At 45.2% G+C, this 72089-nt stretch overlaps 2 protein-coding genes and 1 long non-coding RNA gene across 3 annotated transcripts; 2 read left to right on the plus strand and 1 right to left on the minus strand.

The window, feature by feature from the left end:
• The first annotated feature begins 8690 nt into the window (after positions 1-8690).
• On the plus strand, positions 8691-13528 carry LOC126035419 (uncharacterized). Its single transcript, XR_007504919.1, has 2 exons — positions 8691-11314; positions 12692-13528. It is a non-coding gene; the product is annotated as an uncharacterized LOC126035419 (long non-coding RNA).
• A 7129-nt stretch (positions 13529-20657) lies between these two features.
• LOC126035292 (uncharacterized) lies at positions 20658-24370 on the minus strand. Its single transcript, XM_049793724.1, has 2 exons — positions 24193-24370; positions 20658-22232 (listed from the first exon to the last, which is right to left on the minus strand). The coding sequence occupies exon 2, from the start codon at positions 22168-22170 to the stop codon at positions 20725-20727; it is 1446 nt and encodes a 481-aa protein (XP_049649681.1). The 5' UTR covers positions 22171-22232; positions 24193-24370; the 3' UTR covers positions 20658-20724.
• A 42190-nt stretch (positions 24371-66560) lies between these two features.
• TICAM2 (TIR domain containing adaptor molecule 2) lies at positions 66561-67159 on the plus strand. The gene is given in 3 exon segments (XM_049794178.1): positions 66561-66955; positions 66957-66993; positions 66995-67159. Coding segments are annotated over 3 exon segments (597 nt in total).
• The last annotated feature ends 4930 nt before the right edge of the window (positions 67160-72089 follow it).

Below are 72089 nucleotides of genomic sequence, written 5' to 3' on the forward strand. Positions count from 1 at the left end.
GAAGTGAAAGCCATCCAACTGGCTCTAGACATTGCTGAACGAGAAAAGTGGCCGGTACTCTACCTCTATACCGACTCCTGGATGGTGGCTAATGCCCTATGGGGGTGGCTACAGCAGTGGAAGAAGACCAATTGGCAACGCAAGGGTAAACCCATCTGGGCAGCAGCATTGTGGCAGGACATTGCTGCCCGTGTAGAACACATGACTCTAAAGGTACGTCATGTAGATGCTCACGTGCCCAAAAGCCGTGCCACTGAAGAACATCGAAATAATGAACAGGTAGACAAGGCTGCCAAAATAGATATAGCTCAGGTGGACCTGGACTGGGAGCGTAAGGGTGAGCTATTTGTAGCTCGATGGGCCCATGAGACATCGGGACATCTAGGGAGAGATGCAACATATAGGTGGGCTCGTGATCGAGGGGTGGACCTGACCATGGAGGCCATCACACAGGTCACTCATGAATGTGAAACATGTGCTGCAATCAAAACAGCCACCAGAGTAAAGTCTCCCTGGAACAGAGGGCGGTGGTTGGGTTTTCAATATGGCGAGGCCTGGCAAATTGACTACATTGGACCACTGCCACGAACACGCCAAGGCAAGTGCTACGTACTCACCATGGTGGAAGCAACTACTGGTTGGCTAGAAACATATCCTGTAAACCATGCCACTGCCCGAAACACCATCTTAGGCCTCGAAAGGCAAATTTTATGGCGACACGGTACCCCAGAAAGAATTGAATCAGACAATGGGACTCATTTCCGAAATAACCTTATAAGCTCCTGGGCAAAGAAACATGGCATTGAGTGGGTATACCACATACCCTATCACCCGCAGGCATCTGGAAAAATTGAGAGATATAATGGACTGTTGAAGAGTATGTTGAGAGCGCTAGGCAATGGGACATGGAAGCATTGGGATGCAAATTTAGCAGAAGCCACTTGGCTAGTTAACTCTAGAGGATCTGCTAACCGTCCTGGTCCTGCCCAAACAAAACCCCTACATACTGTGGGAGGAGATAAGGTCCCCGTGGTGCACATGGGGAAGTGGCTGGGGAAGGCAGTGTGGATTGCACCTCCCATGGGAAAAGGCAAACCCATTCGTGGGATTGTCTTTGCTCAGGGACCTGGGTGTACTTGGTGGGTAATGCGGAAGGATGGGGAGACCCAGTGTGTGCCTCAAGGACATTTAACCTTGGGGGAAAAATAATCTGTGATGTGAGTTGTATGTTGCAGGAAGTAATGTAGCAGGAATGACCTGAACTGCAGAGGAGTGAACTTCGCAAGAAACCAGACAAGTGCATCGGTGACCCAAACCAAGCCGACGTTGGTGCCCAACGATTGAACGTACTGCTTCTCCTGTCCTGACCACTCATCTTGATGGATGGGGCCCAAGTCATAACCTGTGTGTGAACATCTGAAGGAGTGGAAGAAGCCCCTGGAATATCTATCTCTTAAAGGACAAGGGATAGTAATTAATAAGAATGTATAAATCTGTACGTTGGGTATAAAAGTTGTTTAAGTATGTAGTTTCAGTTGTAAGTGTTGGTAAGAAAGGATTTCAGTAATGAGAATTAAATACAATAGTATGGTTAGAAGATATCTGTATTAAATTATGTGGGACCTGAGCAGGACGCAAATGGTATGGAATAAGGGGTGGAGATTGTATTGGGTCTGGCTGAGATGGAGTTAGTACTCCCTATAGCAGCCCTCATAGCTCTGTAGCTAGAAAGGTGTTGATAACACACCAGTGTTTTGGCTACTGCTGAGCAGCGCTGGCACAGCATCAAGGCTGTCTCTCCAACATTTTTGCCCTCCCCTCAATGGCAGGCTGGGGCAGGGCAAGATCTTGGGACGGGACATAACCAGGACAGCTGACCTAAACTAACCAAACAGATATTCCATACCATATGACGTCAGCTCAGATATAAAAGCTAAGTGAAGGGAGACGGAGGTGGGGACATTTTTGTCTTCCGGAGCAAGCACTACGCGTACTGGAGCCCTGCTTCCCAGGAAGTGGCCAGACATCGCCTGCTGATGGGAAGTAGAGAGTAACATCATTTGTTTTTTTTTTCTTTGCTTTCGCGCGCAACCTTTGCTATCGTTTTATTAAACTGCCCTTATCTTGACCCACGAGCCTTTCGTTATATTTTTCTCTCCCCCGTCCAGCTGAGGAGGGGGAGTGATAGAGCGGCTTTGGTGGGTACCTGGTATCCAGCCAGGGTCAACCCACCACATGCAGTCCCATTTTTGAGGTGCAAGCTTCCCTGAAATTGTAACAGAATCTCAAGATCAGAAAACAGAAAAGCTAGTGCTTTCTTTTTATGCTTGCACACAATATTCATGATTGTACCTATATGCTTTATCCTTATGTTTCAGTAACTGAGCTTCAGTATTTTTTTGTTTCACTACATAAATGGTGCAGTTCAGGTGCAAGAGTCAGAAAAAAACATAATTTAATTTTGATACTGTCCACTATTGTTGCAGAGGATCCACAGGGGACATCACACAGAGACCAATGTGATCAAGTGAAGCCCATTTACTACAACTTTTAACACAGTTATATACCTTATGCGCTTGTGCACACGCCTTATACAATACTCTAATTGTTACAATACCCCGTTTCACACGACACTATCTTATCCTCTATTGGCTGTGCAAGCTTCTTCACGAGGTGTCCAGCAGTTACTTATCTCATTCTTCGGCATCCAGGAGTTGTTTGTCAGTTGTTTGTATTGGGTCTGGCTGAGATGGAGTTAATACTCCCCATAGCAGCCCTCATAGCACTGTGCTCTGCATCAGTAGCTAGAAAGGTGTTGATAGCACACCAGTGTTTTGGCTACTGCTGAGCAGTGCTGGCACAGCATCAAGGCTGTCTCTCCAACATTTTTGCCCTCCCCTCAATGGCAGGCTGGGGCAGGGCAAGATCTTGGGACGGGACATAACCAGGACAGCTGACCTAAACTAACCAAACAGATATGCCATACCATATGATGTCAGCTCAGATATAAAAGCTAAGAGAAGGGAGACGGAAGGGGGGGCATTTTTGTCTTCCAGAGCAACCACTATGCGTACTGGAGCCCTGCTTCCCGAGAAGTGGCTAGACATCGCCTGCTGATGGGAAGTAGAGAGTAACATCATTTGTTTTTTCTTTGCTTTCGCACGCGACCTTTGCTATGACTTTATTATACTGTCCTTATCTTGACCCACGAGCCTTTTGTTATATTTTCTCTCCCCCGTCCAGCTGAGGAGGGGGAGTAATAGAGCGGCTTTGGTGGGCACCTGGCATCCAACCAGGGTCAACCCACCACACACCTCTTATCTTCTTTTTTCCCAGCGTACAAGGACACAGCGTCCTTGTCCGCTTCAGCACTTTGTAAACTTATGCTTCGTTCCCACCTAAAGGCTGGATTGCTCACATGCCCTCACCCAGCCAAGAAATCCTCAACAATTCCCCCTTTTTGTTTTTGAGCAATCCAGGCTTGCTTAATAACTTGGGATGCCATTTTTTTCTTAAGCTAAACAAGGTAAAATTATTACAATAGCTAAAATCACAATAACTACAACAATGCCCATAACTCTTTAAGCCAACCCCTTACCCCTAATGACCCAAACCATGAGGACTATGAGGATGATGAACCATCCATACGTTCTTGTATCATCTTGCTCCGCGAACTCAGCCCAGCAATCGGTAGGTGCCAGCTTTCCGTGGGCGTCCTCACAGAGCCAATGATGGCCTTACCGTACACCAGCCCGATGCTCTACGGAAAATCCCGGTATTTATACATTTGCAGAGGAACGGATTTCAGCACACGTGGCCAGCGGGTGCCAAAAGACAGCCTCGGTTGCAACCTATGACGCATGCGCTCGCTGGCCAGGCGCGCTGCACGAGTCATAGCCATCTTGTCTATTGGTTCATGGGCTTTATGATGTGGTTGTGATGCACAGAGAATCTTGACCTGCTATGTTAGCCAAGGTGACCTATACATTAGTTTTTGGCTGAGGTGGTATTCATATTGCCACACCATCTGTGATGCTCCAGATGATGATGGTCGTGCAAATCGCACAGGAGTCCGTCGTGGGCCTGTATCTGTGGAAACACAATCATAACCTCGTTCCCAGGTTATTAATGGAAATAGACCTTACCCCTAATTTTGGCTTTAACTAACTTTTACGTTTACCCCACACTGTCTTCCCGTAATCACACTATGTTTAATCGACTTATGCTTAACACACTTTTTACCTAATGCAAGTTCTATATACGATAAGGCACGCTGTCCTAAGTCTTCTACAAGCGATAAATCCTTATAATGCCTTAACCAAAAACCTCTCTGAAGGACTCAATGTCCGCTAGTCCTCTAAAATGTAATACTCTATTAGTTGGAATCTGTCGCATCAGTGGCTCCAGCACCCGCCGGTGCCATGCCAGTTGCCGTTGGGACGTTTCCGGGTCCAGCATCAGTGCGAAGCCATGGCTTGACCCACTTAGCTGGGATCCAGCGAATGCCTCGATCTGTAAGCAAACACAAATACCCTCTCCCAGTAAGCTTTACTTCTGCTGATCCGCACCATTGCCCGGACTCTGGGTCCTTATACATTACCATGATTCCTGTACTTTGTTGTGTCCTTTCCGCCTGTAAAAGAGCATGATGCACTACCATTGGTGGGTCTTTGTGATCACCTGTCAATCTAAGATAATTTAGCACAAATAAGGCTTTGGCCAATCGTTCCTCTGGGAGTAAGCCCTGGGTTCCCCCCTTTTGTCTTTGCAGCATGCTCTTTAAGGTTTGGTTGGCCCGTTCGACAATAGCCTGTCCTGTGGGAAGATGTGGAATACCCGTACCATGGTGAATTCCCCACAAATTACAAAATCGAGCAAATCGTGTAGAACCATAGGCCGGGCCGTTGTCCGTCTTAATTTCTTTAGGCACACGCAGCACTGCAAAAGAAGCGTGAAGATGTCGTTCAACATGTAAGGCCTTTTCTCCAGTTCGTGCCGTGGCCCACATGGCAGCAGAATAGGTATCAATACACACATGCGCAGAACGCTTTGCACCAAACCACATGACGTGGGTGACATCCATTTGCCACAACTGTAATGGCAAAAGATCTCATGGGTTAACCCCGCAGCCCAAGCCCAGACCTTTCTTTTTGACAATCAGGGCATGCTTTAATGATACCTTGGGCATCAGTGAGTGGTAAGTCAAATTGCTTTGCTAACATCCTAGCGGGTTGGTGCAAGAACGCATGTGATTGCCGTGCTTGTTGAAAACGATTCCCTGGAGGAGGCTCCCATGCCGCTGCAACCAATTGGTCAGCTCTGTCATTTCCCTCTGACAAACCTGGTAGCTTTTGATGACTTCTTATATGTGTTATAAAATACTCTAGACTCCGAGAGTTCAAGCAGCACAGTAATGACAAAAACAACATGCCCAATCTTTTGTTTGTGACCTCCTTTACCATTGCTCTTTCCATCCTTTGTACCACCCTGACTACATAAAGAGAATCGGATACGATATTCAGCGGCTCCTTAGCCCAATGCTGCAGTGCCCAAATCACAGCTTTTAATTCTAGCATCTGTAAGGAATCCCCAGGCTCTCCCTTTTCAACATGGTCACACCACTGATCGTTAGCATCTTTCCACGTACAGGCGGCCATACCTGTCTCTTTCCCAGCACCAGTAAACACTGTTACCCCGTGTACAGGTGTTTCCGACCTCCATGGTTTTTGCTCAAAGGTTTGCTGTTCCAATAGTGACCACAACTTATGACTTGGATATTGATTACTTACTGTACCTCCAAACCCCACTAATGCCACTTGTAGCGCTACAGAATGCCGAATTCCCCATTCCAAATACCATTTTACCAGAGGTATCAGCAACATTTCTGGTTCCATCCCTGCAATCTCTACAATCCTTGTTCTTCCCCTAATGATCAGTTGTGCAAATAATTCCAATCAGGTTACAATAGATTTGTCTGGCCGTATGACCAAGAAGACCCATTCCAGAATTCTCAAGGGATCTGAGCGTTCTGTGTCCCACTGACAAACTACCGCATAAGGGTGTTGTCTCTGAGAGTTCCCTGTATTAATGATCATCAACATGATCGGTAAATCCTCATTGCATCTGGATGCAAAGCTAGATGCAATTTTCTTTGATATATATTCTAAGGCTTTTTGCTGTTCTCCTGTCATTTCCTGTTTCTCATCTGCACGTGCGCTCCTACCAAAGAGTTCTACCAGAGGGGCCATATCGTCATTAGTGACACCGCAAAGATTCCGCACCCACTGGATATCTCCCACAAGCTTCTGGCATCATGCACCGTTGAAATTTCTCATGTTATTTGAACCTTCTGAGATTTAACATTGCTAGCATCTATGTGCCACCCCAAATACTTCCAAGGTGCTGCCTTTTGCACCTTTTCAGGAGTGATTATTACTCCGCGATGGCTTAAGATGTCCTGCAATTGAGTTAAAATTTCATCCTGTGGCAAGTTCCTTCCCGCTATCAAAATGTCATCCATATAATGATAAATGATTAACTGAGGAAACTGCTTTCTTACAGGCTCTAATGCCCAGGCCACATACACCTGACACATCGTGGGGGAATTGCACATTCCTTGCGGTAACACGACCCAATGGGATCTCTTATAGGGCTCTGCCTTGTTAATCAATGGTACTGAAAAGGCGAACCATTCAGCGTCATCTGGGTGCAAGGGAATGGTGAAAAAACAATCCTTTAGATCTATTATTAACAAATCCCATTTTTCTGGAAGCATAACTGGAGACGGCAAACCTGGCTGCAGAGCTCCCATACTGTGCATCACCGCGTTCACAGCTCTGAGATCATGTAACAGTCTCCATTTCCCACTTTTCTTGGGAATGGTAAATATTGGTGTATTCCATGGACTAGTAGAAGGAACAACATGTCCCGCTCTCAATTGCTCCTCAACTAACTCTTGTATTCTTAGCAGCCTTTCAGAATTTAGCGGCTACTGATCAATCCAAACAGGCGCATCTGTTTTCCAGCTAATTTTCAGGATTGGCTGCCCCTCCGTGACCACTCCTAAAAAGGATGGGTCACTAACATTGCCTTCATTTGGCTCAATAAATCACAGCCTACGAGGCCAAACAATTCAGTTGGGGTGGTCATGACAAATGGACGCATCGTAACATGTTCACCGTCAGGGAACACAAATGTAATTGGTAGCTGACTTACTAAGGTGGCTTGTGTGCCCCCTATGCCTGCAATGCCAAAATTTGGATTGATCAATGGCCATGATGGAGGCCAAATGCGTCGTGAAATATTCGTAACATCAGCTCCTGTATCGAATGTCATTGGTTTGTTGACGACAACTCCATCAGGCCCTTTCAATTGCACTACCTTTTCTGGTTTACCTTTTGTTATGTCCATGGCAAGGTATACCTGTGGTTTCTCTGTGGAGCTGAATCTACATTCTCCACGTTGTACTTCACCTGGGTTTGGAACACACGACCTGAATGGAACTAATTGTGTTATTCTGGTACCTTTAGGAATAGAAAGAGGAGGGATTAAAACATGAATCATAATTTTCACAGTCCCACAAAAATCTGCATCAATAAGCCCTGGGACTACCAGAATTCCTTTTAGAGCTGTTGAAGATCGCCCCATTAAAAATGCACTAAGCCCGAACCCCAATGGTCCCTTTTATGTTGCTATCCACCAAGTGTACCCCTGCATCCATCAACGTAATGTCTACTGCGGTTTCCACATCCACTCCGGAGCTTCCTGCAGTGGCGGATCTGGTGGTTGTGAGGCTGCCTGAGGGCTGGCAGCCCAATTCTCTTGCATTTGTGTCGTCGAGCGAGGGGCCTTTGCACTTGGTGTAAAGTTTCCCTTCTTCCTGTATTCTTGGGTGGTATGGTTATCTTTCTTACAACTGTTGCACCATCTTTTTGTTAGCAGAAACTCTACATTGGCTCTTGATGTGTCCAAGTTTACCACAATTAAAACACTTGACCGAGGGTTTCTTACTGGCTTTATCAATAAGCGGATTCCGTACTGACTCACAGCAGTCTTTAATTTCTCAAGGACTTTCCAGTGAAACGCCTCCCATCTTTTTTGTCCATCATTTTGTACAACAACTGGGAATGCTTGGATCATAGTCCCTTCCACAATGGCATTTTTTATTACTCCTCTCCAATGCCTCGCCCTCTCGTCTGCAGCGGCTATTACAGGTGGTTCCGCTTCTATCGTGGGCGTGGACGGTTCCACTGTCTCCGGTTCCGAGAGGCGGAATGGATTAACGGGCGGTGGCGGGGGAGCTGGCGGCGGCCGCTCCATGGCTGGCTGACACACGCCATGGCAGGCGGACGGAGGTAAGGGCGGGCGGGCGAGCGGGGGAGAAAGCGGGGCTGGCATACGGCCAAAATCTTCGTTCTCTTGCCTTCTCGGCTCACCCTTTCAGGAGGATGAATATCTCCCCCTCACTTCTGGTTCTTCTGACCGTACTGTCAGTTTTTGTAACTGGTTCACCACCTCCGAGTCTGTCGGCTCCGGACCTGCCGGGCGACAATCGGCCCCCCCTAATTCCTCCGCTTCTCGCGGAGTAACAGGCAGGGGGATATCTTCGGCGCCAGCGACCTGGCTGGGTATAGGTAAAGGCTGTGTCTGTGCAGGCGTCTTAGCATTAGCAGAAATGGATGCACGGGGGGGGGGGGGGGGAGATAGTTATGTAGAGAATGTCCCCTTAACTGCAGCGGGATAGGCTGACGCGGCAGCCATGGAGGCAGCAGAAGGGGTCACCGCCGCGCAGACAGCGGCGGCTGCCTGCCGTTCCGCCCTCATTGTCTCCAGCATGTCTCGAATTACCTTCTAGTGCGCTGCGGATTTGTTTGCCTCCTTTGCCTTATCCCCCCCCGCTTCTAAAAGCGTCCTACAGCGCCTTGCCTATATTATCCCAGGTCGCTACTTCAAATGCGACATTTATACTCGGAATAAGTTCTCTCTTCCGAGCCCATAAAAGCAACCCCTTTATCACAGAATTATCGCATTTCAGTCCTCTCTCAGAGAGAAAATAACAAAGGAGCTTTAGGACTGCTTCCTGCTCTTTGTCCAACCCCATCTCCTTCTCCGACCGCTCACCTGATCAGGGTGATATTCAAGATTCTATTCACTTGCGAGCGCCTCCTCGTCTTCTCGGCTCAGCTGAAGCTCATGTCGTTCTTCCCAGCTTAGCTGAAGCTCATGCCATCCTGCCAGGGCAGCAGGAATACTTTTGGCCGGCTTCTCTGCTCCCTCATCGGTTCAGTTGCACCAGTAATTCTCGTAGAGATGATAAAGTGCTGATCTGAGGGTCCCTGTTCGGGCGCCAGTTGTTGCAGAGGATCCACAGGGGACATCACACAGAGACCAATGTGATCAAGTGAAGCCCATTTACTACATCTTTTAACACAGTTATATACCTTATGCGCTTGTGCATGCGCCTTGTACAATACTCTAATTGTTACAATACCCCGTTTCACGCGACGCTATCTTATCCTCTATTGGCTGTGCAAGCTTCTTCACGAGGTGTCCAGCAGTTACTTATCTCATTCTTTGGCATCCAGGAGTTGTTTGTCAGGCTCTTCTTATCTTCCTTTTCCCAGCATACAAGGACACAGCGTCCTTGTCCTCTTCAGCACTTTGTAAACTTATGCTTTGTTCCCAGCTAAAGGCTGGATTGCTCACATGCCCTCGCGCAGCCAAGAAATCCTCAACACTCTATAATCTTCTGAAGCCTGAATATCACTTGTTGAGTAGCTTTAATCACAACAAAAAAATTTGTTTCAAAAATTGAAACTTTTTTTTCCCACTCAGTTCTGTGTACTGTCAAAATTGGTAAACAGTGGAGTAAACAAAGTATTACCTGGCTGTCACATATATGTGTCTAATTTTTCTTAATGTTTGAATGCGTTGAATGGGACTGTTTAGCTCAATATTCCTGCTGAGGTTTAGTGGACTTGAATTTTGCATTGAAGTTAGGTATCTGAACCAAAACTCTGGTATAATGCTGTATAATATGCAGCAATAGCTTAAAAATGCCTTTATTTTGGGGTTATGAAAAACATGATACACATTTTAAAACTATATATTTTTTAAAATAAGTGATTGGATAGGATATAATAAAACGCGTGATACCACTTCAACATTGGGTGAAGAAATGCTTTGTGATTTTTATTTTTTCTTTTTGTATTTTTTTTTTGTTAAAGCTGCATATACAAAATGAATAGTTCAATCAGTGGTGTGATATGCAACTAAATCATCCTGCGTTAAATGAGATACAACTGTGTTTGAAATTGTGAAAGGTTTCAACTATTCCTTGGATGTTTTATGTTTACATAATATCTTTTAATATCCTGAAATGTTAGTTCTTTTTTTAGTTTGAAGGGGGGGGGGGGGGGGATTGAATAAGACAAAAAGACCCTGTGACTATTGTATGGGGAAAATACAAATTAATATATGAATGTGATCTGATTTGTTATTCAAAGCTTTTTGGAAGACTAATGCTCCCCTACCAAATGAAAACAAAACAATTTGAGAAGTCAGCCAGTATTTTAATACATTACCCTCAAAAGTGTTAATCCACCTGACATTTGATTGTTACTTCTATTACTGTACACTGAGAATTGTACAAGTTGACTGCTGTTCATAATTAGACAGGCTTTAAGGTCATTGGAAAAACTCAAGTTAGAGCAAGATGGTGTGGTTACTGGCTCTTTGCTCAGCACATTATCAGTGCATGCAACAGTAATTATAAACCTGTTCCTGTTGGAGTGGAATTTTAAGTATTTGACTTCTGACACCTAGAATGACTTGACCTATTGCATCTGTTCCTTTTAATAGAGGATGACCTAGAAAGATTTATCTAGTGATGTCTAATGATGGGATATAAGTTTTAAGTAATTCTTATGTAGTAGCTAGATGCATGTTTGGAGGTATTTTATATTGTGTAGCTGATTGTTGAATCTTAGCACATAACACTGTAGGGATTGGCGCTCGGAAGATCTCGCGATGTACGGAAAGAGAAGGGTTAAGGGAGGCGGGATGACCGACAGACAGTATATAAGGGCGTGACGCAGTTGAATAAACGCCATTTGCAGCATCCTCATATTGGTGTCAGTGCTCTGTGGCCCAGGGTATGGTGGACCCTGTGCCGAGTCCCACGGGGTGATCAGACGAATGTCTACAAGTGGTGACCCCGACGTGATTGGACATCGGCGGATTACGCGGGGCGTAATCGAAGGCCTGGCCAGGCATGGAAGGAGTCCTGAAGGTGTTGGACTCGTGCTCTAGAGAGGTAAAAATCCCTATGGGACAAAAAGAAGCGAAAGCTTGCCTAGAGCGGCTCCTGAAAGAGGAAGCGATAGAGCGCCCGGGGGACATATTGTCTCCTGAGTGCTGGCCGAAATGCACCGCGGCTTTAGCGGAACGGGCTATGGCGACGCAGCATGGTCCGGAGTTAAAGACGTGGGGGCGGATTAGGGCGATTTTCAGGAAAGTGCGGGAGGAGGGCTTAACATGGAAGGAAGCAAAGAGATTGATGCACGCGCAGGCGGAGCGGGGCGTGCAGGCGGATGGGGGGGCACGGACAGAAGGGCTGACGGAGGTAGCGGAGCAGACGCCTCTGGTGCTCCCAGTGCAGCCGTCGGCACCGGCCGAACCACCGGGATACCCTTGGGAGGAGTTTGAACGGGAGCGTGAACGGGCGAGAGAGGAGGAGCGGGAGAAAGATCGACAGTTAATTCAGGAGGCAGAGGAACCCGTGGCTGAGCAAAGGAGACGGGAGAAGGAGAGGCAGAGACTAGAGGAGGCGGAGAGGGCGGTGATGAAGGGATCGGAAAAGGAGCAGGCAGAGGAGGGAGCGGTTCCCCTGTATGATCCGGAGGATTGGGTGCCGGGACGTGTTTTGCGAACCGCGCCACAAGCTCACCCTAAGATGGCGCCGACATCCGCCTTCTCCCCGGATGTCTCTCCGGAGGTCGGGAGAGGCGGAGCACGGCCAAAGGAAGGAGGAAGGAAAGTCGGGACACCCCCTCTTACGCGCGTAGCGGAAGAGGAAGAGAGTGGTCCGGACTCAATCGAGGGGTCGGCTCAACGGTTAGAGGAGGCGTGGCAGCTGGTGGGCGGACACCGCTGTCGTCCGCCGCACGCAGCGGTAAAACAAAAGGCTATCTCCGGCTGTGAGGCGCAGTCGGCAGCAGCCAGTGAAACAGCAACGCCTATGTCTTTAATACCTGTGCCCGGCCCAGCTACAGATCCGCTGCAGATGTTGCAGCGAGTAGTAGAGGAGATACAGGAGCAGGTGAAGCAACAGCGGCAGCTGCTACAAGCAGCTGGGGAACAGAAAGGAGTTCCCGATTCACCGAAGATCACGTTGCCAGACTGGAAAATTGTAGCAAAGGAATGTGTTATGGACGGCATACGCTTTGAAGGACCCCCTTTAGTTTGCCCAGTCCGAGCTGGTCCAGGTGGTGTAGGGGTGGAGTGGTCTCCGTTAGATAGCAAGCTTTTGCAACAAGTGAAAAAGACCGTGGATGAATACGGCTTAGGACATCCCATGACAGGCTCTCTGTTAGACGTGTTTTTTTTTTCAGGTTCACTGACTCCCTCGGATTCGCGACAGTTTTGCAGTATGATTTTGACTCCCTTTTTTTTTTTTTTTTTTTTGATTTAGAAGGAAGCTTGGACAAACAGATTACAAGCAGCACTAGTTGAGACCCAACAGGAAAGTGGGAAGGAGGGTGGCGCTTGGTGACACAGGGAAGAGGGTATGCTGCAGTACAATCATCAGAGCACCCAGACTCACGTGTGCGCTGGGTGCTGTCACGGTGGTTGAAACCAGACCTCAGTCAATAACGATTTGTTGTGAGTTATTTTGCAGGATGCCGTTCAGAAGATCATCTGAGTACCTGCACTGTGGTCGTTGTGACCCTTGGGTGCTTACCAAGTATGACCGCTGTGGACAACAACTCTGGAGACGCACCAGCCGAACATCAAAATGGTGTGACCGATGTTTTGAACACCGCAGATCCACTTTACAGCAACCGCTGTGTGTACCCCATAAGCAGGGGACTATGATATGCTTTTAGACAAAGCCAATCAATTACAGGAGGCAGGTGACAGTGGCTTGACAATCTCCTCTTGTCGACCTGGCAATGGCTCCTGTCTTTGATTGACTGAAAAACGTTGACCCTATTTGGAATCCTTTTGGTGGTGGTTATTATGGTTTGTTGTGGGATACCAGCACTGACTGTTTGCGTGCGGAAACTCTTTATACAGAGTGCGGGTACCCACCGGTACACGAATTACCATGAGGTGGTGGGATCACTTATAGCTGTAACGCCAGTTTGTACCGTCGGTCATCCGCCATAGTGAGGGGGGACTTGTAGGGATTGGCGCTCGGAAGATCTCGCGATGTACGGAAAGAGAAGGGTTAAGGGAGGCGGGATGACCGACAGACAGTATATAAGGGCGTGACGCAGTTGAATAAACGCCATTTGCAGCATCCTCATATTGGTGTCAGTGCTCTGTGGCCTAGGGTATGGTGGACCCTGTGCCGAGTCCCACGGGGTGATCAGACGAATGTCTACAAACACTTTGACAACTTTACGTTTTTAAAAACTGATATATTAAACATCACTGTTATGTGGTGTGGTGGGTTGACCCTGGTTGGATGCCAGGTGCCCACCAAAGCCATTCTATCACTCCCCCTCCTCAGCTGGACAGGGGAGAGAAAATGTAACAAAGGGCTCGTGAGTCAAGAAAAGGACAGGAGAGATCATTCACCAATTACCGTCACGGGCAAAACTGTAGCGTTGGCTACATATCAAGGTGCTGTGACTAGATCACTGGTCGGCCCAGACCAGGGAAAGAGACAGATAACACACACAGTGTGAGCACCAACTTCCGCTTTTATTGCGCAGTTAATTCCTTTTATACTAACAAGGGTAGGTGAGATTACAGATAGGTCATAGGGAGGCGGTGACTAGCCCTCCATCTTTCCATGACATCGCGAGATCTTCCGAACGCCGTTCCCTACATGTCCCCCTCCCTATGACTAGCTTCTATGGTTATGAACAGTTCTACGCAAAGAAATAACTGTGTAAAGTACTATGAGCATAAGCATATTTCTACAACTAAGTTGAAACACTGTGTCTTAAACACACGTAAATGTCCCATGTACCTTGCAGAGCAAGGAGCTCCTTCACAGAGAATTCACACAAGTGGCAAATGGAAAGCTAAGGCTGGGAAAGAATTACTTCTATTACTTTATAAAATTTATCGTTGGTATGCTGATGTTAAGGCTTACTGTCTGGGGCATCCAGATTCCCGGCTGTGAGCTACTCTGACTCTTCTGTTGACACTTGTTCATACACAATGTTTTCAGCTCCGTCTCCGACAGCCGGATCCCATAAAGACACATATTGATGGGCTCTGAGAGGGATGTCATCTGGATACACATCGGGCCCCCCAATTGGTTTTGCATCCACTGCCAGAAATTTGTAGTGGATACCCAAGGTGTCACAAGCCAGGAAAGGATGGCAGCGATCTGTAAAGAAAAAACACTCAAACACTATGAGGTTAGGGAAGGACGAACCATACGACTAGGGACCCATTTCAGTAGCCCTTCAGGCGTCTGTACACAGGCGTACCCTCGCACGAGACAACACAGCTCAAATGGCCCATCCCATTGGTGTGTCTGAGGGTCACACACGCAGACCAACGGGTAGGGGCCTTTCTCTTCCGTGCTCGTAAAATGTCATGCCGCCATCTGCTCCAGGTCCCCCCAAACTGTCTGATTTAATGAAGTTAACGCAGTTAACAGAAGACGCTGTGTACAGAGAACAGGTGAGTTATCCCGTAACCAGGAGGGCTCTGCCTGCTCCCCCTCCCTAAGCCGATTGAGCAGGGTCTTTAAGGTTCGATGTGCTCATTCTACAATGGCCTGGCCGGTGCTATTATAAGGGATGCCATGTACAAGGTCAATACCCCAGGTCGCACAAAACCGCTTCACCTTTTCCCCAGTATAAGCTGCACCATTATCCGTCTTGATCTGTTGTGGAATACCTAGTTGGGCTATGCAAGCACGCCAATGTTGTATAACTGCCAAGCTATTCTGCTTACTGTGCACTGTAGCAAGAATATATTTACTATAGGTGTCTACGGTAACATGCAAATACTGCAGTGGCTTAAAAGGAGCATATTCCGTAATATCTGTTTGCCAGATCTGATTCGGTCGCAAACCATGAGGGTTGACCCCAGCTGCCCAAAGGGGTCCTTGGGCACAATGGGGGCAGGCCGCAACAATTTCTTTCGCTTCAGCATGAGAAATGCCCGTTAGTGCCACCAAACCTTGGGGACCGCAATGCCAGAGGCGGTGTAACGTCATCGCGCGTGCCCTTGCTGGCGTGATGTTATCATCACTGACAACAGCCAACAACGCTTGCGCCACCTGGTCGGTGCGGCTGTTCCCTTCAGCTAACGGTCCAGGGAGACCAGAATGACTGGTGACATGAATAGGGAAAACGGGTGCACTACGCAACTGTAAGGTGTTCAGCAGCATACCGGCTATCTCCGTGGAAGAAGCTAGCGCCCATTCCCCCGCAACCAAAAGCTTATACACATACAGTGAATCCATGACCACATTTAAGGGCTCAGTCGGCCAACATAACAATGCCATGGTCACTGCCTTGGCCTCCAAAAACTGCACTGAGCGACTTGGCTCAGTATATACTACCTGGTGCCATACCCCATCTTCCCTCCAAACACAAATGGCCTTGCTAGTCTTGGAGGACGCATCAGTAAAGATTGTGCGCCTGTCATTAGGGTGTTTCGCCACCTGCTGTGCTGGGAGGATGGGTAAGGCATGCAAGATCTCCCCACAAGAATGGACCTCATATCCCGCTACTGTCCCCACAAACTCTGCTAATGTACTCTGCAAAACAGACACCTGCGTATAAACTAAATTCCATTGCGTTAGGGAGCAGGGCAAAACAATGTGGTCTGGGTCTCTGCCGGTAAAATGTTGACAAGCCCCCCGGCAACGCATGATCATGGCGGCTACCAACAGTGACCAACTAATGATAGCTGTGTGTACCTTACCCTGATGTAACCACGCAAAGGGCCACTCCGGGCCGTCTGCGGTCTGTATCAATACAGCGTGGCAGCTCTGGCCACAAAGAGCTGCGCAAAAACTGGCCGTGTGGGTTGAAACCTCTGCAGGCCCCACTGCTGGGCCCGTTGGGCTATGTTTTCTAGCAATTCACGTTGTGCTGGTTGCAATACACGTGGTGCCTGCAAGGGTTCCCCCCCCTGGAGTAGTTGGTACAAGAGATTAATTTAATCTTCAGCAATGGGAATGAAGTTCCTCAGCCACAATAGTCTGCCCACTAACTTTTGGGCATCATGTAAGGTATACACTTGGTCAGGGACTATAAAACTTTGAGCAGTGACTGTGCGGGGGGTTGAGTGCCTAGATAACTAACAGAAGGTCCCATCTGTGTTTTGTTGGGGGATATGTGTAGCCCATATTCACTTAGTTGCCGGACCGTCTGATCATAGAGGCGTTGCAACACAGACTCATCCTGATGGGACAGTAGAATGTCATCCATGTAATGTATGATGGTGGCCTCTGGGTAGTCTTTTTGCAGAGAATGCAAGGCCTTACCTACCGCAATCTGACAGAGAGTTGGCGAATTTTTCATGCCTTGAGGGAGCACTTTCCACTGATACCGCTGCATGGGCGCTTGATGGTTCCGCTCCAGGATAGAAAAGGCAAACCATTCATGATCTCCTGGGTGTAAGGGAATACTGAAAAAACAGTCTTTTATATCAATCACAATGACACCTTGTCCTTTTGGCACAATGGCCGGAGAGGGCAATCCTGGCTGTAAAGCCCCCATGTCCTGTAAGCAGGCATTGACTGCTCGCAAGTCATGGAGGAGCCGCCACGCCCCTGACTTCTTCTTTATGACAAATACAGGAGTATTCCAGGGACTGGTGGAGGGTTCAAGATGGCCCATTTGCACTTCCCTTTGGACCAATTCCACTACTGCCGCCCGCTTCTCCTCAGTCATTGGCCACTGCACCACCCACACTGGCTTGTCCGTTAGTTAACTCTATCCTAGCTGAAACCATGACAGTATCCACCCCTTATTCTATACCACTGACGTCATGCTCAGTTCCCATACCTTTAGTTACATCCTGATCAATCATCACCACCTTTCCATCCCTTTGAGACATATGAACAATGAGAGAGATATATATATATATATATGTATACACACACAGAGATATCATTCCTTTAGTTCATTAGTTATGTTCATAAAACATTTGTTGAGTTCAATTAGTTTCCGACTCTGGGCTCCATCTGTCATACCAGTCTGTCTGGGCAGGAGAAATGGTGCAAAGTCCTATCAGTCGGTAGAGCAGAATTGGGCTTCAGTGTGGTGTGACGAGCAGCTGACATTTGACGCAGCAGGAGGATCGTGTGCACCGTTGGATTGTTGCATGCTGGAGTCAGTTCTGGTTCCATCACTACTGCGCTTTGCTCAGTTTTATCACAGTTCATTCTTGCTTGATCCAAGTGATTCTTACTATAGTACTATGGATATAGCATATAACAATTATAATAATGATAACATACAGTAGCAGGGCTATATAGCAACTAATATCATACAGTTTAATTTTGGCTATTTTCACCTAAAATCAAATCCCCCTGAGGCACACATCGGACTTCTCCATCTTTTCGCATCACCCACCAAGTGCACCCAGGCTCTTGAGCAAAAGCAATCCAACGAATGGGTTTACCTTTGCCTGAGGCAGGAGTAACCCAGACTGTTTTCCCTAACATATTTTTCATGTGCACTACAGGGACTTTATCCCCTTCTACAGTATGTAAAAATTCTGATTGGGCAGGGCCACACCGATTGGCAGATCCTCTCATGTTGACTAACCAGGTGGCTTTTGCTAAGTGTGTATCCCAATGTTTGAAGGTTCCACCCCCCATTGCTCTCAATGTAGTCTTTAACAGTCCATTGTATTGCTCGATTTTCCCAGAGGCTGGTGCATGATAGGGGATATGATACACCCACTCAATGCCATGCTCTTTGGCCCAGGTGTCTATGAGGTTGTTTCGGAAGTGAGTCCCGTTGTCCGACTCGATTCTTTCTGGGGTGCCATGTCGCCAAAAGACCTGCTTCTCAAGGCCCAGGATAGTGTTCCAGGCAGTGGCATGGGGTACAGAATATGTTTCCAGCCATCCGGTGGTTGCTTCCACCATTGTCAGCAATAGCGCTTGCCTTGGTGAGTTTGTGGAAGTGTGATAGAGTCAATCTGCCAGGCTTCCCCAGATTTATATTTCAGCCATCGCCCTCCATACCACAGAGGTTTTAGCCGCTTGGCTTGCTTAATTGCAGCACATGTTTCACATTCATGGATAACCTGCACAATAGTGTCCATGGTCAGGTCCACCCCTCGATCTCGAGCCCATCTATATGTTGCATCTGTTCCCTGATGGCCTGAAGTATCATGTGCCTACTGAGCCATAAATAGCTCACACTTATGTTGCCAGTCCAGGTCCACCTGAGCCACTTCAATCTCGGCAGCCTGATCTACCTGTTGGTTGTTCCATACAGCAGCCTTCCACCTTCGATGCTTTCCCACAATGCGACAGGACCCATCAGTGAACAGGGCATATTGCCTCTCATTTTCTGCACAGTTTATTATACAGCGGGGCTTCTTCAGCATGTGCCACCTCCTCCTCTGGTGACATTTCAAAATCTTTGCCTTCTGGCCAGTCCGTGATCACTTCTAAAATTCCTGGGCGACTGGGGTTTCCTATGCAAGCCCGTTGTGTGATCAGTGCCATCCACTTACTCCACGTGGCGTCAGTCGCATGATGTGTAGAGGAGACCCTCCCTTTGAACATCCAGCCCAGCACTGGCAGTCGCGGTGCTAAGAGGAGCTGTGTTTCCGTACCAACCACTTCTGAGGCAGCTGGACCTCCTTCATACGATGACAGTATCTCTTTTTCAGTTGGAGTATAGCGAGCCTCGGATCCTCGATATCCCCGACTCCAAAACCCCAGGGGTCGGCCTCGGGTGACCCCAGGTGCTTTCTGCCAGAGGCTCCAGGTAGGGCCATTTACCCCAGCTGCAGTATAGAGCACACTTTTAACATCTTGTCCTGTCCGGACTGGTCCAAGGGCTATGGCATGAACAATCTCCCGTTTAATTTGTTCAAAGGCTTGTTGTTGTTCAGGACGCCATTTAAAATCATTCTTCTTCCTGGTCACTTGATAGAGAGGGCTTACAATCAAACTGTAATTTGGAATATGCATTCTCCAAAACCCCACGACACCTAAGAAGGCCTGTGTGTCCTGTGTGTCCTTTTTATTAGTTGGGGGAGACATAGCTGCTATTTTGTTAATCATGTCTGCAGGGATCTGACGACGTCCATCTTGCCATTTTATTCCCAAAAACTGGATCTCCTGTGCAGGTCCCTTGACCTTACTTTCTTTTATGGCAAAACTGGCTTTCAGAAGGATTTGGATTATTTTCTTCCCTTTCTCAAAGACTTCTTCTGCTGTGTTGCCCCATATGATGATGTCATCAATGTATTGCAGGTGTTCCGGAGCCTTTTTCCAGTGCAGTCTGGATTAGTCCATGGCAAATGGTGGGGCTGTGTTTCCACCCCTGGGGCAATCGATTCCAAGTGTACTGGACACCCCTCCAAGTAAAGGCAAATTGTGGACGACACTCTTCTGCCAGAGCGATTGAGAAAAACGCATTAGCAATGTCACTTGTGGCATACCACTTGGCTGCCTTTGACTCTAGCTCGTATTGAAGTTCTAGCATATCTGGAATGGCAGCACTCAGCAGTGGGGTAACTTCATTCAGGCCGCGATAGTCAACTGTTAATCTCCATTCCCCATTAGACTTCCGCACTGGCCATATGGGACTATTAAAGGGTGAGTGAGTTTTGCTGATCACTCCTTGGATCTCCAGTTGCCAAATCAATTTGTGGATGGGAATCAGAGAGTCTCGGTTGGTGCGATATTGCCGCCGGTGCACTGTCATGGTAGCAATTGGCACTTGTTGTTCTTCAACCTTCAGCAACCCCACAACCGAAGGGTCTTGAGAGAGACCAGGCAGGGTAGACAGCTGTTCAGTGCCCTCCGTCTCCAAGGCAGCAATATCGAAAGCCCATCGATACCCCTTCGGGTCCTTAAAATACCCCCTCCTGAGATAGTCTATGCCAAGGATACACGGAGCCTCTGGACCAGTCACAATGGGGTGTTTCTGCCATTCATTCCCAGTTAGGCTTACTTCAGCTTCCAATACGGTTAACTCTTGAGTTCCCCCTGTCACACCAGAAATAGAAATGGGTTCTGTCCCTTTATAACTTGATGGCATTAGAGTGCACGTTGCACTGTGCACCGGTGTCTACTAGAGCCTTATACTCCTGTGGGTCTGACGTGCCAGGCCATCGAATCCACACAGTTCAATAGACCCGGTTATCCCTTTCTTCCACCTGGCTGGAGGCAGGGCCCCTCTAATTCTGGTCAGAGTATTCAGTATTCACTTCTCGTAGAATTGGCTCAGAAGTCCCTTCAAGAGGATCGGAGATAAAGTCAGCCCTTCTACTCTGTTTGGAAACTGGAGCGGCATTTTTCCTGGGAGAGTCCCCTTTTGTGGTGGTTTTTCCTCACAGTTCACGTACCTGTGCATTTAGGACCAAGGTAGGTTTTCCGTCCCATTTCCTCATGTCCTCTCCATGATCACATAGGTAAAACCACGGGGCACCTCGCGGTGTGTACCTTCTATATTCTCTTTCTTGGGCAGAAGACCGCTCACTCCTAATAGCTGAGATATTGGTCCTGACAAGTGTGGAGTAGGACATATCCTCTTTGATTTGTTGGACATCCTGGGAAAGCTTCTCCACAGCTGAAATGCAGGCTTGTAGGGAGGAGGAGAGATTTTCTTCATATTGACGGAGTTGGCGAGCCGCTTCATCCATTGTCGGTGCCTCTTCGTCTTTCCAGGCCATTATTGCCAATGCGTTGGCATAGGACGATGGTGTGCTCCGTACAAACTTCCGCCACATGGGTCGTGTGCATTGGACTTCGTCTGGATCTTTGGGTAATTGTGGGTTGTCTGGGTCATGACGAATCGTCTCTAGCACAGCTAATTCCCTCAGATATTGAATACCTTTTTCCATGGTGGTCCACTTGCTTGATTGACATATAACATCTTCCTTAAAGGGATACCTTTCCTTCACACTTGACAGGAGTCGCCTCCAGACACTGATGGCTTGTGTCCCTCTTCCAATTGCCTTATCAATGCCACCTTCCCTCGCAAGTGATCCCAGCTGCTTGGCTTCCCTACCTTCTAATTCCAAGCTATTAGCCCCATTGTCCCAGCATCTGAGGAGCCAGGTGATAATATTTTCACCTATACGGTGGCCAAAATCTTTTCGCATGTCCCACAGCTCACTCAAGGATAGGGACCAGGTTATTACCTCTGGTTCTGCCTCTTCCTCCTGTTCCTGTGATGACCCTGGTTCACCTTCATCCTTCGCTAAGCGAGCTGATATTTTTGTATATTTCTTTTTCTGTGCATGGGCAACCGATACTGGTCCAATTTGGTCCTCTGGTTCAGTTGCAGTATCGCTCACTGGGTTCTGGATAACCACAGTGTCTGTCGCCGAGGTTTGGGTAGCGGCTGTGCTCATTGCCGGGGCTGGAGGGGCTGTAGTGCCTGTTGTTGAGGTTTGGGTAGCCCGAGTTCTCGTTGCCGGGGCTGGAGGGGTCACAGTGCCTGTCGCCAAGGTCTGGGTGCCTGCAATGCTCCTTGCCAGGCCTGGAGGTGCCGCAGCGTCCATTGTTGAGGTTTGGGTGGCTGCGGTGCTCATCGTTTTGTTGTTAGCTCTAGAGAGTTTCTCTTCCCCTTGAGGGTACTGAGTGGTGTCGAACAGGGCTCGATAGGCATGGGCCAGGCCCCAGCACGTTGCAGTGATTTCTATCTCTCTGGAGCTGCCGGGGTGACAGCATACCTTTTCCAAATATTTTACTAGTTCTTCTGGATCCTGCACTTGTTCAGGGGTGAATTTCCAAAACATTGGAGGTGCCCACTTTTCTAGGTACTTGCCCATACTACCCTGTCGGGGGATGCAACAAGTCTATGGAATTCCTGACAGTTCGAGAACAGCGCGACCTTGAACAGCTTGTAGTATATCCTTGAGAAGTCTGGAAAGATCCAAGAAGACCAGTACGAAAACAAGACAGTGATAAGAAGAACCGTCCTGACAAACTCACCAATCATGAATTGTTAGTTACTAACTAAGTCAATCATATACTAACACATACTCTGAAGAAGGGGATAAAAAGGTGTGTTAGAACAATAAAGTAGCCATTTTGCGTGATCTATTACTTGTCGTGTCCGTCTCTACCGCGACAAATGGTGACCCCGACGTGATCCAGCTACTATTGTTTTACCTGTTCAAAATTGGTACTTTGAATGGTGTCTGGCAAACAATTACAAGCTGCAAGTGGCTATGGCGGGTTTTCAAGGACAGATCTCATATCATCTACTGTCGCACCCACTCCTGAAATTTGCTCGAGAAATACCATTTGGTCAGAAAAGCTTAAGCCAGCCGGAACCTGTGAAAGGCCCTACTGTCTTCACAGATGGTTCTGGAAAAACAGGTAAAGCAGCAGTAGTATGGTATGAAAACAACAACTGGAACAGCAAAGTAGTGTATCAAAATGGTTCTCCACAAATAGTAGAGCTGCGTGCACATGGCACACTGAAGCAGCAGCTTCAAAAACAAAAAGGGGGAATGATTGGGGAACCACCACAGGCATGTTTATATAACGTGGTTTATGTTCTTAGCTTTCTCTATTATGGGGATAATTCTTCTCTACCTCCTTTTTTCAACACTTCTCTTTTTTCAACACAGAATTTACAAAGAGGCATCAAAGTACACGTTAAAGATTTAGTTACTGGTCAGTGGAGTGAACCATGTGAGCTGTTAACCTGGGGGCGAGGTTATGCTTGTGTTTCTACAGATACAGGCCCACAACGGACTCCCGCTTGATTTGTATGACCATCATCATCTGGAACATCCCAGAGGGTGCGGCAATATGAATACCAGCTCAGCCAAAAACTAACGTGTAGGTCACCTTGGCCAACATAACAGGTCAAGATTCTCTGTGCATTGCAACTGCATCACAAAGTCCATGAACCAATAGACAGGATGACTATGACTCATGCAGCGCGCCTGGCCAGCGAGCGCATGCGTCATAGGTTGCAAATGAGGCGGATTTTTGGCACCCGCTGGCCACGTGTACTGAAATCCGTTCCTCTACAAATGTATAAATACCGGGATTTTCCGAAGAGCATCAGACTGGTGTACGGCAAGGCCATCGTTGCCTCCGTGGGGACACCCACATAAAGCTGGTACCTACCGATTGCTGGGCTGAATTTGCGGAGCAAGACAGGACAAGAATATACAGATGGTTCATCTACCTCACAGTCCTCGGATGGACGTAGGCATGGATACCACCGCAAACCAAAGAAAACATCTGGATGACCCTGGCTGACGTGACCAGACAAGATTTCTTATACCTTAGTACAACACCACCAAGCAATCCCTTTTTCACAGGTTTAATAATGGGTTACACTGACATCGACAAAGTTTAAGAACTTATTGATGGAGACCCCTGTGCAGCAGGTCATGGACTCAATGGATGGGAATGCCTGGTTTTCACGGATCGGGCATTAACCCTCATTGCCACCCCAGGAATCACAAATTCTGGGGTCCCTGAATACAGACTGGTGTAGTATTATCAGATTTACTGCTAGACATTGATAGTGTCAGACATGCTATGCTATAAAATAGAGCTGCAATTGATTTCTTGCTTTTAGCACAAGGACAAAGATATTTGAGGGTTGGGGATTGTCTGGATGGTTGATATCTCTGCTCAAGACTGTGGGGGTAGAGATCTTGATTGTGATAACTATGCTTCTAATGTTGCCCTGTCTTTTCGGCCTTCTGCAAAGGGCCCTGCAGAGGGCAGCCGGGATAATATTTTTAGCACAAATACAAAAAGGGGGAATTGTTGGGGGATGCAACAAGTCTACGGAATTCCTGACAGTTTGAGAACAGCGCGACCTTGAGCAGCTTGTAGTATATCCTTGAGAAGTCTGGAAAGATCCGAGAAGACCAGTACGAAAACAAGATAGTGATAAGAAGAACCGTCCTGACAAACTCACCAATCATGAATTGTTAGTTACTAACTAAGCCAATCATATACTAACACATACTCTGGAGAAGGGGATAAAAAGGTGTGTTAGAACAATAAAGTAGCCATTTTGCATGATCTATTACTTGTCGTGTCCGTCTCTACCGCGACACTACCCCACACACCCTGCCACTCATAATTATCTAGCCTTGGGGCACATCTCTGCGTGATCTTCTTAAATAGCTGTTTAACCTTAAACGAGCGCTGAACCACATTCAGAAGTATGCTAATTCCTAGCAGTAGGGCTAGGACCGTGCTAGTCCCAACACCCCAGGAGTATTCAAATTTTTCAAAATTCTCAAACACCATTGTAACTGGACTGAAGGAGAAAGCAGAGGGGAAGAAAGGTACCCCACCCATAGACTGGTTTTCCATGGAGGAAAGGTAAATGGTATAGTTATTAAGTTTCCCACAGGTGGCTCCTGCCATATAAAGGTGACAATGCTAAGTGCAAATACCGGATTAATCCCACAGCTGATGACTTTATCATACCATAAACCAGTGTTATACCATACATCAAAGCGAAAACCTTAATCCACCTCCCACGGATGATAAGCAGTAGAAGAGGAACTATATACAGCAAGCGAGGTGATACATAACAGAGCTTTAAAAGCCAGAGCAACTACTCTAAGAACAAATAAATCAAGATAATGAACGCTTGGAACAAATTTGTTTTAACAAGCTCTGGCCAGGTTTGTCGTTATCTCAACCCTTCGTGCCCCATGTTGGGCGTCAAAATGGACTGTCGTGGTTTAACCCTAGCCAGCAACTAAGCACCACGCAGCCGCTCACTCACTCCCCCCCATCCAGTGGGATGGGGGAGGAAATCGGGGGGAAAAAAGTAAAAGTCCTCGGTAGAGATAAGAACAGTTTAATAGAACAGAAAAAGAAGAAACTAATAATAATGATAACACTAATAAAATGACAACAGTAGTAATAAAAGGATTGGAATGTACAAATGATGCACAGGGCAATTGCTCACCACCCACCGACTGACACCCATCTAGTCCCCGAGTGGCGATTCCCTGCCCCCCACTTCCCAGTTCCTAAACTAGATGGGACGTCACATGGTATGGAATACACCGTTGGCCAGTTTGGGTCAGGTGCCTTGGTTGCGTCCTGTGCCAACTTCTTGTGCCCTGGCTGGCCATGAAAAGCTGAAAAATCCTTGACTATAGTCTAAACACTACTGAGCAACAACTGAAAACATCAGTGTTATCAACATTCTTCACATGCTGAACTCAAAACATAGCACTGTACCAGCTACTAGGAAGACAGTTAACTCTATCCCAGCTGAAACCAGGACACCAGGTGAGCTTCAAGGGATGGCAGATGGCAGTGGCCTACATTAAAAATCCATGGAAAAGTGACATCCCCAACGATGTAGGCAGCAGTGCCCAAGAATGGCTGTCTGGACCACTGCCACCATCAGGTTGCATCACGCCACTCTGTCAGAATCTGCAGCAGTTGTAGGCTGGGCAAGAGTGATTTTTACCAGGGCCTTACTTTTCCTTGACTCTTGCGCTCCCCCCACCCCTACTAATTGACCTTGTATTATGGTGGGCGACTCTGGGGGCCAGATATGAACCAGAATTACGGTGACATCTGCTCCCGTATCTATCAGGGCCAGCAGACTGATGCTCCGTGGAAAAAAGGGCAGTCCCACCTCTAAAGTGATCACCCTTTCTGGACGGGTTTTCATGCCCATGGTCAATGCTATTTGGGCAATAGGAGGAACTGTTGGAACTGTTGTTACATTGCCCTGTTCCTGCCCCTCCCCCTCGGCGGTCAGTTCCACGGGAGCATCATTTGATCCTGAGTTGCTGTCGCTGGACCCTGTGCAAAAACCGAAGGGGAGGGCCCGGCCCCCATCCCTTCCCTCTCCGCTGCCCGAATAGGGAGAACGACCGGCTGAAACTGAACCCCTGAGAGGCAACATTCTTTGGCCACCAGTCGCCAGTCTGTGCCCCTTTGGGTGTCCCCTCCCAGCGTGGGAGGCATTAACGGCACCACATGCTCCGCATTCTGTACGGCCCCCTCAAGCCTCCGCAACAGACCCTGCAGTCTCTGTAAAGCATCCTGTCTCCCTTCTGTCTGATTCTGTGGTGCAGGTTTCGATGGCCTCCGTATTACACTATTCGCCTTCTCGTCAGAATTATCGGAATCAACCTGTGCTGGCACTTCGCGCCATCTCCGGAAGGACCCAGATGAGGGTTTAGCCCGCTCCGGCAAGGGTGCAGATGACGGCTCAGCAGGCATAGGCTCAGGCAAAGGCTCAGGAGGCTCAGTCCGCTCTCCCGGCAAAGGCGCCTGATTTCCCCCACGGGGGGGTGTTTCTTCCTTTGCCACAGTCTCCAACCCCCACTGCCTCCCAGTTATCACCTCCGCGGGTGGCCATTCCTCCCACTCTCTCAACTGATGGTATAAATCTCCCTTGACATCCTTGCCTGGAACCCAGTCCAAGAGGCATTCCTCTAAGTCCTTCCGAACCACCCGCTGCAACTCCTCCCATGGATAGTTCGGAGGGGGCACATCCGGCCCCGCTGGTGCCACTCCTACAGGAAAAATCTCTGTCTCTGCCATACCCTCCATGTCCATGCCCTCAATCAGAGATGGACCACTCTGTGAACCCCGCTCCACGGCCGCCCACTCCGTCTGAGTCTGACTCACTGTCCCCGAGGGCACTATCTCCTGCTGTTCCTGAGGCGGCGCTTCATCCACAGACATAGCAGCTCGCGCTGCCAACCAGCACGCCTTAGCCTCCCGTCCTGCTGCAACCGCCTTCTCCACCTTTCCCCAACTTTGCAATCGTTCAGCAGCTCTGCGCTCACCCACGAGTGCAGATTGGAGCAAGGACTCCCTTAATCTCTCCCCATTTGGGAGGGCTCAAAACTTCTCTAGGAGACCCAATGTCTCCCCGGCGCAGCAACCATTGGATGCATTCGCCCGTGGGGCCCTTCCTAATTGAACTGCGGGCACCCACCGCATCGGCCAACGCCTTTAATACCTTAATCATTTGCGCAAGATCCATCGTCGTCTGTGCGACTGATCACATCAGGGTCACCACTGTGTACCGTTGGCTACATATCAAGGAGCTACGACTAGACCACTGGTCGGCCCGGACCAGGGAAAGAGACAGATAACACACACAGTGTGAGTGTCAACTTCCGCTTTTATTGCGCAGTTAATTCCTTTTATACTAACAAGGGTAGGCGGGATTACAGATACGTCATAGGGAGGCGGTGAGTAGCCCTCCATCTTTCCGTGACATCGCGAGATCTTCTGAATGTCATACCCTACACAAAACAGACTCACCTTGGGGGAAATTAACTCAATTTATTGGAAATCAACCAGAATAGGGTAATGAGAAATAAAACCAAATCTCAAAACACCTTCCATCCACCTCTCCCTTCTTCCTGGGCACAACTTCACTCCCAGATTCTCTACCAACCCCCCCAGCTGCGCACAGGGACAAGGAATGGGGTTTACGGTCAGTTCATCACACGTTATTTCTGCCGCTTCATCCTCCTCATGGGGAGGACTCATAACACTCTTCCCCTGCTCCAGCGTGGGGTACCTCCCACGGGAGACAGTCCTCCATGAACTTCTCCAATGTGGGTCCTTCCCACAGGCTGCAGTTCTTCACAAACTGCTCCAGCATGGATCCCCCACAGGGTCACAAGTCCTGCCAGAAAACCTGCTCCAATGTGGTCTCCTATCTCCACAGATCTGCAGGTCCTGCCAAGAACCTCCTCCAGTGTGGGCTTCCCATGGGGTCACAGCTTCCTTCAGGGCACATCCACGTTTTCCAGCGTGGGGTCCTCCACGGGCTGCAGGTGGATATCTGCTCCACTGTGGACCTCCATGGACTGCAAAGGGACAGCCTACCTCACCATGGTCTTCACCACGGGCTGCAGGGGAATCTCTGCTCTGGCGCCTTGGAGCATAGAATCATAGAATCATTTAGGTTGGAAAAGACCTTCAAGATCATCGAGTCCAACCATTAACCATGCCCACTAAACCATGTCCTGAAGTACCCTGTCCATTCACTTTTTGAATATCTCCAGGGATGGTGACTCAACCACTTCCCTGGGCAGCACATTCCAATGCCTGACAACCCTCTCAGTAAAAATTTTTTTCCTAATATCTAACCTAAATCTCCCCTGCTGCAACTTGAGGCCATTTCCCCTTGTCCTATCTCCAGCCACCTGACAGAAGAGACCAGCACCTACCTCACTACAACCCCCCTTCAGGTAGTTGTAGAGAGCGATAAGGTCTCCTCTCAGACTCCTCTTTTCTAGACTAAACAGCCCCAGTTGCCTCATCCACTCCTCATAAGACTTGTGCTCTCGTGGCTTAAACAAGTGTACTCTTCGCTGGGTGAAAAACTGGCTGGATGGATGAGCCCAGAGGGTTGTGGTGAATGGGGTTAAATCCAGTTGGCGTCAGGTCACAAGTGGTGTTTCCCAGGGCTCGGTGTTGGGCCCTGTTCTGTTTAATATCTTTATCAATGATCTGGATGAGGGGATTGAGTGCACCCTCAGCAAGTTTGCAGATGACACCAAGTGGGGAGACAGGGTCGATCTGCTTGATGGTAGGGAGGCTCTACAGAGAGATCTGGACAGGCTGGATTGATGGGCCAAGGCCAATCGTATGAAGTTCAATAAGGCCAAGTGCCGGGTCCTGCACTTGGGTCACAGCAACCCCATGCAGCGCTACAGGCTTGGGGAAGAGTGGCTGGAGAGCTGCCCGGCAGAGAAAGACCTGGGGGTGCTGGTTGACAGCTGGCTGAATATGAGCCAGCAGTGTGCCCAGGTGGCCAAGAAGGCCAATGGCATCCTGGCCTGTATCAGAGATAGTGTGGCCAGCAGGAGCAGGGAAGTGATTGTTCCCCTGTACTCGGCACTGGTGAGGCCGCACCTCTATTACTGTGTTCAGTTTTGGGCCCCTCACTACAGGAAAGACATTGAGTTGCTGGAGCGTGTTCAGAGGTGGGCAACCAAGTTGGTGAGTGGCCTGGAGCACAAGTCTTATGAGGAGTGGATGAGGCAACTGGGGCTGTTTAGTCTAGAAAAGAGGAGTCTGAGAGGAGACCTTATCGCTCTCTACAACTACCTGAAGGGGGGTTGTAGTGAGGTAGGTGCTGGTCTCTTCTGTCAGGTGGCTGGAGATAGGACAAGGGGAAATGGCCTCAAGTTGCAGCAGGGGAGATTTAGGTTAGATATTAGGAAAAAAATTTTTACTGAGAGGGTTGTCAGGCATTGGAATGTGCTGCCCAGGGAAGTGGTTGAGTCACCATCCCTGGAGATATTCAAAAAGTGAATGGACAGGGTACTTCAGGACATGGTTTAGTGGGCATGGTTAATGGTTGGACTCGATGATCTTGAAGGTCTTTTCCAACCTAAATGATTCTATGATTCTATGATTCCAGCTGATTTCTTTACAGTGGCTGCTCATGCTAACATATGGGCTTCTCAAGCCTCAAGTATGAGGCCCAATAGAGAAGATATGGCTTGTTCAAGATCACTAAATCCTCAAATATGATGTCTTTCACAAGGCTCTCAATACAGGTGGTTCAGAGCATGTTTCCACTGGAAACTGATCATCTTACCAAAACAAAAAAAAAAACTTGGAAAAAAAAAATGTTAAAGTAAAAAGATAGATCTAAAGTAAGAGTAAAAAGTGGATCAGCTGACTCATATGACAGTGAAATTTTTTATCAAGGAAGAAGTGGAACCATATGCTTTGGACCACTGCAACCCATCTTAAACAGATTCCCTTAAACAGGTCCCTGTGGTGGGTTGGCCCTGGCTGGATGTCAGGTGCTTACCAAAGCTGCTCCATCAGTCCCTTCCTCAGCTGGACAGGGGAGACAAAATATAACAAAAAGCTTGTGGGTCAAGATGAGTACAGGGAGAGATCACTCAGCAATTTTATCATCATGGGCAAAACAGACTCGGGGAAAATTAACTTAATTCATTATTAATCAAATCAGAGTAGGACAATGAGAAATAAGAACAAATCTTAAAAACACCTTCCCCCCACCACTCCCTTCTTCCCAGGCACAGCCTTACTCCCAGATTCTCTACCTTCTCCCTGTCAGCAACACAGGGGGACAGGGAATGGAGGTTGTGGTCAGTTCATCACATGTTGTTTCTGCCGCTCTTTCCTCCTCAAGGGGAGGACTCTTCACAGTCTTCCCCTGCTCCAGCGTGGGGTCCCTCCCACGGGAGACAGTCCTCCATGAACTTCTCCAATGTGGGTCCTTCCCACGGGCTGCAGTTCTTCACGAACTGCTCCAGCATGGGTCCCCCACAGGGTCACAAGTCCTGCCAGAAAACCTGCTCCAATGTGGTCTCCTCTCTCCACAGATCTGCAGGTCCTGCCAGGAACCTGCTCCAGCATGGGCTTCCCATGGGGTCACAGCTTCCTTCAGGGCACATCCACGTTCTCCGGCGTGGGGTCCTCCATGGGCTGCAGGTGGATATATGCTCCACTGTGGACCTCCATGGGCTGCAGAGGAACAACCCATCTCACCATGGTCTTCACCACAGACTGCAGGGGAATCTCTGCTCTGGTGCCTGGAGCACTTCCTCCCCTTCCTTCTTCACTGACCTTGGTGTCTGCAGAGTTGTTTCTCTTACGTATTCTCAGTCCTCTATCTCTGGCTGCTGTTGCACAGCAGTTTTTCCCCCTTCTTAAATATGTTATCATAGACGCGCTACCACCATTGCTGATTGGCTTGGCCTTGTCCATCGGCAGGTCCGACTTAGGGCTGGCTGGCATTGGCTCTATTGGACATAGGGGAAGCTTCTATCAGCTTCTCACAGAAGCTCCCCCTATAGCCCCCTCCCAGCTACCAAATCCTTGCCACGCAAACCAAATACAGTCCCTTTTGGGACCTTAGGATTCAGAAGGTGTGGATAACTTGCATCCTTCTAATATATAAATAAGTCTATATAATATATAAATATGCATATAATTATATATACATATACAGGCAGTTGTGATGGAGTCTTCTTGAACATTGTGGTCCAGTTATTGCTTCCTTGAGAATCTTGTTAAGTACAGAAAAAGGTATCCTTATTCTCTTTACTTAAGTCACGGAAGAAGGGATACACTAATGAGAGTTTTAGGAGTTTTTAAATACTTTTTATGAGTATTTGTGCTATTTTTCCTCATTTTAGTTTTTCTATTTGCTATTTGAATGATAATGGTCTACCTACACTGTGTTGAAAGAATACCCTATTCAATGCCAGGTGCTAGAAAGTCTTCAATGATTGCATTGGTTTTGAATTTTCCTCTTAATCTTTACTGATCTAAAGTTGAAAGTGGAAGCCAAACTTCTTAATTTGGAAAATACAAAAATGATTACATTTAAAGCAGTTGTGAAATTTATCACCAGCTAGCTTTTGGAAAGCACTCTGATCATTAACAACAAACTATGTCTTTCTAATATTTCATTAAATAGTGAAAACTGGGAGACAGAAATGTGTTTTCATTTTGAGATCACATGAAGGTGGGTTTTTAAATAATACAAGACATTATTTTTTTTTAATACCCTCTCTAAACAAAATAAAGTTTATATAAGCTCAAACTTACCCGTTTTCTTAGAGCTGGGTTTTATGACAACAGGAGTAACTATAACACCAAAACCCCTTGCTCGGAATTTCATCGACTCTGTCTCTTCATGAGATGTTTAGAAGAATCCCTTCTCTGCTGGAGTTATGTTGAACATATTTATACTTGTCATGGTTTAACCCCAATCAGCAACTAAGTACCACACAGCCGCTCACTCACTGCCCCCCACACCAAGTGGGATGGGGGAGAAAATCGGGAAAAGAAGTAAAACTCGTGGGTTGAGAGAAGAATGGTTTAATAGAACAGAAAAGAAGAAACTAATAATGATAATGATAACACTAATAAAATGACAACAGCAATAATAAAAGGATTGGAATATAAAACACAAGTGATGCGCAGTGCAATTGCTCACCACCCACCAATCGACGCCATTAGTCCCCGAGCGGCAATCCCCCCACCCCCACTCCCCCCAGTTTATATACTAGATGTGACGTCACATGTTATGGAATACCCCACCCGACACTTTGGATAAATGCAGTGTTACAACCTATGGGGATTACCCAGCCAGGGACGCCAAATCCTACAATGATCCCTAAAGAGTGGGAATTACAAGTCATTGATTTAAAAGATTGCTTCTTCACGATTCCTTTACATCCTGATGATTGTGCACATTTTGCCTTTTCAGTGCCTAGTGAAAATAATGCTGAGCCTATGCAGCGTTATCAGTGGACAGAGCTACCTCAGGGCATGATGAATAGTCCTACTATATCTCAGATAGTAGTTGCTGCGGCTATTCAACCGAGCTGAGACGCATTTCCAAATGCTATCATGTATCATTATATGGATGATATTTTAATTGCAACAGAAACAACACAGTATTTGGAAAGTGTTGTGCAACATCTTGTAAATTCTTTGCACACCTTTGGACTTCAAATTGCTACAGAAAAAATTCAAAAGATGCCGCCCTGTAAATATTTAGGGTGGGTTCTTACAGAAAGAACAGTACAGCCTCAATCATTAAAGTTGCAGACAGATATACGAACTCTGAACGATGCTCAAAAATTATTAGGAACAATAAACTGGGTACAATCCGTGTTAGGTATAACCACGGAGGCATTAAGTAATCTCTTTAACATTCTGAGAGGTGATCCTGATTTAACATCACCACGGATTTTAACTCCAGCTGCCAAGGAAGAGTTAAATTTAGTTTCACAAAAGATATCTACGTTACAAGCCTATAGAAGGGACATAACTTTACCTGTTGATGTGTATGTCATACAAGGTCCAAAACAACCTTTTGCTACTATAGGGCAACGTGATAAAGTCGCTCAGAAAATTCTCTATTTGGAACGGGTGCTTCTCTCTAACACTTTAAAGAAAACTATTACACAGCCTTTAGAAATGATTGTGACTGGGGTACAAAAAGCACGGTCGCGCGCTCAGTGTCTCGTTGGTTTTGATCCCGATACCTTGTATCTCCCTTTTTCAAAACAAGATTTTGATTACTTTTTAGTTCAATCACAATCACTGCAAATCGCATTGGCTGACTTCATGAACAAAATTTCTTTCTCACTGCCTAAATGTAAGTTACTGCAAAACCTTCATACATTAAACATCAAACCACAGACGATAGTATCAGATACTCCTATTGTTAATGCTCGTACACTTTTTGTAGATGGCTCTGGAAAAACTGGACGAGGTGTAGTTGCCTGGCTAGATAATGGAGTATGGCAGACATCTGTTGTTTTGTTACAAGGTTCCACGCAGCGTGTGGAATTACAGGCTGTTTTACACGCTTTAGCTTTATTTCCATCAGAACCACTCAATATTGTTTCTGATGCAGAATATGTCGTCCGTGTTGTACAGCGATTACCAGGATCTTACTTAAAGGAGATAAATGATGAAGACTTATTCAGCAAATTTTTGGAATTGCAAACTCTTTTAAATAAAAGAGCTTATCCTTTGTTTATTTGTCACATAAGGTCGCACACTGTGCTGCCAGGACCTTTGACTAAAGGCAATGCCGTGGCTGACTCTTTTACTGTTGGCACAGTGCAATTCCACTCTGCCGTGGCCTCTCACTCCTCTTTTCACCAAAATGCTGCAGCGTTGCAAAAGATGTTCAATTTGACAAAAGCACAGGCTAAAGATATAATTCATTTTTGTCCAGATTGTCAAAGAGTTGCTTCGGATGCAGTGGGCATTGGAGTTAACCCATGTGGTTTACACTCTAATGCCATTTGGCAAAGTGATGTTACACATGTATCTGCCTTTGGCTCCTTGAAATTCGTGCATGTTTCTATTGATACCTTTTCCTCTTATATTTGTGCTACTGCTCATTCTGGAGAAAGGGCACGTGACGTTCAACAACATTGGTCACGATGCTTTGCAATTATGGGGGTTCCTCAAACCATTAAAACTGACAACAGTCCAGGGTATGTAGCTAAATCTACTCAATTATTGTTGCAAGAGTGGCAGGTATCCCATGTGACAGGAATTCCACATTCACCTACTGGACAAGCAATAATTGAGCGCGCACATCATGCTTTAAAGTCCATGTTACATAAACAAAAAAGGGGGAATATGCCACCACAAGAACAGCTAGATAATGCTATGTTTACTTTGAATTTTTTAAATCGCTTACCAGACTTAATGGCCAGCACAGCGATAGATCGGCATTTAAAAACTCCTGATTCTATTTCACACAGACCTAAAGTACTGTATAAGGATCTTTTTAGTGGGCCTGTGTATTGGTTTTGTGTGGCAAGGTTTTGGTAGCGGGGGGTGGGGGGTGTTACAAGGGTGGCTTCTGTAAGAAGCTGCTGGAAGCTTCCCCTGTGTTTGAGAGAGAGCCCATACCAGCCAGCTCTAAGACGGACCCGCCGCCGGCCAAGGACGAGCCAATCAGCGATAGTGGTAACGCCTCTGTGATAACATTTTTAAGAAGGAAAAAAAGTTGAGACGGAGAGAAACAGCCACCGGAGAGAGGAGTGAGAACATGTAAGAGAAAACAAGCCTGCGGACACCAAGGTCAGTGAAGAAGGAGGGGGAGGAGATGCTCCGGGCGCCAGAGCGGAGATTCCCCTGCAGCCCATGGTGAAGACCCTGGTGAGGCAGGCTATCCCCCTGCAGTCCATGGAGGTCCACGGTGGAGCAGATATCCACCTGCAGCCCATGGAGGACCCCACTCTGGAGCAGGTGGGTGCCCAATGGAGGCTGTGACCCCGTGGGAACCCCGCGCTGGAGCAGGCTCCTGGCAGGACCTGTGGATCTGTGGAGAGAGGACCCCATGGAGCGGGTTTTCTGGCAGGACCTATGACCCCTTGGGGGACCCACGCTGGAGCGGTATGCTCCTGAAGGACTGCACGCCACAGAAAGGACCCATGCTGGAGAAGTTCGTGGAGGACTGTCTCCTGTGGGAGAGATCCCACGCTCGAGCAGGGGAAGAGTGTGATTAGCGCTGCTGCCAAGGAGGATGAATCGACAGAGATAACGTATGATGAACTGACTGCAAACCTCATTTCCCATCCCCCTGTCCAGCTCAGGAGGAGAGAGTGATAGAACAGCTTTGGTGGGCGCCTGGTGTCCAGACAGGATCAACCCATCACACTGGCATAGACAAAGTGCATTACAAAATAGAATGAAATTACATTGCAATTGGGAGTTTCAAAAACAAGGGCTCTGTGTAATTCCTTTACAAAGGAATGAAAGTGTATGAGATTGGAATTAGGTGAAGGCGCTTTTGCAAGGTGCATTTGCTACTAATATTGCAGGAGAGATCTAAGATCTTGCACAGATATTAAAAGATCAAATGGGAAATATACAAAATTAGCAGAATATGGTGTTTTTCAAGTAATTGTCTAATAGTGTTAAATGGTTAAATCCAAAAACATGGTTTGAAGGTTTAAATCTGTGTATCTGAATTTATATTGCTATTGGAGGGTTGTTAATCATTTGTGTGTTTGCAGCAATCAGAATCATCTGAGGAGCAGTACGAGGATTACGTTGGTTCGAAGCTAGAGTCCTCGCTGCCTTCCTCATGAATCTGATGTTCCTAAACAAAAAAGGGGGAGATGTGGGAGCAGCTTGGAACACCTGGCATTTGTTTTCAAGAGTGACTGTTAGAATGTGTTGTGCTGCATGTTTGCCAAGCCTTTGAAGAACTAGTTTTACAAGGTCAGGTTGGATGATGGCCTTGTGTAGGCCTGGGAAGATGTGGCTGAAGACAGTCAGGAGTATGTGTATGGAATGTTTTTATCTTTAACTGTTCTGAGGACTGGCAAACATCCCAGCTGAGCCAGATATGCGCTCCTCTGTTAGTAGTATTGGCTGTATGCCATTAGTTCTTTTTAGATCTTTGTTGAAACATATATAAGTTGGATTCTTTTGTGAAATAAAGGGAATCTTGCACAGAGAGCTTGAGCGCTTAATTCAATCGCGGCAACATCACATCATATGGAATACCCCATTGGACACTTTGGATCAGCTGCCCTGGCTGTGTCTCCTCCCAACTTCTTGTGCCCCTCCAGCCTTCTCGCTGACTGGGCATCAGCAGCTGAAAAATCCTTGGCTATAGACTAAACATTACTTAGCAACAACTGAAAACATCAGTGTGTTGTCAACATTCTTCTCATACCTAGCTCAAAAACATAGCACTGTACCAGCTACTAGGAAGACAATTAACTCTATCCCAGCTGAAACCAGGACAATACTGTAGTGTCATTAATAGGATTAGCATATGACAGTTCATAACTCCTTCTAATAGGGCAAGTCAGCACACATGACGCAGAATCACAGAATGGTTGAGGTTGAAAGGGACCTCCAGAGGTCATCTGGTTCAACCCCCCTGCTCAAGCAGGGCCACCTAGAGCTGCTTGCCCAGGACAATGTCTAGATGACTTTTGAATATCTCCGAGGAGAAGGACTCCACAACCTCCCTGGGCAACCTATTCCAGTGCTCAGTCACCCTCACAGTGAAAAAGCATTTCCTGTGGTTTAGTTTGTGCACGTTGCCTCTTGTCCTGTCACTGGACACCACTGAAGAGCCTGGCTCCATCTTTGCATCCTCCCTTCAGATATTTGCACACATTGATGAGATCTCTCCCTCCCTCCCTCCCTCCCCCGAGCCTTCTCTTCTCTAGGCTAAACAGTCCCAGCTCCCTTAGCCTTTCCTCATAGGAGAGATGCTCCAGTCCCTTAATCATCTTATTGGCCCTGTGCTGGACTGTCTCCAGTATGTCCATGTCTCTCTTGTACTGGGGAGCCCAGATCTGGACACAGTATTCCAGGTGGGGCTTCACCAGTGCTGAGTAGAGGGCCTGAGTAGATCACCTCTCTCGACCTGCTGGCAACACTCCTCCTAATGCACCCCAGGATACCGTTTGCAGCAAGGGCACATTGCTGGCTCATGTTCAACTTGGTGTCCACTAGGACCCTCAGGTCCCTTTCTGCCAAGCTGCTTTCCAGCTGGGTGGCCCCCAGCATGTACTGGTGCCTGGGGTTGTTCCTCCACAGGTGTGGGACTCAGCATTTCTCCTTGTTGAACTGTATGAGGTTCCTCTCAGCCCATTTCTCCAGCCTGTTGAGGTCTCTCTGGATGGCAGCACAACCCTCTGGCATATCGGCCACTCCTCACTGTTCTGTATCATCAGCAAACTTGCTGAGGGTGTGCTCTGCCCCATCATGGGAGACAGCATTGAAAGCCTTCCTAAAGTCTGGGTTGACATTAGCCACTGCTCTCCCCTCATCTACTGGGCCAGTCACTTCATCATAAAAGCTTAACAAGTTGGTCAAGAATGTCTTCCCCTTGGTGAATCCATGCTGACTACTCCTGATCACCTTCTTGTCCTTTATGTGCCTTGGAATGGTTCCCAGGATTAGCTGCTCCATCACCTTCCCAGGGATCGAGGTAAGGCTGACTGACCTGTAGTTCCCTGGGTCCTCCTTCTTGCCTTTCTTGAAGATAGGAGAGACATTTTCTTTCCTCTAGTCTTTGGGTACCTCTCCCAATCGCCATGATCGTTCCTAGATTATTGAGAGTGTCCTTGCAATGACATCTTCCAGCTCCCTCACCACTCATGGGTGCATCCCGTCAGGGCCCATGGACTTATTATGTCCAGTTTGCTTAATTATTCCCTGATCTCATCCTCTTCCACCAAGAGTACATCTTAATTGCTACAGCCTTTCCCCCTGGTCTCTGGGACCTGGGATTCCTGAAGACCAGTCTTGCTAGTAAAGACTGAGGTAAAGAAGGCATTCAGTACCTCAGCCTTTTCCATGTCCTGTGTCACCAGGTCCCCTGCCCCATTCATCAGCGGGCCCACATTTTCCCTAGTCTTCCTTTTGTCTCCTGTGTACTTATAGAAGCCCTTCTTGTTGCTCTTGACATCACTTGTGAGATTTAACTCCAGGTGGTCTTTGGCTTTCCTAAGTTCATCCTTGGATGCTCGGACAGTGTTTCTGCATTCCTCCCAGCTTACCTGTCCCTGCTTCCGCCTTCTGTATGCTTCCTTTTTGTGTTTGAGTTTGGCCAGCAGTTCCTTGTTCATCCATGCAGGCCTCCTGGCTTTTTTGCCTGAGTTCCTGCTCATTATGTATGGACTGCTCTTGAGCTTGGAGGAGGTGATCCTTGAGTATTAACCAGCTTTCTTGGCCCCCCCTTCCCTCCAGGGCCTTATCCCACAGGACTCTTCCAAGCAGATCTTTGAAGAGGCCAAAGTCTGCTCTCCTGAGGTCCAGGGTTGTGAGCTTGCTTTTCACAGTCCTCCCTGCCCTCAGGATCCTGAATTGCACCATCTCATAGTCACTGCAGCCAAGGTTGCCTTTGATCTTCACATTCCCAACTCTTGTGGGTGAAATCCAGGCTGTAAATGAAGTCCTGACTGAAATGAAGTCCCCATTTCTTTGTGGATGTTCAAACAGCTGACAGAAGCAACCAATTGTCGTTGTTTAACAAGGCAGGCAGGCAGCTAAACACCACACAGCCAATTGCTCACTCCCCCTCCCCCAGTGGCACTATACCAGCTACTGGGAAAAAAATTAATTCTATCTCAGCCGAAACCAGGACACCAATATGACAAAACAGATCCCTTCTTGCAACAAGGCAGAGTTAACTAAGGTATTAAGAAAAAACAACAGCAACCTATAGGGAAGTATTTAATCTCTGTTCTCCTGTTCAATTCTCAGCAATGCAATAAAAGGAACACATGCTACAATTAATGATTTACATATTTATAACCTGTAATGAACAGGTTAACTTTGTTCATGAAAACGCACGTGGGGGTAGGGACATTCTTCGCTTAGTATCCGGTTAAGATAAATGAACTCAGTACAAGGGAAAAATCTCCATCAACCATACAAATAAACTCTGTCAAGATGGGAAGATTCCACAATTACCCCTAATAGTCTTACTGCTAACCTTAACCTTTGGTCCATGTATTTTAGATAAAGTTGTAGCCCTTGTTCAAAGCAGAATAGAATCAATCCAGTTAATGGTGTTAAAACAACAATATGATAATTTACTTACATACCAATTGGGAAGGGGGAAGACACACATTGTGATTGAACAAATGCTTTGTGTAAAAAGCAAAGCTTGCTTAAATGTTGCGTAAAGATCACGAGAAAAAGACAACAAATATAACTTATTAGATAAGGAGGGAAAAGACAACAGCTATAATTTACCAGATAAGGGGATTAACTCTACCACGACTGCACTTCTCCACATCAAAAGACATTCTACATCAAAAGACACTCCCCCTTGAGAAGATTGACCGAATCCACCCAATAACAAACCTACACAAGTGAAGAAAGAAGAAGCAAGACAAGGCAGAGATTGACAAGAAAGGGGTGCATAAACTGTATAAAAGGAATGTAACTATAACAGAAAGTTGTGAGCTTTTGGCGGAGCACTGTCTCCCCGGCCGCCCAGCTCTGTTTTGCTCTCTTATCGCTTTCTAATAAATTAAATCTTTTTATTTAATACAAACTGGCTCCTCCAATTTCTCACGAGCGTCTATAACATAACCCAATCCTCTTGACCTCTGTTAACCAAAACACCCGAGTAAAACAATCTGTATGCTTAAATTTCTTGTAACTCCTAGGAATGTGGTATGCACTTTAAAAAAATGTTTGGGCAGGTGATGCAGAGACTGACACTAGGCCTAGTAGATGTAGAAATAGAACGTATGTTTAGACTCAGTGTATTGCTAAATAAAAGACTCAGGAATTTGTTAGAAGGTTAACAACTGCCTCCGTAAGTTGATTTACGTAGACAAGCCGAGGACATAAAGCACAAGATTCCTGTGTCTGTAATATAAGACAAAATAACATGCTCTGTTTGAGGAGGTATTCTGTTTGATAAGAAAATATGTTCTGTCTCTTGTGATGACTGAGCCAAAAGCTAGGTGATAAGCAGAGAAGTTGTTTGTGGGGCCCAGAAGGGGATCGTACTGCGCAAACTCATACAACAAAGTTCAAACAGTGGACAAGTGAGGAAGACTATGGAAGACCATGGAAGACCACCAGAGGACTCCAGAAGACCACCGAAGACCTTCAACACGCATGCGTAAAGGACATTTACATATGCTAATGACTTCTCGGAAAATCAATGAATATGTATATTATTTCTCGGAAATTTTATGAATATGTATGTAAGACATGTATTTAACCTATACAATTAGTCCCAGCCAGGAAGCACGTTTGGAGGAGCGATCCCCCGTGCTTCCAGCGCTGCAATAAAGAATACTTAACTCCATCACCGAATGCTCATTTCGAGAAACAATCTGGCACCCCAGATGGGACCCGCTCTGCTCGGCTGCAGGACCCGCTGAGAACAGGACTCCCTAGGGTACCCCCGGGATTTTCCCGGAGGGACTCCTCGCCTCACTCGGATCACTGCGGGAGCAGACAAGGACACCATCTAAAGGAGTTTGAGGTATTCTTTATTTTGTGTCTTTGGGTTTGGGACCTGTCATTTGTAAAGCTATCCATAAGTCATAAGTGTAACTTATGCAGGATGGCATATGCCAGGTAGCCAATGTTCTTGGTATACATTTGGTTTAATACGTATTTGGGCACTTTTGGTTCAGTATACTCTGCATGCTGTTGTGCATTTTGTGTGCTTTTGGTTTGGTGCCCATTCATGTACTTTGGTTCTGAATTTGATTTTGTTTTTTTTGGCTGACTGAATGTGGTAAACGACCATTGGAATCGGATTACGGATACCGTTTGTGAGTTCTGAATTAAAACTGTGTCGAAAAACGGCGAATTGAATGATTGAGTGAGTGAGAAGCAGCTGCAGAGTGTGTGTGAAATTCCGATCCGAAGTTCCTAACTCCATAGGAGGTACGGCCGGAGACAAATGAGGTGTGACTGACTCACTGATGATTTGGGATGTGAACTTGTACATTATTATTATAGTTATAAGTTTGAGTTTGATTGTCTTACTTGTCTTGTGTTGTTGTTGTTGTTGTAAGAAGTTCCCTGTTTGGTGTATTATATAAATGTGGGTATATGAATGGTGTCTTTTGCATCCGGGAAATGAGTGTAAACCTATATATATCTTAGAGTGTGTGTGGTGTAAACAAAGGTTGCAAATAGGTTGTGGAAAGGATATTGAATGCCCTAAGTGTCGGGTTTGGACTTCCTGGGACAAGAGTGGAGAGCTACGTATATAGTGGAAATAATTTGTGGTTGGGCAGATAGAAATCAGAGCAAGTAATATGGGAGGGAAACAGAGCGGTGGAATATTGAAAAAGAGCCCCTTAGGCTGTATCCTGGCACATTGGAAGGAAATCGGGGGACCTCCAGGTGGAAGCGTAGATAAAAAGACCTTAATTAAATATTGTAACCAGTGGTGGCCTTTATATAGACTGGACAGTGGCGAAGTGTGGCCTTATAATGGAACTTTGAATTATAACACATTGCTACAACTGATGTTATTTCTAAGGCGGGAGGGAAAATAGGATGAAGTCATGTATGCGGATATGTTTTTCACTTTGAGAAATCATCCAGAATGGCAAAGAGAGTGCGGAGTTAATATAGCTCCGCAAGACCCACTTGTGCTAGCAATGGAAAAGGAAAAAAGAGATTCTGAGAAATTGAAGAGATGTTGTTCAGCCTGTAACATAGGGCAGAGGTGCTTAAAACTAAGAGAAATTGAGGAGAGAATGGAGGATTTTGTTTCCCCACCATTACCACTCCCAGTCCCGGCAATAATCGAAGGATCTCCTGAAAGAGAAGAAGAAGGGGCAGGGGCAAGTGCGGGTAATGGTAACACTGAACAGGACTCCGAAGACCGGGATTCTACTCCGATTACAGCTCGTACTCGGAGTAAGACGAGACCGGTGCTTCTGGCCCCCTTAAGACAAGCAATGGGAACGGCAGGCCCCACTAGAATTAAAATACCTTTTACTATGAATGATTTGGATTCATGGAGAGAAGTGGTAAAAGGATACCATGATGATCCTGAAGGGATTGCTAAAAGATTTGAACTGATTGTTAAAAATCAGGACCCAGATTGGAAAGACATCGATTTAATGTTGGATGCTCTAACCGAGACCGAAAAACAACTAGTAATAAGAACAGCTCGAACACAGGTTCAGGTTCAAATCACTGCTGGAACCTTACCGGGCACAGTAGATAATCATGTGCCCAGGACAGATCCCAATTGGGACCCGAATGACAATACTGAATATCGGCTTTTGAAAAGATACCAAGAATGGATAAAATTAGGCATTGAAAATGCAATACCAAAAGCAGTGAATTGGTCGAATCTGTATGCCGTAAAACAGGGTCAGACCAAGACCCCAACAGAATTTTTGGATCGGTTAAGAGCAGCCACGTGAAAATTTACCACTCTAGACCCCTCATCTGATGTGGGGAGACAGCAATTAGTGTCCTTATTTCTTGGGCAATCCTCAGAGGACATAAGAAGAAAGCTCAAAAAATTAAAGAAGCCGGATACTAGAGACTTAGAGAAATTAATAGAGGAAGCCTGGAGAGCATATCGGAACAGGGAAAGGGATGAGAAACAGAAACTGGGGACGGCAATTGCCATAGCCACTGTGGCAGCACTGGGACGACAAGGCAACTTGCTCCACGGGAGAGGTCGAGGAAACGGGAATCGAAGGGGTGCCCGACAGCCTCTAAAATCAGATCAATGTGCCTATTGTAAAGAAATGGGTCATTGGAAAGGAGAATGCCCTAAATTAGAGAATCGTGCTGTCATTGCCAATGTTACCTCCAAAGCATGAAGGGAACCGGAGGAATCCACCCTAGCGGACCCTCTGGTTAAAATTAAGCTAGGGATGGGGGAGCAAGAAATAGACTTTTTAATAGATACAGGGGCAGCATACTCAGTGTTAAATCAAAAGTTAATACCAGAGGACACCGAATTCGTAACAGTAAGAGGGGCTACTGGACGACAAACAAAAGCATACTTTTTAAAACCACTCAAATACAAATTAGGTAAACAAATTGGAACACATAAATTTTTGTATTTATCGGAGTCCCCACAGTCTCTATTGGGACGAGATCTATTAGAACACCTAGATGCAAAAATCACCTTTGATAAAGGAAATATGGCCTTGAGAATTAAGGACAATCAATTGATTGATGTCCTAAGTATAGCCCTGTTACAAGCCAAAGTGAAATGCGATACGAATACTCCTCTGGAGATTGTAAATCAAGTATATCCTGGGGTGTGGGCCTCTGAAGTCCCGGGAAGAGCAAAGAATGCAGCACCAATAGTGATAAGATTAAAGGGCGGAAAGGAACCTGTCAAAATTAAACAGTATCCTTTGAAATTAGAAGACAGAAAAGGGATAAAATCAATAATAGACAAATTCCTACTATATGGTCTGTTGATAGAATGTGAATCAGAATATAATACTCCAATATTACCAATTAAGAAAGCTGACGGAGAGAGTTACAGGCTAGTTCAGGATTTGAGGGCAATAAACAAAATTACTGAGGATATACATCCTGTGGTAGCAAATCCGTATACTTTACTAACAAAATTAAAAGATAATCAAGTTTGGTTTACCGTACTGGATTTGAAGGATGCCTTTTTTTGCCTGACCCTAGCCACTGAGAGCCAAAATTTGTTTGCTTTTGAATGGGAAAATCCAGAGTCAGGAAGGAAAACTCAATTAACATGGACAGTATTACCTCGGGGTTTTAAAAATAGCCCTACCATTTTTGGGAATCAATTGGCAAAGGAGCTCGAAACCTGGGAACCACCCAGCCAAGAAGGAGTCTTGTTGCAATATGTAGACGACCTCCTAGTAGCTACAGAAACTCGGGAAGATTGTATTCAGTGGACTGTAAGTCTTCTTAATTTCTTGGGTTTAAATGGACATCGAGTTTCTCAACAGAAAGCCCAGCTGGTCCAACAACGCGTGACCTACCTAGGACTGGAAATCTCCGGAGGACAACGGGAACTTGGACCTGAACGGAAGGAGGCCATTTGTCGAACTCCAGAACCACAGACGGTAAAGGAATTGCGAACTTTTCTGGGAATGACAGGTTGGTGTCGGCTTTGGATATACAATTATGGACTGCTAGTCAAACCTCTGTACGAACTGATAAAAGGAAATCAGTCGAAATTGATTTGGACTAGTGAAGCACGAAATGCATTTAAACTGCTTAAACAAGAACTAATGAAGGCCCCCACCCTAGGGTTACCAGATGTCTCCAAACCATTTTGGTTGTTCTCCCACGAGAGACAAGGAATTGCTTTAGGAGTGTTGGCACAGAGACTTGGTCCCTACAAACGAGCGGTGGCTTATTTCTCTAAACAATTAGATGAAGTAAGCAAAGGCTGGCCGAGCTGCCTTCGAGCTGTAGCAGCAGTCGTGATTAATATTCAAGAAGCCCGAAAGTTTACTATAGGCCAGAAAATAACAGTACTAGTCTCCCACACGGTATCAATGGTCCTGGAACAGAAAGGGAGCCATTGGCTCTCACCTCAAAGATTTCTGAAATATCAAGCAATGTTGGTAGAACAAGATGATATAGAAATTGTGGTTACTAATATTGTCAATCCAGCCTCTTTCCTCATTGGAACCTTAGATGAGCCAGTGATACATGATTGTATTGAAACCATGGAAGCCACTTATTCAAGCCGACCAGACCTCAAGGAAGAACCTTTGGAGGATGCAGAGGACTCCTGGTACACAGACGGGAGCAGTTTCCTGCAACAAGGACAATGTAAGGCCGGGTATGCCATTACAACAACTCAACAGGTAATTGAATCACAACCGTTACCCCCGGGAACTTCGACCCAAAAAGCAGAAATAATTGCTCTAACTCGGGCATTAGAGTTAGCAAAAGGGAAAAGGATAAACATCTGGACGGACTCTAAATATGCGTTTGGTGTAGCACATGCTCACAGGGCTATTTGGAAAGAGCGAGGACTACTGACTGCCCAAGGAAAACAAGTAAAACATGCTGAAGAAATTCTAAGACTATTAGAGGCTGTACAACAACCGGAGAAAGTGGCCATTATGCATTGCCGAGGACATCAGAAAGGAAACACTGACTCAGAAATTGGAAATCGTCTGGCTGATTATGAAGCCAGGAGAGTGGTGGAGTCAGGAGAAAAGGTTTTATCTTTAATACCAGATGGTAAAATCCAAGCTGTAAGTACAAATCAAAAACCAATTTACTCAGAGGAAGATTTGAAGTTAATTGAAGATTTAAAAGGTAAAATGGAAGAAAATGGGTGGGTCCATATAGCGGATGGTCGGGTCATAATACCATCTAACTTATTATGGCCTACAGTTTTAATTGAACATAATAAAACACATTGGGGGTCAGATGCCTTGTATAAGAGCTTAAATCAGAAACTGATAGGATGAAATTTATATACTATAGTGAAGCAGGTGTCCCAACAATGTGAAACTTGCCTACGTAATAACCCCAACGTGACCAACAAAGTAAAATTGGGAACGATCGGCAGAGGAAATTATCCAGGACAACAGTGGCAGATTGATTTTTCAGAGCTCCCTAGAAAAGGGGGGTATCGATAACTATTAGTTATGACTGACACATTTTTCCGGCTGGCCAGAAGCCTTCCCTTGCCAAACAAACAAGGCGAGAGAAGTAACTAAAATATTATTGAATGAAATTATTCCTCGTTTTGGAATTCCTGCCACGATATCCTCTGATCGGGGTTCTCATTTTTGCGCCAAAATAGTACAACAAGTAATTACGATCCTAAAAATAGATTGGCAATTGCATACCCCATATAGACCTCAGGCAAGTGGGCAAGTGGAAAAAATGAATCATTTGATCAAACAACAAATAGCAAAAATCAGTCAAGAAACTAACCTAACATGGCCCCAGTCTCTCCCCTTGGCACTGCTTAGATTGAGGGTGAAACCAAAAACGAAGGACAATCTAAGTCCCTTTGAAATATTGTATGGAAGACCGTACTTGTTTCAGTTTACAGGGGAGGACATAACCCAGCAAGGTACGGGATATATACACAATTATATGATCTCCCTCCAAAAACAACTAGACAAAATAAACAAGCAAGTGGGAGCTAGAGTTAGAGGATTAGATCAACCGATTCATTCCTTTAAACCAGGTGATTATGTGTATATAAAGACTTTTTCAGGACAACCCTTGGAGGAGAAGTGGGAAGGACCTTATCAAGTCTTACTGACGACCTTCACTGCTATCAAGATCAAAGAACAACCTGCCTGGATCCACTATTTGAGAGTGAAGAAAGCACCCGAGAAATCATGGACGGTCATCCCTACAGGGCCCACAACTCTGCGATTCTCCAAATCATGATGATAATGAAGGTATTACTTGGCTCAAATGGAGCTCGATGGAGCTTAAATACACATTTCTCTTTAACCCAGAATATCTCTAGGATTCTGAACAAAACTGATTGTTGGGTATGTACTCACTTACCGGAATACGGAGGAAAAGGACTCCCTTTAATTGGTGTTCTGGTACCAAAAGATCATTCCTGGGCGAATCTTTGGGAAAATACTTCGTGGAGTACTAACAACGATGAGATCTGGAGGTTAGAAATAACTAGTCCTGAGGCACTGGAACCTTACTGTACATGCATACGGAGATGTAATCCCCCTAAGGGACAAGGGAAAATTGACTGTATTGGTGGAATATATGTGGGGAATCATACAGTTTGTAATAAGACAATAGACATTGGGACTTCAGTTTCTGTTAATACTACAGCATGGCCAGTGCATGAAGGAAGAGGGTGGTACTGGCTATGCAACGACACTGCCCGGAAAGTGTTACCTAGAAATTGGATGGGAACGTGTACCTTGGGAGCAGTGATTCCAAATATAACTATATATAGCTCCCCACTGAAGGGAACACCTCTCCAAAGGGCTAAATGAAATACTGAGAATCCTTTAGTAAGGAGGCCCACTGCCTTCCATAGTTTTGCCTGGTGGTTCCTTCCATGGCTAGGAGTAAGTGAGCTGGAAAAAGCCATTGTCAGTATTTCAGCAGTAATAGAGAACATCGAAAATCGGACAATAGATGCGATAAAAGCACTACAACTAGAGGTATCCAGCCTGTCTCAGGTCGTGTTACAAAATGGAATGGCATTAGATATGTTGTTAGCCTCCCAAGGCGGAGTTTGTACAATTGTAAATGCTAGTTGTTGTATGTATATAGATCAAAGTGGAAGAATTTCTACAGATCTGGAGGAAATTAAGAAACAAACTACAGTTTTACACGAGGTAACGAAAGATGACCTAACATGGGGGTTTGAAGAGATGTGGAACAAATTAACATCATGGTTACCTAATTTTGGTTGGTTAAAGCAAATTTTTGTTACAATTATTGTCCTTTTGGTATTGGGAGTATTGATCTGTATCATGATGAAATGCTTTATGTGGCACTGTCAAAATACTGTAAAAAGCTATGAAGATTGGAAACAAAACAAAATAAGACACCAATTAGAAACAGGGAAATACTTTGAATCTCTTAAAGGAGATGAAAATCTGTGACAGGCAGAAGAATACGCCTAAGTATAAAGAAAAGGGGGGAATTGATGCAGAGACTGACACTAGGCCTAGTAGATGTAGAAATAGAACGTATGTTTAGACTCAGTGTATTGCTAAATAAAAGACTCAGGAATTTGTTAGAAGGTTAACAACTGCCTCCGTAAGTTGATTTACGTAGACAAGCCGAGGACATAAAGCACAAGATTCCTGTGTCTGTAATATAAGACAAAATAACATGCTCTGTTTGAGGAGGTATTCTGTTTGATAAGAAAATATGTTCTGTCTCTTGTGATGACTGAGCCAAAAGCTAGGTGATAAGCAGAGAAGTTGTTTGTGGGGCCCAGAAGGGGATCGTACTGCGCAAACTCATACAACAAAGTTCAAACAGCGGACAAGTGAGGAAGACTATGGAAGACCGCCAGAGGACTCCAGAAGACCACCGAAGACCTTCAACACGCATGCGTAAAGGACATTTACATATGCTAATGACTTCTCGGAAAAATCAATGAATATGTATATTATTTCTCGGAAATTTTATGAATATGTATGTAAGACATGTATTTAACCTATACAATTAGTCCCAGCCAGGAAGCACGTTTGGAGGAGCGATCCCCCGTGCTTCCAGCGCTGCAATAAAGAATACTTAACTCCATCACCGAATGCTCATTTCGAGAAACACAGGGAGGATAATTGTTTTTGGTTTTTAAGGTAACGCAAAGCAGGAAACCAGAAATAATAAGACAGAATTTAACAATAAGATAACATGTGGTAATTGCTACAACCAGAATATAAAAAGCTATTTTGCTTATGCAGTTGCATACTTGTTTTTCAGCACTAAGTGGTTTGTTCATTGTCATCCACACAACCATCTTTTGCTTTCCTCATTTCTCCTCCCAACAGAAAGCTGACTGGGTGAAAAAACATTTATCAGTAAGTTTGAGGTGATAGCATATTTCCATACATTCTGTATGGTATGTCTAAATATTTTGATGGTTTTAATATTTTGTACCAGCCGTGGAGACTGGTTTGCTGCTAGGTGACTGTAAAAGTGAGATTTGGTAAATAATTATTAGAAATCTTATCCTAACACTATGATTGAAACAATAGTCAAAAGTGTAGCCAAGCAATTAACTAGTAGAGGTAGTTACTCCTAAGTTTGGCAGTTCTTGGCTCTTATGACTAGATGTTCCTGTATGCCAGATGAGAACAATGTTGAAACTGACCACATGTGGTTGAAACTGCATTAAGCTTCAAGATCAAAGAACAAGGACAAGAATAAAGACTTCAAGGACAGCCAACAAGAACTTCAAATGGGTTGGTGGTCGCAAAAGCAGCCCTTCGACTCAAATGGATCCTTCATTGCACATGATCAGATGTAGGCAGTACTATGATAATCAGTTGCAATTATTTTTATGTATATGTATACTAATCTGATTACTATGCAATTAGTTATTCTGTATAACCTGTTAGTGCTAAAGCTGTGGCATGCACGCTAGGTGGAACTATCCCCTGTGCATCCAGTGCTGCAATAAAGAATGCCTGCTTCCTAAAACCAAAATGAGTTTTAGAGAGTTTCTTCAACCGGCTTTTCGGTATCAGAGGTTTATAGCTAAATCATTTTGTTGTCCCAAAAGTGGGGTCATTTACCCGGTGTGCAAAATGCCAATATACACACAGAGCAGAGGTATTTTATTCCAATTCATGTTTGCGCAAAGATGGGGGTTAGGTGGTAATCCACTAAGCTAGCACACCTCATGCCTAAACAGGCAAGCAATTTATACAGTTCAGTTATACATATTCAATTTCCAAAGTTCTTCCCCAAAACTATTACTGGTAGTCGCTTATCTACCACAGTTTCTATTGGGTTAAAGTTTCCATGCTTCGAATTAAAGGTACAGTGTTCTTTTATTCTACAGTGCATGCTCAAGGGGGGGGTGGTGGTGTAAGTCTTTCTGGTCTTGAATTGAGTCGGTGGTCGTCATCTCCCCCTGTCGCCTTTATCTTTCTTCTAGTTATCGAAGATTTTTTCTGACTTCATGCCTATTAGCAATTATTCAACTTTTAGGTGCCTCCTGGGGTAGGATGTTCCCTTCTTATCAGTCTTTTAGTTCTTCAGGGTCACAGTCGTTAGCAAGGCATGCTTTGTGTATACAAAGGGTATCTTGTTTCACAAGACCTTTGTGGTCTTCTTAAGGCGGCTTAAGTACGTCATTTCTTAAGTATATAATTTCTTAAGTACATCAATTGTGCTGTTTTCAAGTTAATGGTCATAAAAATCTCATATCACCTTTGCAGCAGTTCTTTGGATGGAACACAGTATGTTGACTGTTTATAATTCTTAGAACAGAAAACACATCCTAAAGGAATATTTTAAAAATATGTGTACACTTTATGATGACTACCTCTTTTGGCTTCATTCATCCAGTGAAATGAATTAAATCTGAAAACCAGGGTAAGTCTAATAGGCAACTCCTGGCCCACTTAAATAAGGGCAGAATTTCTTTTGAATATGTCTCACAGCCTGCAGCTAATGTTTGGTCTTGAGTTAAGACAGTCGTTGATGCTTGTAAATTTTATAGTTACGTGTGGTATAATAACAATTTAGAAGCATATTTTTTGCCAGACTAGCAAGGGAAGATCATATGAACATGGCAAGAAGCAGAGTTATTAGGAGGAAGAACATATCTCTAGCTCTCAGGAAGTAAATTCTCTATTAGTGCCAATGAAAAAAATCTCTGCCTACCCTTAGTGTACTGTTTTAGAGACTAAAAGTAAACCAGGATCCATAAGCACAGTGGATTCCATTAGCCCTACCTAAAATCTCTAGTTGTCAGATTAAAGCTTTTAACTTAGTAAATCAATCTGTTCTTCTGTATTTGAGTGAAATATGTTTGATTATGCACACCCTGCTAATAAAACCAAAGTGTTTAATCAGAATAAATGCCTGTTTTGTGTGCTAGAGCTCAATGTTTGCTTGGAAACGAACTGGAGCTTTAGCAGGGAAAAATGACCATTGACCAGATCTCTAGCAATATGGAAGGTTGCTTTTGTATGGATGTGTTAGGTACACATGGAGTACTGGAAGGCAATGACTGATGATATTGCATTCATATGATATGCAGAGGACATCTGAAAAATTAATTGTTAGAGAGGTTTTGGATGGGAATGGACAGCTGTTTGTTATTCTACCCTGAAAAGTTTAAGATATAAACACTGGACTTGGGAGCTTGTTCGACAGTTACTGGTGTTACTGATTTGTTATTGATTTGTTATTAGAATTAATCATATTCAATTTTAATAGGAATATAGAATTATATAACTCTATTGCATTTTATACATTCAACCAGCTACCAACAGCTGCTGTGAAATCCTCTGTATAACCCTGTACCAAGGCCGGAGGAATTGGCCAAAATCATCTAGTAGGAACATTTAGAACTTAGATAACAAGCTTAAGATTTAAGATAATTTGTATATAGTAGGAGTATAGTATAACCTAGAAGAATGTATAAGATGTCAGAATTTCAAATTAATGGAAACTGATAACTTCTTTATGAAGCAACTTGTAGTTATCTGCCAAGAAACAGTTAGTTACCTGCCAAGGGCCAAACTGTGCAGAATCACCTAAAGGAGGTCAAGATGCAGACAAGTGAGGAAGACTATGAAAGACCACCAGAGGACTCTAGAAGACCACCAGAGACCTTCAATGCACATGCGTAAAGGACATTAACATATGCTAATAACTTCCCAGAAATCTAATGAATATGCATAACATTTCTTGGAAATCTAATGAATATGAATGAATAAGTTCAATATAAGGTGTATGATTTTGGTGTTCAGGTGTGCGTGGTTTTTTGAGAAGACTCACCCGCGCACCCGGTCGTCAATAAAGAAGTGTCTGCTTATCTACACTAAATTGGTGTTGATAAGTTCTTTATTCCGACTTTTTCGGCAACAGTTTCTGGCAACCCAGGTGGGACCTCGCTGAGAGAGACCGGAGGAGTCGGGGACCTGATCGGTTCCAGCCTGCACCGAGGATTTCTCGGGGATACCCATCGATCCCCGATCCCTATGGCTCTTTGTGACATCCCCTGGATTTTGGTAAGACACTTCTTTTCTTTGAAATATTAGGGATAGTGGGTTAGAGTCCCACTGAAGTTGGGTTAGAGTCCCACCGAGTGGGTTAGAGTCCCACCGTATCATCTGCCTGTCAGACGCGGCGAAAGCTGCGCAGGGTTGGACTAAAGGATCCTGAAGGAAGTGGAAGTCTAGGCGTCTGCCCGTAAGACATAAGCGAAAGCTATTGCTGGGTTGGACATTTTGGGAGTGGGTTAGAGTCCCACAACTTTTGAGGATTCTGGGTTAGAGTCCCAGCTTCAAAAGCATTTTGGAAACTTTGGGTTTGAGTCCCAATTCCAAGGAATCTTTAAGAGTATATGTGTAATTTTGTGAGATATTTAGTGTATTTGGAAGTATCACAAATCAGAATTAAGAGTTGTGTTGTAGTGTGTTATATATCTTTGTTTAAACTAACAATTGTGGAAAGGTGTGAGTGTGAGTGTTGTAAGTGTGAGACGTGCACGAAGCGAGTGTGGAGTTTGGAAGAACGAAGTGACAGATTTGAGTAATTATATATTGTATGGTACAGCTCTGACTGAGGCTGGAAGTTATAAAGTGTGAATACATTTTGTTGGTTAATAATTTGCCAGGGGATATTGGTTATGACTCTTGCCTAGGGAAGTCGGCTTTGTCCGTGCCCTAGGCAAGCAGGTGGACTCCATTACCTGGCAACAATTGTTATTTGTATTTATTTGATATCTGGTATTTGATGCATACATTTGGTATTTGAAATTTTGTACTTGATACTTGGCATTTGATATTTGGTTCGGTATTTGACATTTGATAATTGATTATTGATTTCTGATATTTGATATATAATAGATACTTGGTATTGGGTATAAACATAATGGCATTGGCCAAATTATTTAAGAGTAAGAGTATGGGAAATTTGTCCACTGATGGAAAAATCCCGAAAACTTCTCCGTTAGGATGTTTATTAGCACATTGGGGTGAATTGCATGATGATTTATATAAAAGCCAGATGATTGAATACTGTAATCATTGGTGGCCTCTGTATATTGGAAGATCAGGAAAGGTGGCACATGAATGGGACACTGAATTATAACACCATTCTGCAGTTACTGTTGTTTTGTAGAAGAGAAGGGAAATGGAGTGAAATACTATAGGTGGATTTATTCTTTTACTTCAGGCAGAGACGGGATTGGCAGAATGAATGCAAGCTAACTAGTAGGCAGAAACAATAGCTCCCCTGCGGCAGGGAGTTGGTAACGATGGGCCGGTGTATGTAAAAGTGCCCTTTTCGGTTACGGACTTGATGACTTGGAAGCAGGCAGCTGGAGTATATAGATGTCGTGGTTTCAGACCAGCCGGTAACAAAGGACCATGCTCACTCCTCTGCCCCCCTCCGGAGGGATGGGGAGGAGATGGAGGAGAGAAAAAAAGAAAAAGAATCTGGAACCTCGAGGGTTGAGATAAAGGCAGTTTACTGGGACAAACACAAAGAAATTACAACAACAACAACGGCACTAATGAAAAAGTATACAAAAAGAGTGATGCACAGTGCAACTGCTCACCACCTGGGACCCGACGCTCCGCCACTTCCCCCACCGAAAACAGAGACCACCCCCCGGCCCGCTCCCCATTTATATACTGGGCAGGATGTCACATGGTATGGAATAGCTCCTTGGCTAGTTCAGGTCAGCTGCCCCGGCTATGCCCCCACCTACCAGGTTCCTGTAAAAACTAACTCTATCCCAGCTGAACCCAGGACATTATCCACCCCTTATTCTATACCATCTACATCATGCCCAGATCTTACATTTTTCTAATCAACCACTACTACTTTCCTGGTCTTATATATAAGTATATGGACTCCCCCCCCCCTCCCCGACCTCGCACACACACACACATATGGTGTTCCTTTAGCCTATGGGCTATCCCTCTAATGTGTCCATCGATTTTGGGGCTCTATCTGTTGTAACAGTTCTTCAGGATAAGAGAGAGATGGTGTGAGATGTTGGGTTGTTGTACGCTGCCTCTGGAACTTGTGGCTAGTACATTTGGTGTAACTCATGCCCCTGGTCTGCAGGTCAAAGATGTTGATCTTGAGGAAATTGGTGGGTGCCAGTTCAAGTTCTATCGCTGTTGTACTTGGCTCAGTTTCAAAAGTCCATCCTGTAGTCATTTGGATAATTCTCACAATAATACCCTTGATATGGCATATAGACACTGTAGATACAATGACATGCATTGGCAGGTTATTTAGCAGTTAAATATCATACAGCCCAATTCACTGGTTATTCTCTCCCAAAATCAAATCTCCCTGAGGTACACATCGAACTTCCCCATCCTTCTGCATCACCCACCAGGTGTACCCAGGTCCTTGAGCAAAAACAACCCCTTGAATGGGTTTGCCTCTGCTTGAGGGAGGACTAACCCAGACTGTCTTTCCTAACATACTCGTCATGCGCACTACAGGGACTTTATCCCCTTCTACAGTATGTGGAACTCTTGGTTGGGCGGGGCCAGCCCGATTGGCGGATCCTCTAGTATTAACTAACCAGGTGGCTTTTGTTAAATGTGTATCCCAATGTTTGAAAGTTCCGCCCCCCATCGCTCTCAATGTAGTTTTCAGCAGTCCATTGTATCGTTCAATTTTTCCGGAGGCCGGTGAGTGATAAGGGATGTGATGCACCCACTCAATGCCATGTTCTTTGGCCCAGGTGTCTACGAGGTTGTTTCGGAAGTGAGTCCCGTTGTCCGACTCGATTCTTTCTGGGGTGCCGTGTTGCCATAAAATTTTCTCTTCAAGGCCCAGGATAGTGTTCTGGGCAGTGGCATGGGACACAGGGTATGTTGCCAGCCATCCAGTGGTTGCTTCCACCATTGTAAGCACATGGCACTTGCCTTGGCATGTTCGTGGGAGTGTGATATAGTCAATCTGCCAGGCCTCCCACTGTTTATATTTCAGCCATCGCCCTCCATGTGACAGGGGGTTTTGCTGCTTGGCTTGCTTAATTGCAGCACATGTTTCACATCCATGGATGACCTGTGCGATAGTGTCCATGGTCAAGTCCACACCTCGATCTCGAGCCCATCTATATGTTGCATCTCTTCCCTGATGGCCTGAGGTATCGTGGGCCCACTGAGCCATAAATAGCTCATAATAGTGATTAGTGCGATTCACTTACTCCAAGTGGCGTCAGTCGTGTGATGTGTAGAGGAGACCCTCCCTTTGAACACCCAGCCCAGGACTGGCAGTCAGGGTGCTAAGAAGAGCTGTGTTTCAGTACCAACTGTTGGAGCGGCGGAGGAATGCACATAAGTCGACCCAATATGAGTGATAGAAGTGATTCAAGTTTATTTGCACGGATAACTCATATTTATACAGTTTGCGATAATCATGCCTACTAGTCCTAATATGATTGGTACATTGCTAATGTTTATTCATTACTAAAACACACCCACTTGTGGTTGGCAGCTACGCGTGTTCAGTAACTTTCTCATGAGAACTTCTTCAAAAGTTACTTGTGAAGTTATGCCAAGGTCACACCGTCCCTGTCTTTCTCCTGATAACAGCGAGACCAGCTGTTGTTTTTCTCCCGATATCAGTAAAGCCAGCTATTTTCAGCCAAGGCCTAGTCTTGTTGCTCAAACTGACATTCTTTCACACAGAACTCTGCTCGCACAACTTTTCCACAGGCCCATGTCCTTTTTCAGCAAGCCACTTCCCAACAACCAACCACTTCTGAGGCAGCTCAAACGCCTTCATATGCTGCCAAGATCTCTTTTCAGTTGGAGTATAGCGAGCCTCGGATCCTCGATATCCTCGACTCCAAAACCCCAGAGGTCGGCCTCGGGTCTCCCCAGGTGCTTTCTGCCAAAGGCTCCAGGTAGGGCCATTCTCCCCAGCTGCAGTGTAGAGCATATTTTTAAAATCTTGTCCTGTCCGGACTGGCCCAAGAGCTACTGCGTGAACAATCTCCTGCTTAATCTGTTCAAAGGCTTGTCGTTGCTCAGGCCCCAATTTAAAATCGTTCTTCTTCCGAGTAACTTGGTAGAGAGGGCTTACAATTTGACTGTAATTTGGAATATGCATTCTCCAAAAGCCCACAACACCTAAGAAAGCCTGTGTTTCCTTTTTATTTGTCCGGTCATCAATAAAGAAGTGTCTGCTTATCTACACTAAATTGGTGTTGATAAGTTCTTTATTCCAAGTTTTTCGGCAACACTGGGAAGAAAAAAGGATATAATCATGAATTCCTAAGTAAGGATAATGTTGATTAAACCACGACACACACACCCCAAAGCTTTATTTTCATTATGATAATTTGTTATTGAAGACAAATAGCAATTAGTAAAAAAACAACTGTAACCAAGATTTTAAATAACCTAACAAAGATTCTTTTTTATCTTCATAAATTGATTTTTGTTCTTCTTAGTTTTAGATTCATGATTTCCTTTGTTCTTCATGCTCAAGACTCACAAAGAAAAAAAGGATTGAAATTTCTTAAGTGAATTAATGCAAAAGTTAAATTAATTTAAAAACTCCAGGATGCAGGATTTGAATGCACCATTAGTAAGTTGGCTGATGATACCTGTGGTAGGTTGACCCTGGCTGGATGCCAGGTGCCCACCAAAGCCGATCTGTCACTCCCCCTCCTCAGCTGGACAGGGGGAAGAAAATATAACAAAAGGCTCGTGGGTCAAGTTAAGGACAGTTTAATAAAGTCATAACAAAGGTCGCGCGCGAAAGCAAAGAAAATCAAATGATGTTATTTTCTACTTCCCATCAGCAGGTTATGTCTACCCACTTACTGGGAAGCAGGGCTTCAGTACGCGTAGTGGTTGCTCCGGTAGACAAAAATGCCCCCCCTTCCATCTCCCTTCACTTAGCTTTTATATCTGAGCTGACATCATATGGTATGGAATATCTGTTTGGTTAGTTTAGGTCAGCTGTCCTGGCTATGTCCCCTCTCAAGATCTTGCCCAGCCCCAGCCTGCCATTGAGGGGGGCAAAAATGTTGGAGAGACAGCCTTGATGCTGTGCCAGCACTGCTCAACAGTAGCCAAAACACTGGTGTGCTATCAACACCTTTCTAGCTACTGATGCAGAGCACAGCACTATGAGGGCTGCTATGGGGAGAATTAACTCCATCTCAGCCAGACCCAATACACTGTGAGGTGCTGTTGACTGTCTCAAAGGACAAGAGGCCTTGCAGAGGGATCTGGATAGATTGGAGCATTGGGCAGTGAGTAATGAGATGAAATTTAACAAGAACAAATGCCAGATTCTGCACCTGGGATGGAGTAATGCTGGGCACAAGTATAAATTGGGAGAAGAATGGCTGGAGAGCAGCCCTGCAGAAAGGGATGTGGGGGTGCTGGTTGACAGTAAGCTCAATATGAGTCAGCAGTGTGCCCTGGCAGCCAAGAGGGCAAAGCACATCCTGGGGTGCATCAAACACAGCATAACCAGCTGGTCAAGAGAGGTGATTATCCCGCTGTATTTAGCGTTCATGCAGCCTCACCTTGAGTACTGTGTGCAGTTCTGGGCCCCACAGTTTAAAAAAGATGTTAAGGTCCTTGAATGCATTCAGAGGAGAGCAACAAAGCTGGTGAAAGGCCTGGAAGACATGTCCTATGAGGAGCAGCTAAAGAATCTGGGTTTGTCTAGTTTGGAGAAAAGGAGGCTGAGGGGTGACCTCATTGCTCTCTACAGCTTCCTGAGGAGGGGAAGTGGAGAGGGAGGTGTTGATCTCTTCTCCCTGGTATCCAGTGACAGGATGTGTGGGAATGGTTCAAAGCTGTGTCAGGGGAGGTTTAGACTTGACATTAGGAAGCATTTCTTTACCAAGAGGGTGGTCAAATACTGGAACAGTCCTCCTAGAGAGGTGGTCGATGCCCTATGCCTGTCACTGTTTAAGAGGCATTTGGACAATGCCCCTATGTTGTGGCTTAACCCCAGCTGGCAACTAAGCACCACACAGCCACTCGCTCACTCCCCTCCTGTGTGACGGAGGAGAGAATCAGAAGGGTAAAAGCGAGAAAACTTGTGGGTTGAGATAAAGACAGCTTAATAGGTAAAGCAAAAGCCACGCACACAAGCAAAGCAAAACAAGGAATTCATTCACTACTTCCCATCGGCAGGCAGGTGTTCAGCCATCTCCAGGAAAGCAGGGCTCCATCATAGGTAATGGTTACTTGAGAAGACATAATACTGTAACTATGAACGTTCCCCCCTTCCTTCTTCTTCCCCCAGCTTTATATGCTGAGCATGACATCATATGGTATGGTGTCATGGTTTAACCCCAGCCAGCAACTAAGCACCATGCAGCCGCTCACTCACTCCACCCCCACACCCAGTGGGATGGGGAGGAGAATCAGGGAAAAAAAAGTAAACTCGTGGGTTGAGATAAGAACAGTTTAATAGAACAGAAAAGAAGAAACTAATATTGATAATTGTAACACTAATAAAATTACAATAGTAATAATAAAAGGATTGGAATATGCAAGTGATGCACAATGCAATCGCTCACCACCTGCTGACTGATGCCCAGTTAGTCCCCAAGCGGTGATCCCCCCACCCCCACTTCCCCCAGTTTATATACTAAATGGGATGTCACATGGTATGGAATACCCTGTTGGCCAGTTTGGGTCAGGTGCCCTGTCTGTGTCCCCTCCCAACTTCTTGTGCTCCTCCAGCTTTCTTGCTGGCTGGGCATGAGAAGCTGAAAAATCCTTGACTTTAGACTAAACATTACTTAGCAACAACTGAAAACATCAGTGTGTTATCAACATTTTTCTCATACCTAACTCAAAAACATAGCACTATACCAGCTACTAGGAAGACAATTGTCCTGGTTTCAGCTGGGATAGAGTTAACTGTCTTCCCAGTAGCTGGTACAGTGCTATGTTTTGAGTTCAGTATGTGAAGAATGTTGATAACACTGATGTTTTCAGTTTTTGATCAGTATTGTTTAGACTATAGTCAAGGATTTTTCAGCTTTTCATGCCCAGCCAGCGAGAAAAGCTGGAGGGGCACAAGAAGTTGGCACAGGACACAACCAGGGCACCTGACCCAAACTGGCCAACGGTGTATTCCATACCATGTAACGTCCCATCTAGTTTAGGAACTGGGAAGTGGGGGGCGGGGGAATCACCGCTCGGGGACTAGCTAGGTGTCGGTCGGCGGGTGGTGAGCAATTGCCCTGCGCATCATTTGTACATTCCAATCCTTTTATTACTACTGTTGTCATTTTATTAGTGTTATCATTATCATTATTAGTTTCTTCTTTTCTGTTCTATTAAACCGTTCTTATCTCAACCCAGGAGTTTCACACTTTTTTTCCCGATTTTCTCCCCCATCCCACTGGATGGGGGGGAGTGAGTGAGCGGCTGCATGGTGCTTAGTTGCTAGCTGGGGTTAAACCACGACAACAATTAACTCTAACCCAGCTGAAACCAGGACATATGGAATATCCCTTTGGTCAGTTGGGGTCAGCTGTCCCAGCTGTGTCCCCTCCCAACTTCTTTTGCACCCCCAGCCTACTCACTGGTGGGGTGGTATGAGAAAAAAGGCCTTGACTCTGTGTAAGCACTGCTCAGCAGTAACTAAAACATCCCTGTATTATCAATGCTGTTTCCAGCAGAAATCCAAAACATAGCCCCATACTAGCTACTATGAAGAAAATTAACTCTACCCCAGCCAAAAGCAGCACACCTTAATAACATGCTACCTTAATAAATGCTACCAATGGCTTGCATATCTTTGAGTAGGAAAAGCTACAGTCATAATAGAAGAGCAAGCTTGCCTGATCTAAAACTCCCATCAATTTTAAGGATTTGAAATAATATAAAATTTTTAAAATTTTAAAAATTTTACAAAAGTATTGTCTGAACAATGCAAATAGCGAATTATATCTATGTAATGTTTTATTATGTGCTGTGTTTTATTATGGGGCCAGAAATTTGTGGAGCACTCTGTATGTGTGCTAGGAGGTTGGACAGGCAAGATGGCAAAATGAGAGAATGGGGAGCAGCAGAACTCTTAGATGAAAAACATTTATGGTTGCATATAATGTAAGCAGTCTATGGCAATGTTCCATGGGAAACTAATGGGGTTTAAGTATTATTACACAAGTACATGGCGTTTCTGGTACTAGATGCATATGTGGGAATGTGCCAAAACTAATGTGCTAAACTTAATCAAAAAAGTTGGAAGGCTGGGGCAGAGTTATGAAAGGAGATATTAATGAAATCCTGAATAGTGGAATTTTCTGGGAGGACTGACAGACTTGTCTGTACTCAAACTGATTCTCTGACAAATATTTCTCTGTGTGGAGCTTTTTATTTGTGGTCTAGGCCTAACAGGTTATAGACAATACTGTGTATAGCTGAGTTTCAGCTGGATTCACTTAGAGCTCTAACAGATGTGCAGTGGCAGATGGAAATCAGGCAACTGGTGCTGTTACCACCCCAGCTGTCACCCTCCCTGGCCCTCTGATGGGACTTGGCTCTCCTAAAGGAGGGGTGTTTGATATTTAATCAGTTAACCACAGTTTTCAGTTTGATATAGTAAGCTGAAATTTAATTAACTTAATATGCTGGTCTGAACACTATTGATTCAGTTCCTTTCCCTTGGAGGACAATATTCTCTAGCCATGTAAACCATCCAATTTCAGTTTTCTGCCACATATATTTGTGTGTGCTATCAGTGCTCTAAAGATATTAGGGAATTCATTTTATGAGATTGATGTGTCTATCTTGACTTTTAAAACAAGAAGAGCTGCTTAAAGGTTAGTGTAATCTGTTGATTAGCATTAAGGTGCATCACTAAATTTCCCATGACCCCTGTTAAGTCAGGAAGGGCCTGTCATATCATCATATCTTCAATGTTAAGTACAGTCAGTTCTCAATTATCTGCAGTAACTGGTGCTGGGTTAAAATGGGTAAAGCAAAACTGTATTGGCTTTGTGTGGCAAAGTTTTGGTAGCAGGGGGGGCTATGGGGTGGCTTCTGTGAGAAGCTGCTGGAAGCTTCCCCTGTGTCCAACAGAGCCAATACCAGCTGTGCTGGAGCAGGATCCTGGAAGGACCTGTGGATCCATGGAGAGAGGAGCCCACGTTGGAGCAGGTTTTCTGGCAGGACTTGTGACCCCGTGGGGGACCCATGCTGGAGCAGTGTGCTCCTGAAGGACTGCACGCCGTGGAAGGGACCCATGCTGGAGCAGTTCGTGAAGAACTGCAGCCCATGGGAAGGACCCACGTTGGAGAAGTTTGTGGAGGACTGTCTTCCGTGGGTGGGACCCCATGCTGGAGCAGGGGAAGAGTGTGAGGAGTCCTGCCCTTGAGGAGGATGAAGCAGCAGAGAGAATGTGTGATGAACTGACCATGAACCCCATTCTCTGTCCCCCTGCACTGCTGTGGGGGGTGTAGGTAGAGAATCCAGGAGTGAAGTTGTGCCCAGGAAGAAGGGAGGGGTGGAGGGAAGGTGTTCTGAGATTTGGTTTTATTTCTCATTACCTTACTCTGGCTGATTTGTAATAAATTGAGATAATTTTCCCCAAGCTGAGTCTGTTTTACCCATGACAGTAATTGGTGAGTGATCTCTCCTGTCATTATCTCAACCCACCAATCCTTTGTTATATTTTCTCTCCCCCCTCCAGCTGCAGAGGGGGGAGTGATAGAATGGCTTTGGTGGGTGCCTGTCATTTAGCCAGGGTCAACCCACCACAAAAACTATGAATGATATTTAAATGTTGCTCTAAGAATATACAGTGAGAGAGTGCTAGTGAAGAGCAAGGTCAGTAACGCTTGAGTTCTGAGGTTCAGGGATTCCTGAGATGTCACTGAAATGAGCTGGTAAGACCTCATAGTGCATTACTTGTGAATGCAAATATTCTGCTTCCTGACTCATGTTAGCTCTATGGAGCCAAACATCTCCACAGCCCAGATAACTGAGTGTTGCAGGTGAATTATTAAGTCATCATTGTGGGATTAACTAAAAGGCTTTTATTAACAGGTAAATGATGATCAAATTATAATTAATTGATGATTGAATTAAAATTAAATGGTAATCAAATGGTGATTAAGCAATAATTGAATGGTAATTAAAGAGTTATTTGACAGTGATTGAAATGATGATTTAAACAATAATTAGATGGCAGTCAAACACTCTACTACTTACTACACTTCTAATAATTAAGCTATAGCTGGATATATAAATTTCACTAGCATACAATATACTTTTAGGCCTAACGTAAAATGTCGCTTACCTCATAGATATCAGAAGCCAGGTAAGGGGTCTCTCAACCTCGAGGAGTAACCTTGAGAGGTGTCCCTGCTCAAGGGAGAGATCACTGCCATGGAGCCTGCCGCCATACAGGAGAGCTCAATGGGCTCAAGGGGGCTACAGATATTTATGGCGTCAAGTGATTGACTTGTAGTCAAAACCTCCCTTTGGTGTATGTGCAGGTGTGCAGCTGTAGCAGTTGTAGTTTTGTCTAGTCACAGCTTGGGCTGGTACTGTTAGCTCCTGATAAGACATGGCCTAGATTCCTTAGTTCCTGAGAAGATACAGCCTAGCACAGTTCTCACGGTCTGCACAGCAAGGCTGATTTCAGTCAGGCCTGAAACAAAGTACTGTTCACTCAGAGTGGGTGCATCCGGCACACTGAGGGCTGATTGTACTGGCAGAAGTGCAAGAAGAGCACAAAGGACATTACCCTGACAGCTTGCTTGTATCGTCCAGTTGTTGCATTTTGTCACAACTTACGCTGTCTAATTTTTGGAGACAGAAGCTGCCTTTTTATTACGTCTTGCACAGAGCTTAGCACAGTGAGTTCCCAGGTTTGGTCCAGTAACCCAAGGCCTGTAAACAATTATATAAAATATGATTCTACTGCAGCCATAGAGCCTTTGGGACTGTGAATCATGTGGATTTGTTGACTCAGTTCTCACCTCTTTATGAAAGGTATAGTAGTATTGCAGTAGAAATGCTGCATTCCTTGCTCTGATCTTCAAAGTTGTATTGGGCAACTGTTATAGCTGTAAGAGTTTTTTTCATGCATGCTTTTTGAGGACTGCACTCTTCTGTCCTACATCCATATGTAGTTTGGGGGCAAGTTAGCAATGTCTGGAAGGTGCAGCATAGGTGGCCTCTTCCATTGCCATGTTTGTTGGCTCTTGTGTTGAGCAAATTCACAGTAGATTGGTTTGGGAATCCTTTTGTGCTTGTGTTCTCTGGGGACATTAGAGTTCAAAAGTTTAATCTTTCATCTGGAAAAGAACACGTAACTCTCTGATGTAGTTTTGCATTTGTGAGCTTACTACCATCCTATTTATGGAGAAGGGGTGAGGGGAGGAAGAACATAAATATTAAAATAGGTCTTTTTCTTCTGCCATTTCTTCTAGCTAGAAGAGTTGATTCTTTTATGTAAGATTTTGTTGCAGAGGATCCACAGGGGACATCACACACAGACCAATGTGATCAAGTGAAGTCCATTTACTACAACTTTTAGCACAGTTATATACCTTATGTGCTTGTGCACGCGCCTTATATAATACTCTAATTGGTACAATACCCCGTTTCACGCGACACTATCCTCTATTGGCTGTGCAAGCTTCTTCACGAGGTGTCCAGCAGTTACTTATCTCATTCTTCGGCATCCAGGAGTTGTTTGTCAGGCTCTTCTTATCCTCCTTTTTCCCAGCGTACAAGGACACAGCGTCCTTGTCTGCTCCAGCACTTTGTAAACTTATGCTTCATTCCCACCTAACGGCTGGATTGCTCACATGCCCTCGCCCAGCCAAGAAATCCTCAACAAGATTTTATTTGTTTATTTCTAAGAGCATGAATAATCAGGAAAGGCTTTTTGAAAATGTTTTACATTTATGCCTGAGCCCCCAAAGTTTGGTTCTACTGAGACAAGAGTGATCAGGTTCTTCTTTTATTTAATTCCTAGCTCTTTTCCACTTCTTGCTCCAAACAAGCATTAGCACCACACCAAAAATCTAATGACCTGAATTGTTGAACCATACAGAGTATGCCATGAAGATGTAATATTTCCTTTTTGTCCTCTACAAAATGGTGTTCTCTTCTGCGTTTAAAAAGATCAAGTATAATCCTGGCCAGTACTGAGGGAATGGCATAATGCCAGTTTGGCCCTGATTTGCTTATTTAAAAGGTTGTAATGTTATAATATATGGCATCTGAGAGAAGAGGAAATTACATTAATCCTTCATGGAAGCACTCAATTATTTTGTTGTGCTTGCAAAAATATATCTCCCAAAGAGTGGATTATAATAATACAAAAATTTATTTTGGATCTTGGACAAAATCATTGTCTCCCCAAGGGATATTGGCATGGATTTACCAATTTTTATTCCTACTCTTTCTTTTTAGTTACAAGCCTATGTTCAGTCTTCCTGTCTATTGCTTGGAGCCTATGCTGGCATAATTTCTTAAACTTCAAAAACCTCCTGGCATCATCTCATAGATGACACATATGGCTTGCATTGCTTCTGTATATCTCCTTGGCCCCAGCAAGAAAGGCAGATTAATCTAACTTCAGATCCATTTTTACCCATATAAGAATTAGTCCATTGGCATTCTATCTGTAATGACAGGAGCAGTCCTTCCAAAACAAACCAGAATTACTAAATTTGGAGTTAAGTTTACATTCCTGGGCCAATAGTTCAGGGACTGACTGATCATTGGATGAATTGTCCATGTTTTAGATGTGACTGCAAATAAAATGGAGTAAAGCTGAAGTAAATGTGAACAGAATCATTTGGGAGGGGATCTACTGCTCGTGGGAACAGAATGAATCCCGGTAGCTGTGCATTAGTTCTATTAACTATAGCATTAATATGAAGGCATATAATTAGAGTATTGCATATATATATGTCGCAAGGTGGTGCTGTTCAACAAAAGTTAAATCTGTTCCAGTATTGCCAAGAAAAAAGAGATTCCTGCCACTGTACAAATGTATTAGTGTGTGTATGTATGCATGTCTACACACACTCACAGGCTTTCAGATATTGCAAGAACAGTTCATCTATCTTTTATGTCATAGCTGATAAGTCAGATACTGGGGGGGGGGGGGGGGGTTCTTGTACTGTATCTGTACAGCCTATGTACATTCCTCTTAAAAAGAGATGTTTCAAGTTAGCACCAAACACATGTTTAACAGGCCCTGGGTATGGTGTGAAAGAGAAGCAAATTACCAAGGAACAAAAGAAAGTTTTAAGCTTCTTGAGCATGTTCATAAACAGAGAACAATTAAATGATATAGAAAATAGCCTTTTGAATTTTGGTTTATAAATGTCAGTTGACAGGACTGGAGCCAGTTTTGTTCTTGGTGAACTCATCATTTTCTTGATGTTATGTTCCAAAGCAAACATCTAACATAATAACAGCTAATCTGATTAGTAAAATGAATTGTTGCATTATTATTAAATTCTGTTATTGCTTTGTGCCTTTGTCAGAATGGTATTTTTGTCATAGTCATGATGGTCTGACAAAGATGGGACATGGATTGCTGGAAGAAGTAATATCTTTTAATAAATATATGGTATATTAAGAAGAAATGACCGAACTTTCAGGCAATCAAGACTGATTTCCAGGTTTGTGCACCCAAAAATTTGTCTAATTTTTCCAGCTATATCAGTCTAATAATGTCTACCAGCAAACCATATCCTGCTTGGTTAAAATTAGTTTCTGTTTGTCAAAACAAAGAAAGAATCCCAAGTTTGCAGTGAACAAAATTTTTAATGGAAGCTTGCTACCCAAAATTACTTCACTTTTCCCTGATTTTCTTTTTCTCACTGTACTCATATAGCATTGTTGTATGTGTAAATTAATTAAATATCTTGATCAGATGCAAGTTCTTAGAGTTCCTTAATCAATGCTCTCTTCTCACAGACTGCATGCATAACATTACTTTGTAGCATCTAGGTTTACTCCAGTTACCATTTAAACCAATTAAAATCTTTCATTCCTCTAGGTCTGATCCCACTTCTGCCATATGTCCACATGTGTTTCTTCAGCTCACTTGTGGAACACATTTAGAACTTTGATAAAGCATATGTTTATCCATCGCTTTGTATTTGTTTAGTCATATTTATATTCTACATTTTGCAGGATTTGGTATGTTTTTGACATGTCCATTTAAAAGAGCACACTATATCATATATTGATTTTTGCTTTTTCCCTGACTTTGATGCAATTTTGTGTCATCTTTCTAATTTGGAGGTATATGTAGTACTCGATGCACTCATGAAAGAGTTGTACTTGCATGTTCTTTGTGTGTAAAGCTAAAAATCATGTGTTTGGGTTTTGGCAGCGGTTTTGTTAGTGCGGTATCTTAATTACTAGCTTCTATAAAAGGAACTATCAGGTTTTCTCTCAGCATTTCTGTCTTCTTTCATTAGCATGAATAATAGCTTCCCCCAGTCAAACTAGTTTGTGTTATTTCAAAAATAATCACATCAGCAAATCATTTTTGAACATGTGAGTTTGTTGTAATGGGCAGTTCTAATTCCAAACAAACTCCTTCACCAGATAGCAGCAAAAAGGCTAACAACATGAGTACAGGTCAGAGAGACTCCAAGCAAATTAATGAATTGTGCAGTCACTCTGCTGAAATTGGGGAGCCTGCAAGCGTGGCTCTGGGAGTTTGCAGCAGTAATGAGAATAGTGAGGACGTTTTCTGTAAGTTTGTGGTTCTGCACAATGAGAACGATGTAGATGAAGCCATCTGGATCCAGAACCTGCTGCAGAATAAATTTTCTATTAAACCTGGAATAATCTTTGCAGACATGCCTTGTGGTAAACATGTCTTGGAAAATGTAAGTGATGCTGTGAATGGCTCAACATGGGCTATTATGTTACTGACAGAAAATTTTCTGAATGAACCTTGGTATGAGTCTCTCTTACACACCTCCCTTGTCAGTCCTCTTAACAAGCAGCACAAATACAACTGTGATACCTGTGAGGCTGCTGAATAACCTACCTACTTCTCTGGGAGAAGACTCCCTTCACCTTGCAGGCTATTAATGTGCTGGAAGAAGAGAGTCCTGACTCTGCAAAACAAGTGGAGAAAATATTCCAGGAGTCTACATATAGGCAGCAGCAAGAGACATGGAGGGAGAAAAGGAAGAAAAAGAAACTAGAGCGCTTGTAATGGTGAAAAAGCTGTGATGACAGATGAACATTAGAATAAAGCAAAAGTGATATTATTTGCTCTTATTTTATAAAGGAAGGAAAACTTTTCTTTTGACAAAGCTAATCATAAAGTTCTCTGCCAAGGTGTGTTAATTAAGTACTGCTGAACACATGCCATATATCAAGACACGAATGTCACTGTGCCTACTTAGAGGCTGTCATGGTTTAACCCCAGCCAGCAACTAAGCACCATGCAGCCACTCACTCCCCCTCCACCCAGTGGAATGGGGGAGGGAATCGGGAAAAAAGTAAAACTCGTGGGTTGAGATAAGAACAATTTAATACAACAGAAAAGAAGAAACTAATAATGATAATGGTAACACTGTTACTGAAATATGGAATAAAACTCCTTAACACCAATGTGACGTTAAGAAGCAGGCACTTCGTTTATTGCAGCGCTGGATGCACAAGGGATAGTTCCACCTAGCATGTATGCCACAGCTTCAGCACAAACAGGTTATATGGAGTAACAATTACATACTAATCAGATTAGTATACATATACATAAAAATTATTGTAACTGATTATCATAGTACTGCCTACATCCGATCATGCGCAATGATGAATTCATTTGAGTCGAAGGGTGTAGGGAACGGCGTTCAGAAGATATCGCGATGTTACGGAAAGACGGAGGGTTAGTCGCAGCCCTATGACCTATCTGTAACCCCGCCTACCCTTGTTAGTATAAAAGGAATCAACTGCGCAATAAAAGCGGAAGTTGGTGTTCACACTGTGTGTGTTATCTGTCTCTTTCCCTGGTCCGGGCCGACCAGTGATCTAATCGCGGCACCTTGATATGTAGCGAACGCTACATAGTGGTGACTCCGACGTGATCGGTCGCACAGGCGACGATGGATCTTGCGCAAGTGATTAACCTATTGAAGGTATTGGCCCGAGGAACGATTAGGAAGGGCCCCACAGGCGAATGCATCCAATGGATGTTGCGCCGGGGAGACATTGGAGCTCCTAGAAAAGTTTTAAACCCCCCCAAACGGGGAGAGATTCGGGAGTCTTTGTTCCAATCTGCGCTCGCGGGCGAGCGCGGAGCTGCTGAACGATTACAAAGTTGGGTGAAGGTGGAGAAGGCGGTCGCGGAAAGGACGGGAGGCTGGGACGTGCTGGTTGGCGGCGCGAGCTGCTTTGTTTGCGGATGAAGCGCCGCCTCAGGAACAGCGGGAGATAGTGCCCTCGGGGACAGTGAGTCAGACTCATACGGAGTGGGCGGCCGTGGAGCGGGGTTCACAGAGTGGTCCATCTCTGAGGGCATGGACAGGGAGGGTACGGCAGAGACGGAGGTTTTTCCTGTGGGGACGGATGTGCACCCTCCGCAGTATCCATGGGAGGAACGGCCACCCGCGGAGGTGATAACTGGGAGGCAGCGGGGGTTGGAGACTGTGGCAGAGAACACCACCACCCCACCCCCCCGCGGGGGATATCAGGCGCCCTTGCCGGGAGAGCGGACTGAGCCTTTGCCTGAGCCTGTGCTTGCTGAGCCGTCATCTGCGCCCCCCTCCGGCACTTCCTCCACCGCCCCCTTCCTCCTTCCCTCCCTTTCCGCCCTCCCCTCCGCCCTCTTGCAGCGGCGCGCGTCAGGCGGCCATGGAATGGCCGACGCGGCCGGCCCCCGGGCAGAACCATCCGCGCCACCGCCCGTTAATCCATCCCGCCTCTCGGAACCAGAGACGGTGAAACCAACTGCGCCCGCGATAGACGCGGAGTTCCCTGCAGTAGCCGCTGTGGACGAGAGGGCGAGGCATCGGAGGGGAGTCATAAAAAATGCCATTGTGGAAGGGACTATGCTCCAAGCATTCCCAGTTGTTGTACAAAATAATGGACAGAAAAGATGGGAGGCGTTTCACTGGAAAGTCCTTGAGAAATTAAAGACTGCTGTGAGTCAGTACGGAATCCGCTTATCAATAAAGCCAGTAAGAAACCCTCGGTCAAGTGTTTTAATTGTGGTAAACTTGAACACATCAAGAGCCAATGTAGAGTTTCTGTTAACAAAAAGATGGTGCAACAGTTGTAAGAAAGATAACCATACCACCCAAGAATACAGGAAGAAGGGAAACTTTACACCAAGCGTGAAGGCCCCGAGCGTGACAACACAAATGCAAGAGACTTGGGCTGCCAGCCCTCAGGCAGCCTCGCAACTACCAGATCCGCCACTGCAGGAAGCTCCAGGGTGGACGTGGAAACCACAGTACACATTCAACATAAAGGGACCATTGGGGTTTGAGCTTAGTGCACTTTTAATGGGGCAACTCCAACAGCTCTAAAAGGAATTCTGGTAGTCCCAGGGCTTATTGATGCAGATTTTTGTGGGACTGTGAAAATTATGATTCATGTTTTAACCCCTCCTCTTTCTATTCCTAAAGGTACCAGAATAGCACAATTAGTTCTATTCAGGTCGTTTGTTCCGAACCCAGGTGAAGTACAACATGGAGATGGTGGATTTGGCTCCACAGGGAAAACGCAGGTATACTTTGCCATGGACACAACAAGAGGTAAACCAGAAAAGGTAGTGCAATTGGAAGGGCCTGACGGAGTTATCCTCAAGAAACCGATGACAACCAATACAGGAGCTGATGTTACAATTATTTCACGATGCATGTGGCCTCCATCATGGCCATTAATCAGTCCAAATTTTGGCATTGCAGGGATAGGGGGCACATAAGCCACCTTAGTAAGTCAGCTACTGATTATCCGTTTGTGTTCCCTGACGGTGAACATGTTACGATGCGTCCGTATGTCATGACTACCCCAACTGAATTGTTTGGCCTCATAGGCTGTGATTTATTGAGCCAAATGAAGGCAATGTTAGTGATGCATCCTTTTTAGAAGCGGTCACTGAGGGGCAGCCAATCCTGAAAATTAGCTGGAAAACAGATGCGCCTGTTTGGATTGATCAGTAGCTGCTAAATTCTGAAAGGCTGCTAAGAATACAAGAGTTAGTTGAGGACCAATAGAGAGTGGGACATGTTGTTCCTTCTACTAGTCCATAGAATACACCAATATTTACCATTCCCAAGAAAAGTGGGAAATGGAGACTGTTACATGATCTCAGAGCTATGCATGCGGTGATGCACAGTATGGGAGCCCTGCAGCCAGGTTTGCCATCTCCAGTTATGCTTCCAGAAGAATGGGATTTGTTAATTATAGATCTAAAGGATTGTTTTTTCACCATTCCCTTGCACCCAGATGACGCTGAACAGTCCGCCTTTTTGGTACCATCGATTAACAAGGCAGAGCCCTACAAGAGATCCCATTGGGTCATGTTACTGCAAGGAATGTGCAATTCCCCCACGATGTGTCAGGTGTATGTGGCCTGGGCATTAGAGCCTGTAAGAAAGCAGTTTCCTCAGTTAATCATTTATCATTATATGGATGACATTTTGATAGCGGGAAGGAACTTGCCACAGGATGAAATTTTAACTCAATTGCAGGACATCTTAAGCCATCGCGGAGTAATAATCACTCCTGAAAAGGTGCAAAAGGCAGCACCTTGGAAGTATTTGGGGTGGCACATAGATGCTAGCAATGTTAAACCTCAGAAGGTTCAAATAACATGAGAAATTTCAACGTTACATGATGTCCAGAACCTTGTGGGAGATATCCAGTGGGTGTGGAATCTTTGCGGTATCATTAATGACGATATGGCCCCTTTGGTAGAAATCTTTGGTAGGAGCGGCATGTGCAGATGAGAAATGGGAAATGACAGAGCTGACCAATTGGTTGCAGTGGCATGGGAACCAGTGATCTGACAGATTCTGACTAATAGAGTATTACACTTTAGACGACTAGCGGACATTGAGTCCTTCAGAGAGGGTTTTAGAACAGTGTGCCTTATTGTATATAGAATTTGCTTTAGGTAAAAAGTGTGTTAAGCATAAGTCGATTAAACATAGTGTGATTACGGGAAGACAGTGTGGGGTAAACGTAAAAGTTAGTTAAAGTCAAAATTAGGGGTAAGGTCTATTACCATTAATAACCTGGGAACGAGGTTGATTGTGTTTCCACAGATACAGGCCCATGACAGACTCCTGCTCGATTTGCATGACCATCATCATCTGGAGCATCATAGATGATGTGGCAATATCAATACTACCTCAGCCGAAAACTAATGTATAGGTCACCTTGGCTAACATAACAGGTCAAGATTCTCTGTGCATCGCAACTATATCGTAAAGCCCACGAACCAATAGACAAGATGGCTATGACTCTTGCAGCGTGCCTGGCCAGCGAGCACATGCGTCATAGATTGTAACCGAGGTGGACTTTTGGCACCTGCTGGCCACGTGTGCTGAAACCCGTTCCTCTGCAAATGTATAAATACCGGGATTTTCCGAAGGGCATTGGGCTGGTGTACAGTGAGGCCATCGTTGGCTCTGTGGGGACCGCCATGGAAAGCTGGCACCTACCGATTGCTGGGCTGAGTTCGCGGAGCAAGATGGCACAAGAATGTATGGATGGTTCATCTTCCTCATAGTCCTCATGGTTTGGGTCATTAGGGGTAAGGGGTTGGCTTAAAGAATTATGTGCATTGTTGTAGTTATTGTGATTTTAGCTATTGTAATAATTTTACCTTGTTCAGCTTGTTAAGTAAAAATGGCATCTTTTATAATAGCACCGGCCAGGCCATTGTAGAATGAGCACATTGAACCTTAAAGACCCTGCTCGATCGGCTTAGGGAGGGGGAGCAGGAGGAGTCCTCCTGGTTACAGGATAACACACCTGTTCTCCGTACACAGCGTCTTCTGTTAACTGCGTTAACTTCATTAAATCAAACAGTTCGAGGGGACCTGGAGCAGACAGCGGCACAACGACGTTTTACGAGCACGGAAGAGAAAGGCCCTTACCCGTTGGTCTACGTGCGTGATCCTCAGACATGC

This window comes from Accipiter gentilis, chromosome W, assembly GCF_929443795.1.
Source record: "Accipiter gentilis chromosome W, bAccGen1.1, whole genome shotgun sequence".
NCBI classification, from domain to species: Eukaryota; Metazoa; Chordata; class Aves; order Accipitriformes; family Accipitridae; genus Astur; species Astur gentilis.

Excerpts from the sequence above, each read along its gene's own strand:
- LOC126035292 (XM_049793724.1), bottom strand. The coding sequence starts at position 22,170 with ATGGGCAAGTACCTAGAAAAGTGGGCACCTCCAATGTTTTGGAAATTC.